The 71,710-nt window shown below is 35.2% G+C and overlaps 3 protein-coding genes across 4 annotated transcripts; 2 read left to right on the top strand and 1 right to left on the bottom strand.

Annotated features, from left to right (window-relative positions):
- The first annotated feature begins 6,940 nt into the window (after positions 1-6,940).
- On the top strand, positions 6,941-20,609 carry LOC149789303 (peroxisome assembly protein 26-like). 2 transcript variants are annotated; one of them, XM_089975506.1, is made up of 5 exons: positions 6,941-7,157; positions 9,673-9,813; positions 12,881-13,209; positions 14,741-14,881; positions 17,692-20,609. In XM_089975506.1, the coding sequence occupies exons 1-5, from the start codon at positions 6,961-6,963 to the stop codon at positions 17,790-17,792; spliced, it is 909 nt and encodes a 302-aa protein (XP_089831632.1). In that variant the 5' UTR covers positions 6,941-6,960; the 3' UTR covers positions 17,793-20,609. The 2 variants fall into 2 exon arrangements, with proteins under 2 accessions (XP_089831632.1, XP_089831633.1); XM_089975507.1 differs by having other exon boundaries at positions 6,947-7,149.
- A 17,607-nt stretch (positions 20,610-38,216) lies between these two features.
- LOC149789302 (uncharacterized) lies at positions 38,217-53,294 on the bottom strand. Its single transcript, XM_089975505.1, has 4 exons — positions 53,160-53,294; positions 48,966-49,180; positions 44,697-44,934; positions 38,217-42,873 (listed from the first exon to the last, which is right to left on the bottom strand). The coding sequence occupies exons 2-4, from the start codon at positions 49,105-49,107 to the stop codon at positions 42,759-42,761; spliced, it is 495 nt and encodes a 164-aa protein (XP_089831631.1). The 5' UTR covers positions 49,108-49,180; positions 53,160-53,294; the 3' UTR covers positions 38,217-42,758.
- Positions 53,295-57,804: 4,510 nt separating this feature from the next.
- On the top strand, positions 57,805-69,530 carry LOC149789301 (uncharacterized). The gene is made up of 5 exons (XM_089975504.1): positions 57,805-57,813; positions 62,397-62,466; positions 63,301-63,498; positions 66,683-66,875; positions 68,100-69,530. Exons 2-4 carry the CDS (start codon positions 62,444-62,446, stop codon positions 66,804-66,806), a joined length of 345 nt encoding a protein of 114 aa, XP_089831630.1. The 5' UTR covers positions 57,805-57,813; positions 62,397-62,443; the 3' UTR covers positions 66,807-66,875; positions 68,100-69,530.
- Positions 69,531-71,710: the final 2,180 nt, after the last annotated feature.

Here is a 71,710-nt window from a genome sequence, read left to right as displayed (position 1 = left end):
GAATACATAATCCGTAGTAGAAATTATAACAGAATCCTAATGTGGAAGGATTCTACTCCTAGTGAAATGATAATATAGGTTGGAAAATCACTAAGACTATCGCAATAACATCATAATATGGTTTGAAATTTCACCAAGGCTCATTCAAGGATACACTAAAATTCATCCCGGATCAATAGAAATCCTCAGGAAGAATAAAGCAAGAAAGAAACAAAAACCGGAAAGACATGTGGTTACCTGACAATACGCACATGGAAACGCCTAATTTTAAATTAGGTCAAATTGTCGGTCCTTAAAAGAAAATAAGAAAAACAATTTTTGAAAAGGGTTCTAAAGAGTTATCTTTCTAGCTTTATCAAATAAATCGCATAATGAAAAATATTTATACAACGTTTTTTAAACAATATTTAAGTATTAACTAATGCTAGGTAATCCAGTGCTTTTCTAATAAACGTGTACTGGTGAATTGAATGAGCCAACTCTATAACATCGTTGAGAAACATTATCTGTATAATATGCACAAAAACTCGTTGAATCATGCTTTTGCGTCTGTTTTCCAATCCAAATATAAAACATTCTAACAAAATAAACCAAATGACATTCATTTTACTACCTTTGGCATTAGAATAGCAGTAGTGAATAGGGACGATATAGGGTCTATAGGGTCTAGCATTAAAAACACCCCTGGGACGATATGGGGTCTATGTAAATTTAACATGGACAAAACCCCTGGGACTGTATAGGGTCTAGGGTAATTAGCATTACAGACCTTTCCTGGGACTGTATAGGGTCTATGTAAATTTAACATTAACACCCCCGGGACTGTATAGGGTCTATGTAAATTTAACATGGACAAAAAACCCTGGGACTGTATAGGGTCTATGTAAATTTAACATGGACAAAAAAACCTGGGACTGTATAGGGTATATGTAAAATTGAAACAGGGAGGGTCTCTATTTTTTGTAAAAATAAAAAATATTAAAATAAAAAGGAGTAGGCAATGAAAGTCAAGATCTTTTCGAGACCTATGAATGGCTCTGAAAAGGGCCTTTGGTTTTATGTTAATATATCCTTAATATTATATCGTGGATAAACACCCATGTATCTATTTATAGCTATAATCAGCTTAAATTCCTATGAAATCTCACTATCTATTTATACTACAACTTGTGGGTTATTCCTTTGGAAAATCCCACTATCTTTTTATAGCCTCAGCTTGAGTGACGTTCCTGTTTATGAACTCTAACACATATGTATAGCTACAACCTGTGGAAATCCCCAAGTCCATATTTATAGTCTCAAAATTTCCAGCGTCAGTGACGTCACGGTACTGAACACTAGGGGATAAATGTCAACAGTGTTGCAAGTGGCTGACCTGAATACGCGCTACTGTAGGTAGGTAGGTAGAGTGTATTTGATAGGGATAAAGTGAGTTTTATAGGAACAAACAGAGACCAACACACACACACACACACACACACACACACACACACAGAGGGAAGAGTTAAAAAAAAATCCAAACATACTATCCGTACAAACGTACCCAAACGCATACAATCCCCAAATATACTATCCACACAACGTCGCTAACGCATACAAACCCAAAATATACTATCCACACGGAAGGGATGGAAAACAAAACCAAATATACTATCCATACCTAAGTACCCGAACGCATACAATCCCCAAATATACTATCCACACAACGTCACTAACGCGTACAAACCCCAAATATACTATCCACACAACGTCGCTAACGCGGACAAACCCCAAATATACTATCCACACTCGGGAGGAAGAAGAAAAAAACAACCGAATATACGATCTACACAACGTACGCGAATACTCACACACACACACACACACACACACACACAGAGAAAGAGAGAGAGAGGGAAGAGGAAAAAAACAAATCCAAACATACTATCCATACAAACGTACCCAAACGCATAAAAACCCCAAATATACTACCCACACAACGTCGCTAACGCAGACAAACCCCAAATATACTATCCACACTCGGGAGGAAGAAGAAAAAAAAACCAAATATACGATCTAGACAACGTACGCGAATACACACACACACACACACAGACACACTCTCTCTCTCTCTCACACACACACACACCCACACACACACACACACAGGGAAGAGGAAAAAAACAAACCCCAAATATACTATCCACACAGAAGGGAGATAATACAAACCCCAAATATACTATCTACACATGGAAGAGGAAGAATACAAATCCCATACCTACTATCCACACGGAGGTAAGATGTAAAAAAAAAACATATCTACAATCTACGCAGAGGGAAGAAGAAATAAATAACCCAATATACACTATCCTCAAAGAGGGAAGAGGAAAAAGCCATAATATACTAACCACACAGAGGGAAGAAGAAAACCATTATACACTATCCACACGGAGTGAAGAAATAACCCTTTATATATACTATCAACATAGAAATGAAGAAAATAACCCATTACATTCCATCAACACGTTAGTGACGTTGTATGGATAGCATATTTGGGGTTTGTACCCGTTAGCGACGTTGTGTGGATAGTATATTTGGGGATTGTATGCGTTCGGGTACGTTTGTATAGATAGTATATTTGGTTTTGTTTTCCATCCCTTCCGTGTGGATAGTATATTTTGGGTTTGTATGCGTTAGCGACGTTGTGTGGATAGTATATTTGGGGATTGTATGGGTTTGGGTACGTTTGTATGGATAGTATGTTTGGATTTGTTGTTTTCCTCTTCCCTCTGTGTGTGTGTGTGTGTGAGAGAGAGAGAGAGAGAGAGAGTATTCGCGTACAATGTGTAGATCGTATATTCGGTTGTTTTTTTTTTCTTCCTCCCGAGTGTGGACAGTATATTTAGGGTTTGTCCGCGCTAGAGACGTTGTGTGGATAGTATATTTGGGGTTTTTATGCGTTAGCGACGTTGTGTGGATAGTATATTTGGGGTTTGTACGCGTTAGTGACGTTGTGTGGATAGTATATTTGGGGTTTGTACCCGTTAGCGACGTTGTGTGGATAGTATATTTGGGGATTGTATGCGTTCGGGTACTTAGGTATGGATAGTATATTTGGTTTTGTTTTCCATCCCTTCCGTGTGGATAGTATATTTTGGGTTTGTATGCGTTAGCGACGTTGTGTGGATAGTATATTTGGGGATTGTATGCGTTTGGGTACGTTTGTACGGATAGTATGTTTGGATTTGTTTTTTACCTCTTCCCTGTGTGTGTGTGTGTGTGTGTGTGTGTGTGTGTATTGGTCTCTGTTTGTTCCTATAAAACTCACTTTATCCCTATCAGATACACTCTACCTACCTACCTACCTACCTACAGTAGCGCGTATTCAGGTCAGCCACTTGCAACACTGTTGACATTTATCCCCTAGTGTTCAGTACCGTGACGTCACTGACGCTGGAAATTTTGAGACTGTAAATATGGACTTGGGGATTTCCACAGGTTGTAGCTATACATATGTATTAGAGTTCATAAACAGGAACGTCACTCAAGCTGAGGCTATAAAAAGATAGTGGGATTTTCCAAAGGAATAACCCACAAGTTGTAGTATAAATAGATAGTGAGATTTCATAGGAATTTAAGCTGATTATAGCTATAAATAGATACATGGGTGTTTATCCACGATATAATATTAAGGATATATTAACATAAAACCAAAGGCCCTTTTCAGAGCCATTCATAGGTCTCGAAAAGATCTTGACTTTCATTGCCTACCCCTTTTTATTTTAATATTTTTTATTTTTAAAAAAAATAGAGACCCTCCCTGTTTCAATTTTACATATACCCTATACAGTCCCAGGTTTTTTGTCCATGTTAAATTTACATAGACCCTATACAGTCCCGGGGGTGTTAATGTTAAATTTACATAGACCCTATACAGTCCCAGGAAAGGTCTGTAATGCTAATTCCCCTAGACCCTATACAGTCCCAGGGGTTTTGTCCATGTTAAATTTACATAGACCCCATATCGTCCCAGGGGTGTTTTTAATGCTAGACCCTACAGACCCTATATCGTCCCTATTCACTACTAATAGCTTCAAGCCCTGACAAATTGTCCTTCAAAAATCTAAAAGTCTTTTGTTTATGTAACACCGTTCTGGCTTCTTAAACAACCCAAAAGTACTTTTTACGCTACATGATGAAAAACACCCAAAACATATCCTCCCATTTGTTATATCTCTTATAAGGAACTTCTCTCCGAATTTAAGAACTAAACAAGAATAAACACTGACGTCTCAAAGATGAGGAAATGGGTGTTGCAATCTTCATTAGTAAAAATCACACTATAAAAGTTCGCTTTGCCAGATGTTGTAACGATATTTTCAGAGGAAATCACCTTGCCCTGAAATATAACGAAATCAAACAAATTTTGAACACTATAATCTTCTCAAATTCTCTGTCAGTACTTCAGTCACTACACAATAGGAAGTTGGAGAAAGAAAGAAAGAACATTACTAACCAATATTCTCAGCAAACAGCCTAAATTGCGTACCCCTCACAATATAGTATACTCATTTTTACCCAGCCATGTCGGTATTAACGGTAATGAAAAAGCGGACCGCGGAGCTATAACAGTCCTATCACTACAATCATCTGATTTTTTAAAATCTCAAACACTGATTTTAAACCTAAACCCTAACTCCATGTATTCCAACCCACCTTGTGTGAATGGCCTCCTTCCTACAGGAACATCCGTAGAGAGGAGATTGCCTCTGAAATAAAGTAGAATTGGTCATACTTTTATATATCTCACTCGTACATATGAAAGGGAGAAGGTCCGTCTGAGTGCGTTTCTTGCAACGAACCCTTCCCTGTAAAGCACTTTATGATAAATTGTTTCGATCTCCAACCTACGCGCGATCGTTACTACAATGTTCAGCACAAGAAAGAACTTTTTGATAGTTAAATGCGACTTGTATTTTAAATTTCTTTAAGGAAGTTAACATTTATTCAGAAATATAGCTTGTGTGAAATTCGATTTCCTTTGATGTTTCTTTAACCACCATTTGTACTGTCAATCACCGTATTTATCTTTTATTATCTAATTACCCTTTACAAACCCTATTTCCGTGCCCCCTCCCCCTCCCTTAATTGGGAACTTTCGTTTCCTTTCACCTTAACATCCTTGTGTTTTTTGGTAATACACTTTTTGACACATGCTGTTTTATCATACAACCTTTCTGTGTTGCTATATGGTAAATAGTGCTGTTGCGCAGTCCACAAACAATCAGTCAATATTGTGTTAAGTTTGTCCTCGACTTTATTAACATACCGAGGTACATCTGGAGTATAATTTGAAGGGGAGGATAATCAACAATGTTGTAATATGTTCATTGTCTCCCTGCTCCCACTCTTTGGGTTTGACTAGACTTTACCTTTGCCTTAGTATGAGAACACCAGCTGACAAACTTAGCAGTCTAGAATAAATGTTTTATGCGAAAATATATGCCATTTTTGTCCTCTTCAATCAAATATTCCACCAACCCCTACATCAATTGCATCAACATACATTTTAAATGATTGACCGAAATCTGGAGCTGAAAGAACGGACGTACTCTAAGGTATTGCCTTGGATTTATCAAAAGCTCCACGGCATTTCTCAGACCAATGGTACTTGGTTTTCGAACTCAACAAATTGAGTAGAGGTTTTGCAATTACGAACAAATTCGATAAACAAATTCTCATAGTATACAGCCATACCCAAAAATCACATCAGTTGCTTTTTACTGATATGCACATGTAATTCTGTGATAGCCTTGACCTTAATTTCTATAGGTTTGACTTAACTGTGTTCCACAATATGTCCTTAAAATGTAACACAGTCGTGGCGAAAATCCCTTTTATCGAAATCAATTGTCAAATTTTCATCAATGACCTAATCGATCAAAGAATTTATGAATGGTTTCCAAGAGATCCTTAAAGGTTTTGTTGTAGATGATGACGTCATAAATGTAAGCGTTATCTTCAACAGATGCTATCATCTTCATTCAACCCCGTAAAGTTGAAGGAGAACTTTTCATACCAAATGACATTAGTTTATATTGATAGAGTCTATCTGGAGTTTCAAATATCGTATTTTTTTTTTTTTTTTTTTTTTTATTTTTTTTTTGCTCTTTCCGTGAAAAGAATTTGCCAGAATCCTTTCGAAAAGTCAAACTTCTGACATATTTTCAAAACACTGCTGCTCGGATCATACCTTGAGTACGAAGAACTGAACACCCAACCACCCCTGCTCTGTAACTTTCACTGGCTACCCCTTTGATCCAGGATCAAACACAAAATATGTTCACTATGCTACATTTCGTTGACTGGCTCCAGTCCAATATACCTACCTGACCTCACCCATGTGTACATCTAGAAACCCGCGTTCTTCTTCCGACACTCGCTTCTCAAAGTTCTTACTATTATGACTGCCATACGGACACCGTACGGTAAATATTGCTCATAAATCTAAGATACAAGGACACTGTTATCTTATTCAGGAGTGGTCTTTAAACTAGTTTATTTCGACTACAAGAACATATTTAAATATTTAATAATGACTACTACCATAATTGTTTTCAGCATGTTTTTGTTTTTTAATTTCATGGTGTTTGTTTTTTAATCTTGTCTTCTTATGTTTTTATGTGTTATCTAACATTATAGAGTGCTCCGAGCTTCTAAATATTAGGTGCTGTATTAAGTTCAAGTTATTATGATTATTATTATTATTATTATTGTCAACACAATCATCGATTCTTGGTATTGGAAATAAATCTTTTTTTGCGACACTGTTCACTTCCCTATAGTAAAAATATTCTTTGTAACAGGCTTGCTTGTATGGTTTATGCCGTGAACTGGAGAGGTAGGAAAAGAAACTGGCGGGACGAACTGGGATGCTACGAAGAAATAGCGGATTATTTACTCAACAACAACAACAACAAGATGGCCTCTGGCCAAGCCAAAGTATTATCGTACAGAACAAACGTTTCAAATAATTTTGACAAGTCGACATTGTTTCGACAGTTTGAAGAGTACAAGGAAACGGCGACAGAACTCTTACTATTTAGAGACTTTAGAATGTGTGTCTTGGCGTGTCAGAGTGGAATTAACCATGCAAAAATACATATCGACGTCGACGGGTGTGCGCTTCTTAATTTCGATAATCTTTATTCTTCAAAAGATTTAACGCACGAGTTTGTAAAAAAAAAAAATGTTTGTCTAAAGACACTGCACATTGTATTTATTTAATGCTGTGTTTCTGTTTTATATTTCGTATGCATTAGTCATGCGTTTTGTGTTACTGACCAGTGGCGTCACTAGGGTTGCGTAACTCAGGATGTCATCCCCATGGACCTCCTTCCTGCACAAAAATTCTAAATTTTTATAGACAGTCATGTACAGTAACTCGTGGTGTCACCCCCATGGAACACTTCCTGCACAAAAGTCGAAAATGTTATAGACAGTCATTTGGGTGTCACCCCCTCTGATGGTGTCACCCAGTGCGGTCCGCACCCCCTGCACCCCCCCAGTTACGTCAGCACCCCCCCCCCCCAGTGATGTCACTGTTACTGACTTTTGGGGGTTTTGTGATGAGTCCTCGGTTTTGTTGTTGTCATTATTTTCCTTTGCTTGATTCGACATTATAAATATCGGAAAGCAGACGACTTATGTATGTACATTTGTAGTCGTGACACACCCATTTGATGAAAATGGACTTGTCCTGGAAATGGATCTGAGCATGTCCATCTCTTACTTTCGTTAAGCATTAAACGTGCAGACGCTCATGGTGTTACGGTCACTCTACTCACAGGTTAGAAACTATAAATCAATTAATTAATTGACTAAGCTCCTTGCACTTTTTATCACAATAAAGGTTTCCATAATTTAAATCATTAGGGGGGTACAAACAAACTGGTTTGTATTGTCAGACTATAGTACATACAGAAGTTCCTTTTGTTCATTGCACCCAAACATAAATGCAACTTTTAATAAAAAAATGAATATGTGTCATATTCCTACAAACTTTTTCTTAGTTGTTGTTGTTGTTGTTGTTCTGGGATTTAACGCCATTTTCAGCACAAGATAGGCCATATATGGCGGCCAGTATAACTGGTGGAGGAAGAACCCTGGAAAACCCAGGAAAGAACCACCGACCCACGAGAAGCTACTGGCAGGCTCTCCCACGTACCCACGCTAGCCGAGCCTTGGACTCGAACCTTTTTCTTAGTACACTCTCAATATGACAGCTGTGTTGTTGGAGGTTCAATGTATTAGATCACTTGTCAAAGTGCACTTTAAATCAATTTACTTACACAAGCAACATTGTTGTATTTATGAATTCTGACATAAAGAAATCACAGAGTATTCTCAACAGTAAATAGGAAATGAAAGTTTGTTAGAAATGTCATATAAGAAACTTAATTTAGCATTCATAGTTCTTTCCTTATTCTTAAATTATTTTTGGTAGGGATTTCTTCTCAAGAGGTAGAAATATAAAACTGAGAAAAAGCAAAATATTAATAGATTTCGCTTATGAAATATTTTTGTTTAAAAAGTTAATTGATAATGTGGGTATGCAGAGCATCAGTCTCTTGAATGTACTGTTTTGGAACTAAAAACTCTTGGATTCTTCATAACCCATTTCTCTAGAAAGCAAATAATCACGGACAGAAGACCTGAACTTAGGTGAAATGTTGTATTTTCAGTTATAATTCTTACCACTGTCTACAAATTGTGAAAATTAAATAGGTCAAAATAAGTTAAATATCAAGATTCATTTAAAGGATACATTTATTATTGTTAAATTAAACTTGCTTATTTTGAGATAGGAAAGACTAATACTATGATATAAATGAAAACAAAGTTGGAGGCTGCTGATTTAACTATAAACCATATCGTAAAAGTATGTTATTGTTGTAAATGTGCACAAATTATACCATGAAAGAAACACTGATTGTCAATAATGCCAGCTTCAAATGAAACATTGAAACATAGTACACCATTCTAACCAGTGTTACTTATGCAGTAACCACTGAGTCACTTTGATATCACATGTTGAGTAGCTGACTGGATGTCTGTTACAGTAAAAAGTTGATTTGTTCCATTGGTTTAGCAATGCTTTTTGTGAGAACTTGAAGTTACTGATTAGAAAAAAGAATATAATTTTCATTGTATCTTTGTTTCATTTCATAACTGATAATTGTAGGATTTTAAACAAGTTTTCCAGTCCATGCAAATCATTTTTGATCATTGTAAGGCTGTAAACAAATGTTTTCATCATGATGTTGTTGCGAGATGTGTCCTTTAAGAGCTAGGAGTTTGTATAATACAGGAATGGACGGTCATCATCTTGTTTTACTTATAGTAGAATCATTCCAAAAGACATTTTATTGCCTATGATAATAATAATAATAATAATAATAATAACAATAAGAAGAAGAAGAAGATTATTATTAGCTTATTACATGAAGGTAACTCAGTATAAGTATTAATATGCTATTCTCTCCTGAGGTCCTCAGGATGAACAAATTATTGTAAATGCAAGAGGAGAAAAGTACTAAAATAGTAAAGCATGCTGAAATACATTATGTATAAAAGCACAAAATATAATGATGCAGCCTGAAACTTATAGAGGACCATTTTTGTTATTTGTAGTGCAAGGGAACTTGTGGAGTCCTTGACCTTGATTGCCATACAGGCTTATGCAGAGTTGAATTCCTGGCAGGAAGTTTTACCCTTCATCCAGCAAGTTTACAATGGGATTGAGACATGCCCACCAAGAGTTGTGCAATTTTGGTAATATTCAATTCGCAGTGTGCCATTCAAGTTTTATAAGAACTTGGAAGCAAACATAATGTACTTGGCACAAAAAAGGTTAGCAAACTTGACAGAATCATAAATCTTTCAAAAATTCTAAGTGAGATTGGTAGAAAATTTATAATATTCATTTGTATATTGAGTTCTTGATGATGTTGAGAGACATTTGGAACTCTGAAATTTGTATGAAATCTACTTTATAAATATTCTTTGACAATTCCTTGTTTTATTCATAAAAAGCATTTATGCTTATCCATTATTCAGGTTCTTCCATGTGTTGCTAATCTTTCTGTACATGATGCTTAGAACATAACCTTATTATCCTGTTTTAAGCCATGGGGGAATTTCAGAGAAATCTTTAGCAGGAATTGGTCTTCCTGATAAATTTCCAAAACTGAGGTTCACTGAATTTAGGCAGTTATGGCAGTTACTTGTTTAATTTTGGAATATGACTGATCTGCACAATGGTAATAGCATCAGAATGTTAAAGGTTTGTTAAGTCTGATATATTGAATAATTACATCTAGACAAAGATGCAGGTGAGACACAGGGTTCTGCGGAACACTTGTTACACTTTTCTAATGTAATTATGGTATCTTTTATTAAAATCATTTCATGATATGTAAACAAGAGAATTGTGCAGACCAGATAGTTCTCCACTTTAAGAATTTGCACATGTTGCAACAAACCACATTCAGTAGTACATATAATCAATACATTATAGAGATTTTCCTAATACATATTTCTGGATAGAAGGGTAGGAAATAAAAGTAGAGAGGCTGCTAGGGCTGTTTCTTTAAAACTTACGTGGGACCCAAGGAAGGCACTTTTAAAGTGGGGTACTCACCTGTAGATGCAATTTAGAATTTTCTTACCATTTTAATAATAGCTTTGTGAAGCGATATACCCTGGCATGTATTTTTGAAAAACTGCCAAACTGCCTTCCCTGGGTACCATGTATGTTTAAATGGAACAGTCCTTAGGAACCAATTACCACAGTAATTTTTATTTTATTTTTGATCATTTTCTGTGTTTCTTTTGGTTGCAGAGACAAAATGTGCCTTCAATTAATTGCTAATTTTAGTTGTTGCCTTTTCAAAATATCATAGTTATTTTTTGCCAGTTTAAAATACACAGAGAGTTAGCTTTTGTCAGTTCAGAATATTATACTAAGTTATTTTTTGTCAGTTAAGAATATTATACATAGTTATTTTTTGTCAGTTAAGAATATTATACAGTTATTTTTTGTCAGTTAAGAATATTATGCATAGTTATTTTTTGTCAGTTCAAAATATTATACATAGTTATTTTTTGTCAGTTCAGAATATTATACAGTTATATTTTGTCAGTTAAGAATATTATACAGTTATATTTTGTCAGTTCAGAATATTATACATAGTTATTTTTTGCCAGTTCAAAATACCATAGTTATTTTCTGCTGTTCAGAGTATCATACATTGTTAATTTCTGACAGTTCCAAATATCAAGCAGTTATTTTCTGACAGTTCCAAATATCATGCAGTTATTTTCTGCCAGTTCAAAATATCATACACAGTTATTTTCTGCCAGTTCAAATTATCGTAGACAGTTTATTTTCTGACAGTTCAGAATAACATACAGAGTTATTTTCTTCCAGTTAAAAATATTATAAATTATTTTCTGCCAGTTCAAAATATCATAAAAAATTTCTGCCACTTCAAAATATCATAAATTATTTTCTGCCATTTCAAAGAATCATACACAGTTATTTTCTGCCAGTTCAAATGAATCATACACAGTTATTTTCTGCCAGTTCAAAATATCATACAGTTTATTTTCTGACAGTTCAGAATAACATACAGAGTTATTTTCTACCACTTAAAAACATCATAAATTATTTTCTGCCAATTCAAAATATCATAAAAAATTTCTGCCGCTTCAAAATATCATAAATTATTTTCTGCCAGTTCAAAAGAATCATACACAGTTATTTTCTGCCAGTTCAATATATCATACACAGAGTCCAGAGTAAGTAACAATCGTGCAGTATTTGGCTGATTGTGGCAGCTGGTGCAGGTGCTTTTTATGCTATTTATATTCATATGACATTCAGTGTTCAATTTCTTTCTTCATGATTAAAAGTTAGGAAATTAGAATGATTGTACTATTAAGGAAACAAGACACCTTTGACTTCATTGCTAATATTTCTTCATGTATTTAAAATTCATTTTTTCATCTGATTTTGCTTTCATGCTGTTAATATTCTTTATTTATTTAAGTCTCATACAGCTTAAATTTATTATGATTTTATTGGGTAGCCAGGAGGACTAGTAGGTTTTTGTATCACCTGTGTAGGAGGACTAGTAGATTTTAATGTTACCTGTGTAGGAGGAATAGTAGGCTTTTGTGTCACCTGTGTAGGAGGACTAGTAGGTTTTTGTATCACCTGTGTAGGAGGACTAGTAGGTTTTAATGTTACCTGTGTAGGAGGAATAGTAGGTTTTAATGTTACCTGTGTAGGAGGACCAGTAGGTTTTTGTATCACCTGTGTAGGAGGACTAGTAGGTTTTAATGTTACCTTTGTAGGAGGAATAGTAGGCTTTTGTGTCACCTGTGTAGGAGGACTAGAAGGTTTTTGTATCACCTGTATAGGAGGACTGGTGGGTTTTTGTTTCATCTGTGTAGGTGGTAAGTATGTTTTTGTCTCACATGTGTTAGCACATTGTGACAAAAGTATCACATTTATGGTAGCAGTGGTGGAAGCAGGTGCAGCAATTTTATTGTCAACATTGTTGAAGCTTTTGTGTTTATTGTATCGTAGTAAAAAAAATTGTAATTCACATAGAGTTTGTTCCATCACACACAGATGTATGTGAGACACCATGTTTTGCATAACATTTGTACATGCTACTAGCCCCAGATTCAGTAAAAACATTTTAACTTTAGGTGGGTACTAACATATATTGAAGCCACTGCCATAAAGATCATGAAATTAACATCTCCTTAAGTATTACTAGCTGTGCAGATTACTGCTCATTTTCAACTCTGAAATGTCCATCTATTTCAGCATTTTACTCCATGCCAAAGTGAAAGAATATGCTCAGTGCCATGCCATAACAAACATTTGGCTAAGATGCCCAGACAATGCCAGCATAGAAGGTTACTTTGATGTTGTCCAGTTATACGTATTACATGTGATGTTACCACAAGAAAAAGAAGCATTAGTGCCCTCCTTTTTAGATAATTGCAATTTCCTTAGTACTGAGCAGAGACAAACAATTATGTCAGAGATGAGACAGTCATTTGCAGAAAGAGAATTAGGAAGTAAAGATTCAAAGGAAATAGAGACAAAAGCCTCAGAGAAAGCTTTAGAAACAGATGAAAATGCTTCCCATGGTAATGTTTTTATTAGTATTTAGTTATTTATTGTTATGGGGGAATGAACTAATTTATTCCTTATTTTCTTGCTTTAATGGCTTTAATGTATTAACCAGATTGTCATGGAAGTTTAATTTTTTAAATTATCTGCTGGAGACTAGTATATACGAATGCATACTGGTGCTACAGAGTGTATGTTGTTGGTGTAGTTCTTTGGGAATAAAGTATTTTGCTCATATCAATCATGCACAAAGCATGCTCACTGTTATACAGTCTCATATGGACTAGGTTCTAATTTATAAACATTCCAATGAAAAATCATATCATCAGTCAAATGTTATTAATCTGTCAGCTTGGTTTCTGTATACTAGTCTGCTGATGGAAGGGAGGTAACTTTCAGAAATAAGATGACCATAGAAACATAACACTGGGTTTTAGAGAACACCAGACTTTCATACATTCTGCTTTATTTTGCTTTCCAAGATAAAGAGTACCAATCTGTCTTTCATTTTTTTAAATAACTGTTCAATTTACAAACAGAAAAGCATCATTTGCTCATAATTAATCCATCCACAGCAGATTAGTAATTAACTACCATTTCTGTTTTATGTTCAGCCTTTTATTAAAGCTGCTATATTGCATATATCTAATATTTTTGGAAGAGCTTTCAGTTAGTTTTTAATGCTTCAGTGAGATTTCCCTTTCCCCACTTTGTATGCCATAATTTAAAATCTGAATGAGAATCTAATAGCCCAGAGAATTCAGATTAGATTTTCAAACATTGATCAGAAGGACTTCATTGACCCAATATTTAGTATCGGAAGGGACAAACAGAGCAGTAATGAAAGAAATTTTGAAATATTTATTTTTAAATATGATTAGGTTGTATACAACCAAACCAGTACATAAAACTTAAAGAGCTTAGTGAAAAAATCATGACTGTCTGTGCAAAGTAACGTACTTAACACGAGTACTTTCTGCCTGGGACTTTGAGAAGTAGCTTAATCAGCACTACTTATTCACAGCAGGCATCTGATTACATGTTTCTTTTCAGGATGAATCACACTTTATAGGCATTGTGATATTTTGGAGACAATATAACGTATTGATGTACAGTGTTGCAAGGATATCCCAGTACATATTCCATAATGAGTGTAACATTATATTCATGTAGTAGCACTTGCAGGTGTAGCATTTAATTTTTACATTTCTTAAATTTCCACAGGAATGCTATCTATTTCATAACAGAAGTGCATTACATTATAATCTCTGCATGTACGAATTTTTTTGTGTACTTGTGATGCATCACTTTTCATGAAATATATCAGGGGCAGGTAATACCAGTACCAACTTTTGTGATAGTCATGCTTTTAAATATATATATATATATATATATACAAACACACACACACACACACAGAGTGCAGTAAAGATAAAAGTTTAGAAATATTTATGTGATCTTTCATTTCTGATGAGAACAAACTTAGATTGTTGTAGTTTAATAACATTCATTTTATTAAATTTTTGCTTACTTTTATTTTCATTTCAGGAAAAAGTCCTTTACATAAAGCCTTGAAGAGATTTGGTGTAGTGCTTGCAAAGAAATGTTCATTTCTTTCATTTGATACAGCTATGAAAATAGCAGTGGTGGCTGTTTCCTTTTATTTCCTGATGATCCAGGCTAACAAAGGTATATTGTTCCCAAAACTATATTTGATCTGGTGCATTGTGATGTAACAAAAAAACTAACTTAGATATGAAAATATGTTATTCAAAAAGTTTACAGTTCAAACATTTCATTAGTAAATCATCCACAAAGATCAGCCATGAGACAGAAAGTAACATTTATAAGTAGGTGACCTCAACAAAAGTCAGGATAGGCTCTGGGTAAAATTTACAGTCAGATGGATGTTGTAAATTACCTTTATATACAGGTGGCTATTTCATAAAGGTGACTGCTACAGCAGATTTAACTTCCACCTCTTTTTCACCCCATAGTTTTTGCTTTCTTTTCTTTCAGTATAATGACAGTGAACAAACTACCGTAAGTTCAGAGAATAGATAAAATAGAGCTCCCCATTTGGATGTAGTAAAAAGTACAAAATGATGTAATACTGCTATTTTGCTGTAAGTTTATAATTTTTATTAAATGCATGATAATTAAGAGGACGAGTGACAAACAAATACACATGAAGTCAATGCAAATCAAAGAAGAGTGACAAACAAATACACAGGAAGTATGGAAAAACTCAAAGATGAGTGACAAACAATTACACAGGAAGTCAGTAAAACTCAAATATGAGTGTTAAACAAGTAGACAGGAAGTCATTAAAAATCAAAGATGAGTGACAAACAAATACACAGGAAGTCGATAAAAATCAAAGATGAGTGACAAACAAACACATGAAGTCAATAAAAATCAAAGATTCTAAAATAGAAATATTAAAATCTACTCATTTTGGAATAGTCTCTCATGTGCATGACATACTACTAGTGAAAAGAATGAAATGAATAAATATTTGACTTTGTGGTTTTGACACATGTACTATAAATTAGTTAAAGGAAGGAGTGGAATCATTTGTTATGACATTACAAGAAATTGTCCCTTAGTTAAAAATGATTAAGTTTTTTTCCCATCCGTCATTTTATTAATGCACTAACCCTAAACATTCCTTCAAGAACACACACACACACACACACACACACACACACACACATATATATATTTCTTTTTCTTCTTCAAAATATTTGATGATTCTGTATTGTTTTATTCATTAGTTCTTATTGATATTCCAGTTACCGTCATTTAGGCACATTTCTCTCATTGCAGCATCTCATAAGATTAAAATAATATGCTCTAGATAACATGATCCAAATAAAGCCCCTTTGACTCCCTGGTTCACCATAGAGCTATTTTTTGGTCACCATTATTCCAGGTAGCAAAATCACACAGAAGCAAAGGATTTAATTAGGTCTGTATATACCACATTAAACTCGCACAACGTGGTGTGGAATGTTAATTAACTATCATCAGAGGATACATTAAATCAACATTAATGTCCATAAACTTGGTTTCTCTGATGTTGGCTTTCATTTCTCAGTTTAATAAAAACGTAATAAATTTCTCAGCTGACTGACCTTAATATGAGGAAATTTAAGAAAATTAATTCATTTTGGAGTATCAGAATTTCATGCAATACTGATAATTCTTCTCTTTTAATTATATATTTTTTTTATCTCAGTCAGAATCTGTTGACTGTTCTTTCATTTGTCTCTACCACATGACATCTTTCTGTCATTTTCATATTTTTTCTTCTTTATCTCTCCTCTGTGAAGTAGAGGAGCACTGTTGTACTACCCCCATTATGGATGCTGTTTGGTGTCTTTGTTGTACTACCGCCATTATGGACGGTGTTGGTGTCCTTGTTGTACTACCCTCATTAAGGATGGTCTTGGTGTCTTTGTTGCCATCAGCATCCACAGATATGAAAGCATATACATGTGTACACTCCCACTGAATCTCAACCATTTTTCCTTCCGTGGTCATAGGCAACAGTTTGGAATGGGTTTCACAGCAACTACCCCCAAGGGAGAAGCTAAGAGGGCTGACTTCATAAACAGAGATGTACACTATTTGTACATTCTTGGTTATTTTTTATAAATCCACTATAAGGCAGAGCATATTATGTCATATTGTCTGTCCATGCCTTTTATCAATTTTGTTTCTGCACAATAACTCTCGTTGTTCAGCTATGAACATTACCAAACTTTGAGGATGGATTGCACTTCGGCGTAAGGAAGAAGCCTAACGAGTAGGAATAAATATGGTTATTCAGGTGTAAAGTTTCCATATTTATGACTATAACATTATATTTTGACTGGTTGTCCTTAATGGGGTTAACTTTCTGGTTATCTTACTTATTAAACCATTTACATGGCTTAAGAAGAGTGGTCTTTCTTAGTAATGAAGTCCAGTAAATACTGAAATTCCAACTTGAATCTTTGAATTTTGCAGTTAATTTAGCAGGATGGTTTTAAAATGAGGAGTCTATTCGGTTTTACTGTATGATGCATAGAAGGTAAGTATTAAAATATATTTTGGAGCATATTTTTTAGACCATCTGAGGGAATCTCAGAGGGATCAATTTGTAATTTGCAGGTATTATGGATCTTATTTTCAAGGTGGGTTTTATACTATCCAGTTTGTACTTTTCTTTATAAAGGGAAAATGTTTAGGAGCTTTTTATATTATCTTCAAGGTGGGCTTAGGCTTTACAGTTTTACAATTCTTTTTCAGGGAATTTGTTTTTAACTTTTCATATTACTTTCAAGGTGGGAACATTTGGTTTTTGAATCAAATGCCACTTTTCCTCTGCCTTTTTTTGAAGGATTACTTTTGTGAGGAGCTACTTTATCTTTTCAGTTTGGTCTATACTTTAAAGGCATTTTACTTACAAAGCATTTTATCCAAATTATTCATTTCTGTTTTTTGTTATTCAGCTGACCTGATGACTGGTCTTGGTAGAGCTACATCGTTTGTCTGGAAGGGTGCCATAAACCACCTTTACACATTATTTTCACCTGCAAGGCCCAGAAGATGAGAAAAACTGAAAGTCTTTGAGCATTGGTAATTTTGTCAAGAGCAAAGCACAAATTGCAAAAGACAGAACATTACTGTGGACGTCAACAGAACTGCCATTATACTATTTAAGACCAAGAATCCATACACCTAGACATCAATTCAAAACAATGATGATATTTTTCAGTATTAAATTTATTATAGATTACATAAGTGAAGAAATTGAAAGCTGGAATTTCTTTTGTAAATATTTTGTTTGGTCAGCAATACTTGCATACCATACAGTACTTTGTGTTTAAATGTTTTTTAAATTTTTGAATTACAAAAAATTGTTTATTTACAGGAACACATTTGTATTTCATTTGGACCCAGGATAATATTTTTTTTGTTCTTGCTCAAATGTTACTAAATGCGTGTTCATTGTACCCTTTTTATTTCAACATCTGGTGTAACTCCTGCATGTACTGTTAAATTATTGTACATGACATATGCTGAGAACAAGTCTCTTTGGATGTGGGAATCCACGACTTTTTTTGAGCAGAACATTGTATAATTGTTTTTGGATGTGGGAATGCACACCTTTCTTTGAGCAGAACAGTGTACAATTCACTTTGGATGTGGGAATCCATGCTTTTATTTGAGCAGAAATGTGTACAATTCACTTTGGAAAATGTGGGAATCCACACCTTTCTTTGGGTAGAACAGTGTACAATTCACTTTGACTTTAGCTTTTAGTTCACATGCATTAGATTTTTAACTGCATTTGCTGTCTTAAAGTTATAATACCTTGTCATGAGATGAAAAAATAAAAAATTATTTTGTTGGTGCTTTACTGTCATTGTGGTCCAAATAACATGTTTAATTGTGCAATAGTGAAACTATAATCTAGTCCCATTTTAATATAAACTCTATACAGGGCCTAATTCTTGGCTTTGACAACTTTACATTTATTTTATAATGGACAAGTAGTCGTTTTTAGATGTTTTTCCCATGGATAAGTTGCTTTTAAAACTGACATACCAGTGCAAGTCATAGTGAGTAAACCATTGTTCTGACCTTCATAAGCCTTCAGCTTGCATTGGAATTGGATTATATAAAAAGCTTAATGACTGTAGGTCATTTGCATAAAATACATGCATGGAAACAAAGTTAAGAAACAAGAATTAGAAAATGTTATGAAAATTTGCTTTGGTTTCTTTTCCTTTAATTAAAATATTTTAAACAAACTTATCTTAAAGTGGTTTTGGAGCTTTACTGCTTTTCAAAGTCACTCATGAATTAGACATGTACTTCAAAATATGGAAATTGAACCCTGTTGTTTCAACTGCTGTCATTTAATTTTGATGAAAAATTTAATAAAAAATTCAACTGCAACATTTGAGCCATGCGGAGTACTTTAATAAGTGGTTACAATTTGTAGTACAGCCAACAAATTTTGAATAATTTTAAACTTCTTTTCAGTAATCAGGGTAATATTGTTTTATTAAAATTTAAATATATGTGTGTCAGGAAGGACTGTGTTCATGTACAGTTCATATAGAGTATGTAACCTGGTACTTACACTTCACTGTTGGGTACTGATTATAAGGGAATGGTCATATGTACCAAGAGATGAAGTATATGGACCATTTAAACACTGCATACACTTAAACACTACATACCCTTTAGTTTTACAAACCATAAACACTATTTAAATATCATACACAGTTTGTTTAGTGCAAACATTTGCCAGAATGCAGATGAATTGTTTTTTTACTGTTTGCATACATTAAACTGTGTATGATCATTATTGTTCCAAAATCAATTACTAAGTAGTACTAGTGTTGCAACATCATCAATGTCCAGGGGACAGACTCCCACCCCAAACTGCCAGTTATAATAAATCGTCCTGTCTTGATCATTATTTAGTGACAGAATATATCAAATTTACCTGGGACAACTCAACAGTTGTGCAATACTGAAGCACATAAATTATATACATCTCTTCCTCATTACAATGAGGTAATTGGGATCCAGAACTGTTGACTGTTATGTATCAAACCATTGTATAATGTAGTAAGTGGCATCCATAAATGTTGACTTTATTATATGCCAAACCATTGTATAATGTAGTAAGTGGCATCCATAACTGTTGACTGTATTATATGCCAAACCATTGTATAATGTAGTAAGTGGCATCCATAACTGCTGACTGTATTATATGCCAAGCCATTGTATGATGTAGTAAGTGGCATCCAAAACTGTTGACTGTTATGTATCAAACCATTGTATTGTGTAGTAAGTGGCATCCATAACTGTTGACTGTATTATATGCCAAACCATTGTATAATGTAGTAAGTGGCATCCATAACTGCTGACTGTATTATATGCCAAACCGTTGTATAATGTAGTAAGTGGCATCCATAACTGCTGACTGTATTATATGCCAAACCATTGTATAATGTAGTAAGTGGCATCCTTAACTGCTGACTGTATTATATGCCAAACCATTGTATAATGTAGTAAGTGGCATCCATAACTGTTGACTGTATTATATATCAAACCATTGTAAAATGTAGTAAGTGGCATCCGTAACTGTTGACTGTATTATATACCAAACCTTTGTATAATCCATTGATTGGGATCCATAACTGCTGATGACATTATATGTAATGCAACAGATTGACAACTTGATGTATGTGTGTATATAAGCAAAGGGGGGGGGTGTTCAGTAAATAAAATTCCATTCCAAGATAAGAATAATAATGTTTATATCAACATCTTTTTGACTTAATGGTAGTTGTGGACTTAGTCTTGTGAAGATATTGCATATGTTAAAATAAAAGAAACCTACAGAAAACGTGTTCTTTTAATGTTTACTCCAGTAATGCATATTGTATCATATGTTAAAATAAAACACCTAGTGTGCATAAATACCATCCTCGGTGTTTATTCCTCATTGGTTTCTGACAGTGAAAGACATTTATTGTCAATATTCTTGCAGAAAATAATATTTATGTCATTTGTTTGCATCAGTCAAAGCATCTGGAAGGATGTAGTGTTTTATAAAGTCTTAATGACACTTGGGATCTCATGGGATTTTATTGATGGAAAATTCCACACTTATAGGCAGCCTCTGTGTCACAGAGATGCAGTACTAATCTGACTCACTTAGCTACTTTGTGTACTTACAGTGACACATATAGTATGAAAATTAGATGCAGTACTAATGTGACCCAATTAGCTTCTTTGTGTACTTACAGTGACACATATATTATGAAAATTAGATGCAGTACTAATGTGACCCAATTAACTTCTATGTTTACTTACAGTATAGTATGAAAATTAGTTGCAGTATGGAACTAAATTTCTTTGTGTAAGGATCTTCACAGTCTCATTACATGTAGTCTTACATGTATTGTATCAAATGTACTGGTGGTCTGCATAAACTAAAGGCTGGGTAAACATAATTGGTTCTTGAATGAAGGGCCAACTGATTTTTATTTCCAGGAGTTATTTGTGGTTATTCTTTACTCTGGACTGGAATAGATTAATATCATATCCTAACTAGCACGAAAATTGTAATGTTGCACTTCACTGCATCACATACTGAAATGGGATGCACTTTTTTTGTCCAAGCAGAAAATACATTTAAAGATGGAGAAAATTTGAAGAACAGTTTTATTAAATTATTACAAGAGAGATAATCTCACATCAAGATATAACTGAGAGTAACCTTTCCATTGCTGTTGGTTTCTACCACTGGAAGCACTATTGATATTTAAATATATACTCGAAATGGAGGAGGGGTAAAAATTTATTGGGAACGAGTTGGTCACTTGGTATTTATTTTGAGGGGGATGGGAGTTTGCAGTTTTGAATATCCTTTTGGACCGAACAAGTTCCTGTGCTTACGGTGATGGAATACAGTAATGGCTAATTTAAAACAGAAGGAAGGGTGTAAATGGAAGTTTAATTCAGATAAAAATTTGTTATATCAGATTACATAGTCCATACATCTAAATTAAAATACAGATATAAAATAAAAGCATTGTAAACATAAAAGTTCATATATATATCTTGTGTACAAGTATACACATACAACAATGGACTGTGTCCTGCATTGTTAAGAATGAAATTAAAAAGCACATTTAAAGAGTAATTTGTTCCATCTACTAATAATATGAGAATTTAAATGAATGTCCTAGTTCCAGAGATTTCAATATACAGTTCTTACTACTAAATATGTGGGTATGTGAGAAAGCTTGCCAGTAGCTTCTTGAGGGTCAGTGGTTCTTTCTGGGGATTTCCCGGGTTCTAACGCCACCATTAATACTGGCCCCCATGTATAACCTATTGTTTGCTGAAAAATGGCGTTAAACCCTACAACAACAACAACAACTACTACTAAATATTCTTGTCATCATTGAGATTACATACTTTCTCATTACTTCATCAAAACTGAACACATTATCATTTGCAAACATGTTGGAGGTACTGTTCCATCTTGGAAGGCCTAATAGAAAACAAAAGCTATTATTATAACCAATAACTAGTTTTCTTTTCATGTATTCACTAAAGTTTGTCCACGGAAGAGCACATTACATTGGAATAATCAAAATTTATGTAAAAGCATATTTGATTGAATACACAAAAATCTGTAATGTCTCATCAACATCATCTGACCGACTTGCCGTTAGGATGTGTAGGGGGAAAAGATGGTAATTTGAAAAAAGTGACTGAAGGACTGTGCATACAAAGCTTTATGTATTATAGGTGACATCATTCTCTAATGCATATTGTTAACCTATCTTTAATAATTTCCTTAAACCTGAGATAGAAGGACTTATCAATGACATATCATCAGCAAAGCTAAAATTGTTAAGAAACAACACATTTGGTGGCAGACGTAACCCCGCGTGACACTGGCTCAGTTTACGTTTTAACTAGTCTATTTATATATTAAATAACAAAGGGGAAATTACACCTCCATGCCTGCAGACTGGGCTGCCATGTTCTATATAATAGCTGACAGTTTCCTTAAAGGCGTATAGGCATAAATCTGTTGAATGTTGCTTTTTGAAACCAGACTGATCGGAAATTGTGACTTCACATCTTTGTAGTATGATGCATTCAAATATTTTTGAAATAATAGTTGTAAGAGCTTTAGATTTATAGTTATTTTTGTCTGCCCGGTTACCAATTTAGCTTTTCAGTAGCGGTATAATTGTAACTTTTGTGAAATCATCTGGTACAAAGTTATGTACAAACATATGATTAAATAAAATCTTCAGTAGCACATGAAGTCTAGTATCTGAAAGTTTTAAATGTTCCACATATAAAAAATCTGATCTTGGACATTTGTCTCCTTTTTGTCTTGTTATTGCACTTTGGATCTCAGTGTGATTACCTCAGTACAAGCAGAAGGGGTTTATTCAATGTCTTGTTATTGCACGTTGGATCGCAGTGTGATTTTGTTACTTCAGTACAAGCAGAAGGGGTTTATTCAATGACTTGTTATTGCACATTGGATCATAGTGTGATTACCTCAGTACAAGCAGAAAGGGTTTATTCAATGTCTTGTTATTGCATGTTGGATCTCAGTGTCATTACCTCAGTACAAGCAGAAGGGGTTTATTCAATGTCTTGTTATTGCATGTTGGATCTCAGTGTAATTACCTCAGTACAAGCAGAAGGGGTTTATTCGATGTCTTGTTATTGCACATTGGATCTCAGTATGATTACCTCAGTACAAGCAGAAGGGGTTTATTCAATGTTTTGTTATTGCATGTTGGATCTCAGTGTGATTACCTCAGTACAAGCAGAAGGGGTTTATTCAATGCTGAAAGAACAAACTTCTTATTTGATTTGTTTTTAACACTACTGAGTAAGTCTTCAGAATAATTTTTCCTCATGTTGCATATATTATTTTGACCATGGTTCCCATCAGTGCAAATGATGCCAGGTTGAAGAAAGGGTTCTCCTAGTCGTTTTGATATTGAATATTAGGAATTTGACATTACATGGGGTCGCTCAAAGTGGAATCACTATAATGAAGAAAAGTCTGATGAAGAAATTTTAAAAAAAATTAAGCTGCAGATGCTGTGTGGCTAACGTCAGAATTTTTTATGCATTATATAAGAATGTAATTCAGTTTTACCCCACCCCCAACTTATTCAATGAAGCAGCTGCATTCCTATCAATTTTATATATACATTACCACAATTTCTTGTCATGCTAGTTGCTAATAAGAAAAATTAATTAATTACAAGCATTTAGATTTGATTATCTGTTAGAACAAAAAAGATATCCAATTGTTGGTTTTACCTTTATGACCATGGTAAGATGTAGGTATCAATTTTCTTGCAGGACATAGGTATCAATTTTAGCAAGACATAGGTATCAATTTTAGCAAGACATTTATCAATTTTAGCAAGACATGGATGTCAATTTTCTAGCAAGACATAGGTATCAATTTTAGCAAGATGTAGTTATCAATTTTCTAGCAAGACATAGGTATCAATTTTAGCAAGATCTAGGTATCAATTTTCTAGCAAGACATAGATATCAATTTTAGCAAGACATAGGTATCAATTTTCTAGCAAGACATATATCAATTTTAGCAAGATGTAGGTATCAATTTTCTAGCAAGACATAGGAATCAATTTTAGCAAGATATAGGTATCAATTTTCTAGCAAGACATAGGTATCAATTTTAGCAAGACATGTATCAATTTTAGCAAGACATAGATATCAATTTTAGTAAGATGTAGGTATCAATTTTCTAGCAAGACATAGGAATCAATTTTAGCAAGACATAGGTATCAATTTTAGCAAGACATAGATATCAATTTTCTAGCAAGACAGGTATCAATTTAGCAAGATCTAGATATCAATTTTCTAGCAAGACATAGGTATCAATTTTAGCAAGACATAGGTATCAATTTTCTAGCAAGACATATATCAATTTTAGCAAGATGTAGGTATCAGTTTTCTAGCAAGACAGGTATCAATTTTAGCAAGACATAGGTATCAATTTTCTAGCAAGACATGTATCAATTTTCTAGCAAGATATAGGTATCAATTTTAGCAAGACAGATGTCAATTTTAGCAAGATGTAGGTATCAGTTTTCTAGCAAGACAGGTATCAATTTTAGCAAGATGTAGGTATCAATTTTCTAGCAAGACATAGGTTTCAATTTTTGCAAGACATAGGTATCAATTTTAGCAAGACATAGATATCAATTTTAGCAAGGTGTAGCTATAAATTTTAGCAAGACATCGGTATCAATTTTAGCAAGATGTTGATATCAATTTTCTAGCAAGATGTAGGTATCAATTTTAGCAAGATGTAGGTATCACTTTTCTAGCAAGACATAGGTATCAATTTAGCAAGATGTAGGTATCAATTTTCTAGCAAGACATATGTATCAATTTTAGCAAGATGTAGGTATCAATTTTCTAGCAAGACATATATATCAATTTTAGCAAGATGTAGGTATCAATTTTCTAGCAAGACATATATATCAATTTTAGCAAGATGTAGGTATCAATTTTCTAGCAACATCATTACCTTACTATATAATCTCTTCTAAGTCAAATCCAGTTGAAACAACATAGACGGATCTGCCAACACATTATGTAACAATAGATCTTGGTCTGTACAGTTTATGGTTGTACTTATAAGTATTAGAATCGAGTGCTAAGGTGTTTTGAAGTCCGTGTTAGGCACATGGTACTGCAGTTTGCAGGCAAGACAAGCATGACAGTGAGATATATATTCTTATCAAGGTGACTCTTTTAATATATAGCAGATTTATGTTTGGCTTTAGACTATGGCAAGATAGTATGTTACGGCTCCAGCAGCAACAGTGGCATCAGAATTGTTAAAGTTCCATGTCACTGCTTTTGAATTGCATGTATTTAATACTAGTTGCTGTATTCAACCATAGACTTGTTACAAATGAAATAAGACTTGATTGGTGGATAGAGGGATTACAAATAGTTTTTATTTCATTTGTAATTAGCCTCTGTGATAAAACCCATGTTAAGTATATATGAAGAGCTGTAGGTATCATTGCACAGTTTACTTAGTTACTATGATTGTGTAGGTATCATTGCAGTTTACTTAGTTACTAGGATTGTGTAGGTATCATTGCACAGTTTACTTAGTTACTAGGATTGTGTAGGTATCATTGCACAGTTTACTTAGTTACTAGGATTGCGTGGGTATCGTTGCACAGTTTACTTAGTTACTAGGATTGTGTAGGTATCATTGCACAGTTTACTTAGTTACTAGGATTGTGTAGGTATCATTGCACAGTTTACTTAGTTACTAGGATTGTGTAGGTATCATTGCACAGTTTACTTAGTTACTAGGATTGTGTAGGTATCATTGCAGTTTACTTAGTTACTAGGATTGTGTAAGTATCATTGCAGTTTACTTAGTTACTAGGATTGTGTAGGTATCATTGCACAGTTTACTTAGTTACTAGGATTGTGTAGGTATCATTGCACAGTTTACTTAGTTACTAGGATTGTGTAGGTATCATTGCACAGTTTACTTAGTTACTAGGATTGTGTAGGTATCATTGCACAGCTTACTTACTTACTAGGATTGTGTAGGTATCATTGCAGTTTACTTAGTTACTATGATTGTGTAGGTATCATTGCACAGTTTACTTAGTTACTAGGATTGTGTAGGTATCATTGCAGTTTACTTAGTTACTATGATTGTGTAGGTATCATTGCACAGCTTACTTAGTTACTATGATTGTGTAAGTATCATTGCACAGCTTAGTTACTATGATTGTGTGGGTATCGTTGCACAGTTTACTTAGTTACTATGATTGTGTAGGTATCATTGCACAGCTTACTTAGTTACTATGATTGTGTAAGTATCATTGCACAGCTTAGTTACTATGATTGTGTGGGTATCATTGCACAGCTTACTTAGTTACTATGATTGTGTAGGTATCATTGCACAGTTTACTTAGTTACTATGATTGTGTAGGTATCATTGCACAGTTTACTTAGTTACTATGATTGTGACTTTTCATATTCACTAAATGTCATTGCATCAAGTCAGAATTTTCAGTGCAATCAATTATCCATTGCATTCAATCTTCAAGATACCTCTATGTCTCAGAGATGATCTACTTGCAAGTATTCAAAACAATTAATCTGATTTTATTTTTACAAACAACTTGCCTATCAGAATATGATTAGATAAAGGCTAGTTGTCCATTCTGAAAATGTGGACTGTTCAAAAAAGGATGTTACAACATCTAATTTCTATAATGAAGTTTCTTTGTGAATCTTTTGCTGCCATTAGCTCCATCTTCAGACTGGATTTGAAACTTTTTAAATAAACTGGAATACACAACATGAAATTCTTTTTTTGTGTCAGTTTTTATAGAATGTCTGCACAGGTTGCTCCAAGAAAACAGTTACTGCAACTCACAATACAGAACAAAGAATATGTAACAATTCCGCAGTAACTGGTTCTGTGTGGCATCTGATGCAGACCATCTACAAAAGCAAGTACTACCGAAAAAGAACAAACAAATGATCTGTTATACCCAAGTGTAGCCGAGTTCTCTTGACAGTGACTTAAGGATGGTGAAGTTGTTCAGAAACAAAAGACTGAATTTAAAATCAACACTGGATAGGTCTGACAACATACGATCCATCTAGTCATTATTTTGAGATTTCTAGGTCTACTGGTTCTGTATCAGATGTTACTGAATGGATTTCACCTATCTGGTCCTAAATGAAAATGGTGCCACTTGGACATCTATTACAGACACCATAGTGGCCATTTTGAAAGTCTTGTAATCAGTACTCCTTCTGAATGAGTGGTCATATCAACAGTGGGTCATCACTGAAAATGTGTTACCTCTAGTTGCTCTAAATGAAATTGGTGCTGTTCTTACACCCAATATGATAGCTGTCTTGCTGATATGACATCTAATATGGTTCTCCATCTTAAACATATTGTTGCCCCTACTCCTAAACAGAAAGTTATATCTACATAGGGATTTCGCCAGAAGACTTATCAAGTTGTCTAGTTGGAATGCAAGGAAAATGATATTGATCTAATATCAAATATGGCTGCTACAATGGCCATCTTGAAAATCTTGTTTTTGCTACTCTTCTTGAATGTATGGCCATACTGACATTGAAAGATGTTGTATGTCTAGTTGGTCCTAAATGAAAATGGTGCCAATCTTGCATATCATATGGCTGCTACAGTGGCCAACTTGAAATTCTTGTTATCATTCATGAATATCAGATATGGTTTCAACACTCAGCAGTTAAAAAGAAGAAACAATCTTACCTTAGATTACAGGAGATTCATTTCAGCCATGAAAGTGCCAGTCCCTTCAAAGGACTTTTGTTATTGTATTAAGGTATGGTTTAATACATGATATATGATTTTTTTATAATTTGTTTTTCTGTTAAGATACAAAATAAAGGATCTTTTTGTTCCAAGAGATTCTTTACAATAGTTTTTCAAGGCTATAAAAAAAAAAAATTAATTTTTATACTAATGTCTTATTTCTTCCTGAAAATAATGTGTGAATTTTCCATGTCACTTTCAGTTCTTTTTTATTCCCTAAGGTGGGATAGTTTCAGTATAGCTGACATGGATCATAGAAAAATGTACATAGCAACCATTATTGCATCCTTGCTGTAAACCATCTGCATCTTAATGGTCAATTTGTCAAGCTTTCCTTGGTAAAATCTCCATACAGCAATCACATTAGTCTTGGTGTATGTGTTAGTAACTAGAACTCTCCACTAAGGTGTGTGTTTGCTTGGTCTTGGTGTGTGTAAGTATTTAATCTCTAATTTGGTCTTATTGTGTGCATGTGCTTGATCTTGGTGTGTGTAAGCATGTAATCTCTAATTTGGTCTTTCTGTGTGTGTGCATGTGCGCTTCTTTGTTTTTTTGTGTGCTTGGTCTTGGTGTGTTTAAGTATGTAATCTCTAATTTGGTCTTTCTGTGTGTGTGCATGCGCGCATCGTTGTTTTTTTGTGTGCTTGATCTTGGTGTGTGTAAGTATGTAATCTCTAATTTGGTCTTATTGTATGTCTCTCCACTTTGGTGTGTGTGTGTGTGTGTGTGTGCATATACAAGCATTACCTACATTATGTGTGTGTGTGTGCGTGCGAGTATGTACTTTGGTCTTAATGTGTGTCAGTATGTAGACCTCTCCACTTTGGTCTTAATGTGTGTCAGTATGTAGACCTCTCCACTTTGGTCTTAATGTGTGTCAGTATGTAGACCTCTCTACTTTGGTCTTAACGTGTGTGTGTCATTATGTTTGTCTGTGTGTAGATCTATCCACTTCTGTTTTTGGTGTGTGCATTTGTGTTGGTATGTAGATCTCTCCATTTTGGTTGTGGGTGTTGTGTGGTTTAATGTCATTTTCCAGCACACGATAGGCTATACATGGCAGCCAGTATTAATGGTGGAGGAACAACCAGGGAAAACATTGGAAAGAACCACCAACCCACGAGAAGCTACTGGCAAGCTTTCTCACATACCCACACTGGCCGAATCCAAGACTCAAACCCACACAGACAGAGGTGAGATGGCAATGATCCGTAACGGATAGCGCTTTAGACCACTCGGGGGCCCCCATTTTGTGTTGGTGCATGTGTGTGGATCTCTCCACACATTAGACTAACCTCAGTGTTGGAATATTTTGTGGTTAGCTTCTCAAGTACAGTTGGTAACAGAGTCAATGTCACATGTTATGTTTATGAATATTGATGTATCCAATAAAATTTACCAAATGTTTGGGGGAGACTCGGTATGCAGGTCATTTAGCTTCAGCAAGCTATAAAACAACATTTATATAAAAAAAAAAATATATATATATATATGGTAATGTAGTATTAAAAACCTACTTTTCTGATTTTAGCTCTTCTGGTCACAGACAGGAGACATAGTTGTTGTTGTTGTGGGGTTTAACGCCATTTTTCAGCACACGATAGGCTATACATGACGGCCAGTATTAATGGTGGAGGAAGTACCCTGGAAAACCCCAGAAAGAATGACCACTGTGGTGGCTATACTGAATGACACCATTTTCAATTCAGACCAACTTAACGTCATTAAAATTTGTAAGTAAATCACCCATGTTGATATGACCATCCATTCAGTAGTAGCGACAATATTTTCAAGATGGCTGCTGTGGTGGCCATGTTGGAGATCAGATTGGTACCATTTTCATTTAGAACCAGCTCGACATTATATTAAGTCTTCTGGTGAAACCCATTTTGCATTATTGCTTTTTCATTGATCAGGAGTGGCAATAACAACGTTTTTATGATGGTCACTGTAGCAACCATAATAGATATCCATTGGCACCATTTTCGTTATGACCAACTCAACATTCTAAGAAGTGTTCTGGTGAAAAACCCAGGTCAATATGAAATTTCATTCAGGAAGAGCAGCAATAAGATTTCCAAGATGGCCACTGTGATGTCCAAATCGAACATAAGATTGGCACCATTTTAATTTGGGACAAACAATTCATGTAAGAAATCTTTTGAGTGAAAACCTCATGTTTATATCGCAGTCTATTCAGGAGTAGCATTTACAAGGTTTTGAAGATGACCGTTTTGGTGAACATATTGGGTGTCTGAGTAGCACCATTTTTTATTATGGACTAACATGACTATGCAGTGATTGTGGGTAATCCTCCAAGTAGTTTAGGAGGTACAGTGATAAAAATATTGTGCTAATGGATGCAGACATCTCTAGCAAGACCTTCTCTATAAAACAGTCACAATTTTTCCACAAGACTAATTTTTTCTAAGGTGTAAACAAATTTTATGCACTGCTTTCATCTAAGTGGAATTGTGCATTTAAAAAGGTGGTCAGTGAACCAGCCTCAATTTCTTATATAGTTGTAACTCTCATGTTTTAAACAGCCAGTATTTTTCATGCAAAACAATGTTACATTGAAAAATAATGGAGAGTACTGCAGATGTAAAAGGGTAACCTTACACTCCCAAGTATACAAGCCAGTTCTTACCAGCTGGGAAGCAGCAGTCCATTCGTGGTTTGGATCCCTCAGGGGAGGCCCTTTCAAGAGTGTATTGGGACTGAGTGACAGCAGCGCTGCTTACATCTGAGGGCCCCGGGATCACTCGAAATTGAAAGAGCTGGAAACTGGTTTTGATATCTCTAATTCAGTATCCTAATTTGACCTGTTTTGATACCGCCATCCAAATTTTTACTATCTTATTTTTCTCTTATGCGTGATACAAACTATTCTTAAGTCATTTTGACTAGACTGATTGGTATTTAATTAGTACACTAAATTCCAACTTTCGAATGAATCATTATCAAAATTTCTGACTTGGTTGATTTGAACAATTGCACAGGTGGCTTACACATTATTGGCATTTCTATTTTCCATTTATACAACTGGACTTGATTTGAAATAAGTAAATTTAAATAATCAATGCTGCATACTGAATCTGAGAGGGCACGAGTCGCTTGTGGTAGTTTTGGTGGTGGGCTGGTTTTCGGTATTGAAGAAAAAGAGAAAGAACAGAAAATTCACTCGAGATGTTGGGAATAAACTGATATTGATCTCGTTCAAATAGATGTCATTGATATGGAATATGATAATGAGGTTCAATAGTTTCATCTTCACCTTACACTTGTTTCCTTTTATATATAGTGGAAACTCGTTTAACTGGAATTAAATGCACACGTCACCTTTCACTATCACAAGATTATGTGAGTATACCATCGGATATCTAGGCCGATTCACTGCCAAAGAAGGTTTCACTTCTGTACTAACAAGATAAAAATCGAGATACTGTATGCATCCGTGTACAAGTCCCATCCAAATGCGAACAAGGTAGACCAAGTATTGTTTGTTCGATGTTGCCACAGTAGATAGTGGTCTCCCCTTTTTTATTCCGTGGATAATTTCTTTAAAGTCAGACCCCTGTCTTCCGGCGCATTATGGGACGCACATTTGGGTATATGTTGTTAATTGTGGGATGCAATATATCCACTGGAATACACAGTGAATATCAGTCATTTCAATTTCACTACCCTTGTAGTTATGTAAAAGTCGTGGAAAATACCATTTACACTAACTTTTTTAAGCACATTGGCAACTGTGAATAGTTTGGACCCATATCTGCACTGGCACCATGCATATTTATTTCATGATTTGCGTTCTGTTTAAAATAACATGTGCAACAAAAGTTAGACCATTGTTTGACACGTACATGTGATTTCAACAATTTGAGCCGTCGTTTCTCTCGGCGAGTGCGGTTCCAGAAATATCGCCTGTGTGCTGGGGTGAAGGAGAGCGTAAAAAAGTTCGCAAGGGATCATACTTGCAACTATTTAACTGTAAAGAAAACTTACTCTATGAAATGTTAGGTTTGTTTCGCGTTCATGCTTTTTTGTGGGGGCGTAGGATCTGTCTCCACCCTCCACGGAACCATCCATGCCCTTGTAACAAGAGAATATATAAAGGTATAACCGTACTGTTCACCACTTGTGATATTTCTTAGACGAGAGACAGACATACATACACAATAATCATTCAAAAAGACCAGATTGTCGAGAGATGGGTTTTGTTGGTAGAAATTATCTTAAAGACAAAATATTAGAAACACGGTGCATCAACTATGTTGACTAACTTTTTCGCATTCGAGACCTAAACGGGTTCCTTTGCTGAAAAAGGGCCCTGAAAGCGCCGAGTCTATTTTACCTAGCTGCAAAATTGTGGTTATAGTGGAATTAAAGACATGTAAAGATTCAAATGACTTATTTTGTAAAATAACATTATTGTTCAGGTTGATGAACACAATAATGAAGAAAGTGACTTCATTGGCTGCAATGAGTTTAAGATACTGATGCAACAAAATGAATCGACTAACCCAACCAAAAGAATTATCTGATCCTGTGCTACATCTGCACAAAGCGTGTACATCACTTTAAACTTAACAACCTACAAAGGTCATGAGCATCAGTTATGCCGCCCATTCCTCGAAAATGAATGGTGTTCAGATAGAAGTGCAAATGGCAGAATGCCTAAGAACAGTTCCTTCGGCTCTAGGAAAATAACTGAAGCATTCTACTTTTCGCAATACACATTGACAGAACATTCAAAACCTCTACTTGACCGTTTGTCATGTGTCTTGTGAGAACATAATCGGGCATTATACACATTGTTCGAACAAGTGAAATCCAAATTTCATGAAGTTACAGGACACCGCTTTCGTTCAAGCAAGTAACGCCTGAATGTGTGGTTGCCTTTTCCATTTTGCCAGAGTATATGTTACCAAGTGCAAGGTCACGTTGCTTGCACACCCGTACATCTGCCTTCGGAAGCTGCCCAAATGTATTCGGAAGGTGATAGCCCTTGGGTGTATTCCTGTTTCTCTTGTCCATCAAAACTTTCAACTCCTTGCAAACTCTGGTTCCACCACCCACCTTACACATAAGTACCATGCTCTTCAGGACTTCTACAACTGCATATTGCGGAATTACTTTGACAGGTAATGAATTCTCGGTCACTACTCACTCTTGGAACGTTTTCTCTAGGAATAGTGAGATTCGAACAAAGAACCACATTGAAGATTTTCACAAAAGTAAAAGTATATCGGACAAACACATGCTGGTCTCATGCGGTTCGTCTGAACCACAAGTTCAACGATCGCAGGTTCGTTAACTGCACAGGCAAGTTGATCTTTGGGAGCTTCCAATTCATTTGCATGATAAAGCCAATAGTGTTACAAGTTTTTATTAAAATGACCCAACATGCCGAAAAATAAAGGCTTATCAGAGAGGCAATTTTATACTCGGCAGTAGTTGTATGGGGAGTCCCCCCCCCCCCCCCCGGTCGCCCCTGCAATGAAAAAGGAGGTGGAAACATTTCGAGGAATTGAGACGAAAGTTTCGATGAAACACCTGCAGCCAAGGTTGCTTCAGCAGGTAACCAAAGATCATGTTTTTTCTTGGAACTTCTATGAGGAGCACTCAGAATAAGACCCTACTCATATTCCCTTGCTTTTTGCAAGATTGGGCTCAGAGGGGTTGGAGTGAAAGCGTATGGCTCCGGACCTTTCCAATCCATGGAAAGAGCATGGACTGCACAGGCCCTTGACATTGAGACTGGAGAAAAGTTTAGTATTGTAATATGCAAAAAGGCGTCCCTTTACCTTGCGTCCTTTGTTTCCTCCTCCTTCTGAGGAATTCTAGACAACAACCGTTGTCAACTGAAGTACTAACAACGTGCCAAGACTATAAATAAGTTTCCTTTAATCAATCAATTACCACAAAATATCACAAGTTCACACTTGCAAGGCAACCTCACAACTGCATGGCTTCTCCTTCTTAAAGTCCCTTAATGTATCGCTGGCATTTCACACCATGAAAATACAACTCAAAACTCAAAACACCATATATAGGGAACTAGTTTCATACTCTATCCAGGAGTCAGTCGAATTCCAATTATAAACCTGAATTTATCCGTATCACTCCATATCTACCATCACAGCAGCAATAAAGAGAGTCTTCGGATAATGGAACAATCCATTCTGAATCATTCTGTTGTATAACATCGGTGCCCATCACAAATATTTTACATGGAGAATAAATTTGAGATGCATAATCAATCAGCGCCTTTAGATTTAAATAGCAACTATTTGACTCGAACTCACTATGAAATTAAACAATGCCATTATGAACTCTTATAAACACTTCACTCTGAGACGTTTGCCTCTTAAGAAGGGCTAATTACTTGAGCAGAGAAATATTTCTCCAACACCATCTTTTCATAATCAACTAGTTAATAAAGTTGAATAAATCTATAAAATGGAGACGTAAATACAAATTGCGCATATCCTATATTTTCATTACCTTCGCATTATAATTTATCCCAAATAGATCCACGAGTTGAAAAGATGGCCTCTGTGGTGGCCTTGTATGACTGTACATCTGAGCATCAACATTTTCATATAGGACCAAGTACACTTTAATGAGCATGTAAACTTTCATTGCAGCCAAGAACTTTTAGGACTAACAATGAAAACCTTGTGACAATGGAAAGCAGGCAGTTTAATCTCATCGCTACCAAGATGACACTATTTTCAAGAAGGCGTACAGATTGAATGTCAGACTGTATAGAGATGCTTCCAGGATTTTATCAATAGGGAATTTCCAACTTTTCAGAAAAATGAGGGGTGGGGGAGGGGAGTAGGATGTAGAACAAAAATGAGGGAAGAGGTAATGGTCATAGTTCAGTATTACATAACACTTCAGATTCAGTCTTTCTGAGTGGCTGAGTAGTAAAGTGCTCACCGTTATGGATCACTGCCATCTCGCCTCTATATGGGTTCGGCCAATGTGGATATGTGAGAAAGCTTGCCGGTAGCTTCTCGTGGGTCGGTGATTATTTCCAGGTTCTTCCTCCACCATTTATGGCCCATCTTGTGCTTAAAAATGGTGTCAAACTCTATAAAACAATTGTTTCTTATGTGTATGATTATTGCTCTGTACCAAGAACTTCTTTTCACCAATCAGGTATTTTCTTCTGGACAATTATGCTCAAAATTAAGATTTTTCTCGAACATAAACTCGCAAAGTTTTACTTTTTAAATGTGCACACTACCGACTACTACTGTCAACTTTCATGTTCATTAATGGTATAGTCTACATGTTCAAACATCTTTTTTAAATTAAATAAATATCTTTACTTTTCAAGTTTATTTTGAGATTCTCGGGGGTTGGGGTGATGGAACAAAAACAGGTGGAAACGGCTCTAGTTCAATATTTACATAACACTCCAATATCCGGCCATAACCTTTATGCTAGGGATAAATTATTTTGTAGCACATTATCCAGCTGTGGTAAATTGTGACGAGAAAAGTGCACTCTACTTTCAAATGGTACTTTGATTTGGATTGCATTTTTGCCTTTTCTACGTTTCAAAATGCCGCTGAAATTAGTGGCTGACCAACATGCTGTCCGTTTTTAACCATCCAACATATATACTGGATTCGCATTTAATACCAATTTTGGTTCAAAATCACAGCTTATTACCATTAACACTTTCCCAGCTCCAATATTCTGATATGCTTCCAACTTTAAAAATAAATTGCCTTCTTTACTATGATCAGTGAATACTGGCCTAATGAATTCATCAGTGAACAATGTTGGCAGTCAGCCAGTTTGGGCTTTCTACATAACCCGTTGTTAAACTTCCTTGAAGCAAGGTTTAAACTTCGACATTGCTTGCTACGAGGCCCAATATGCCTAAGAAATTTAGTTTAACAACCATTCTTGTCAAGCCCAAAACCAGATATGTAAACAGTTTTTTAAAAACTATGCATGCAACAAGGGATGTTTCTACTATTGCTACAAGCACTCAATGGGTGTACAGCTGAATAAAGTTGGAAGCTAAGCAGATTATTTCATTTTGAACCAAGCAGACTTTGGGATTAATGCGTCACGTATTGGGATTAATACACATGTCAAGTGTTATGGCAAGTCAACCACCACCACCAGGTATAGAGCAACTGATGGACAACAGGCCATTTCACAAGCTCAAATGGTCTCGGAGACCAGTAATTTTTCAATAGTCATCTTAGAACATTTACAAAGTTTCAAGGCAATCAGTATGAATTGCAAGATGGATAACAGACATCTCTTATAGTCTCCAACATACACTACAAAAATGTTCCAATTTCGGTTGTTATGCACTCTGGTTTACCCTGCAGGAAGCATGCACAAGTCGCATGCAAGTCCCTCATACAATACCACTTCACTTATGGATGTTCCATCAGAGGGCTACAAATCTCCAGTGATGAATCTGATGTGATGCTTATTCATGGACTGTTGTTCACACATTTTATTAGGTCAATAAAATATGCCACGTACAAGGAAATCATAATATTACTTCGGATATTAACTGGTCATCAAATACAGAGGATTCACAAAGTTTCAATTTGTCTAGTGATTCTGAATTAATTTTAACAGGTTTCAAAGTATCTCCATGATTTTATGATGCTCTAAGTTGTGCAGTAAACAGTAGGGCTTCAAGACTATCCAGTAACCTGCTCGATATGGTGCCATAGGCATACACATGTAGTCACAAGTCTGGTGATCTCACTGAACATTCTCTGAAGAGCACTTTGTGAACTTTCTGAATTAGCCAATATCAAATATTGTCACATCAAGTTTCTGTGTTAGTCATGAATCATAAAATCGGCTGCTTTTAATTTACTTTTGTTTTTTAAAGTAATTACCACTTTCTTCTCCAACGACTTCACACATTTCTTTTGTGCCAAATGCATTGCAGCCCGTTAATGGTTTCATCTACAATGCAAGTGACTTGTAAGCATAATTGTATGTAGACAAATGGCTATCAACACTTACAGATCTGCCAACCATAGCATGCCCTAAGCAAGGCAATATTTTATGCAAATTGGACGAATTGTCATTTCACTGTCCAAGTGGAAACATGAATTCAAAATGTTTTACAAGTTATCCGAGACAAATGCAGTGAATGCAAACATGCAAAATTTATGAGGTACACTTAGACAACTGCCTCCAATGGTTTCAGAAATTGCAGCTCTCGACTTGTGATCTTTGGGTTTGCACTAGAAAATGCTACAAAGAAGCTCAGCTTGAGCATTCAGTTTTGAATACAATATACGAGCCACTTAAATCCTCTCTGGCACCCATTGTAAAAGTCGACTTGTTTCCACAAACTCAAGATCAAACCCGATCTGGACCAAACATAAACCCGCTTCTGGCTCAACCTTGAATGATTGTATTCTCAATATTTTATACAATCGCACAACTTAGGGCCGATTTCAGCAAGACTCCTGGTCTTGTAAGGGTTGCAACTAGTTAGAAGTATATGGGTAATGCAGGAACTTTAGGATTTTGATCATATACATCAAGTTTTTCGAGCTCAAGAAAATATGTACTGTAAGTGGCATGCATTGGTGTTGGGAGAGCAAGTGAAAGAAGTGAATGAATGTTGTAACACTTTAAAATGGGAGCTAGCTTAAATATAAACAAGGAACTGATATTCCTTCTAGCGGCACATAAAATTGCAAGCTTATCCTTTTTACATTGTTCCAATTGCATCACAATTACCACCATTCTCAACTGCCTTCAATTTTTCCACAACACTTCCCAATCAATGAGCATTTACATATACAAACCACTTTTTCCTTTGGCATCAAAAATGGTTTGCACAACATTCTCAATTGCAAGCCCAAGAAGAAGAAAAAAACGATATTGCTGGGATGACCATTTTTGGGCAGGACTTGATTGGAACTCTGGGGAATGAAATCATAGGTGACTTTGTGACAAACAGCATTTAGGAGAATGCCTTCTAACCTTCAAGGAAATCAATAATATCACATGCATGATTCACTATTTTAAGAAGAACAGAACAATAACTTTTCATCATTATTTTTATTTTTGCAGTATTTTAGCCCATTAACAAAATTTATGCCAAAGTGTATTCAGCAATATGCGATGAACAGTCCTCTTAAAAATTTGTATAGTGAGATGCCAATACAGATGACGATCACACGCAAACCATGTTCCTATGAACCTTCACGTGTATCGAGTTTGCAACAGTTGATATCCAAATTCCAGACAACAAAAAATGTTGAAATATTTGGCCAAATACATTTACCATGAACATGGCGTTTTTCTAGTGTCACAGGCATCAGGATTTTCACTAAATTTTCTACACATTCAGCATCTAATTGTATGGTTGATTGGGTTTGACCTTTTTTTTAAATAAATACATTGTCCTCTTCTCCACCATTTTGTAAACTTGGTGAGGACAAGTTTACTTTTAACAGACTATTCTGAATTTCGTAAATGTTTGGCATCTCTGCATACAAATTCATTACAAACTTTGTGATCAGTGAATAATTATCTGTTTTCAATTAAAACATTTGAATTTTTTCACCCTACTACTGAATATTTGCGTCAGCTGCATGACATTTTTCCAAAAATCCAAGATGAGTAATGAATGGAATTAAAAAATCCAATACTCTCCAGCTTTCATGTAACCATTACAATTAAAATACCCAATTATAGTACCAAATTGGGCATTATTGAAGTTGTGTATAAATCTAGTATCAAGCATAAAAGGATTTATTTTATGTACTATTTACAAACTCACCTCTATCTCTTGATTAGCTGCCTTTTTGAGTGAAAACTCCTCCATCCCTCACCTACATATTAGTTCATGTACAATACGAACCCAACTTCAAGCAGCATCGAGCCAGAGCTGTCACCATACACAATGGCACATCTGGGGCTACACTGTTTACAAATGGGTTCATGCTGTACATGGATGAATGTGGTATATGCCCATCCCAGGATTTAGAGTCTGATTATGTCATGAGCAACTATATAATGCATGGGGAAATGAATGATTATGGAAGTTCACCTTAAATTTTTTCCTACAATCTTTCGACATCTAAATTCTGGGATGATGATATAGTGATCAAACATTTTTAAATGATCTAGTTTAGATACCAGTATTTAAAATATTGGACCACTAAGATTTCTCTGAAAACCCCTTCTTCCTAATGAACTGAAAGTCAACATTTTGTAACTACTCCTCTCAAAACATTTTTTCATACCTTCTTCACATCCAAAAGAATACATGCATTAATGCAATCAATGGTAAACAAATATATGGTTTCGGTTTTATAAGCATTGATGCAGTACAAGCATCTTGCACTAATGCCTGTACTCTAGAAAGCAATTATTTAGATTTCCCTTTTGTATTTTCCTCTGGAAAAAAATAGTCATCCCAAAAAATGGGGGGAGGGGGGGGCGGGCGGAAGAGAGAGAGAGAGAGAAGCAGTAAATACGCTTCTTCTATAAACATGAACACCACAATTCGCCAACTTTAAAACCTGCAATTAATATAACCAGAACGGACAAAATTTGCCTGGTTTCACACTCTCGACACCCCCCCCCCTTAATTCTGAAATATCCCCAACTCAACTGACCAACCAGAGTTTAACAGTACATCAACACATTAAAGGTTATATCCTGTTCGGGCAATTCCAGTCTTGCCCAAATGACACCACAGTGGTAGACCTGGAATGGTCTGATAGGATTTGAGCCTGCACTCTTCTGGCCTAGACCTTGTCACATTAACCACTGCAGCTATACAGCTCCAAACGAGCAGAGCTGTGCACAAAATTGTGGAAACTTCAAAAATGTTTGAAATCCTAGATGCCAAACAATGTACAGTCCAAAAAAATGAATGTGATGAAAAAATTGCACTTCCAAAACTTCTGCCATTAATCATAAGATTGAATTCAGCTATAATGAAACGAAATAAAGTGTCCAACTTCGATCTGGATAGTCTTATAAAGAACAAAAGTTCAATGCTACACAAGGACTGTTCCACACTTAAGGTAAAGGGGACAATGTTGCCTTCAAGCGCAGATTAAAGACCCCACCACAATCAAATGCAATTCAATCAGAACAGTCCTTGGCGCACATGAAAAAGTTTGGATTAAACCAACCCCCTTAACTGAAGTTCTTTCATATCCCCTCAAAACACATTAATTTTGCAGTCCTATATAATGGCTACTGCTGAATTGCACATTGTGAAAAGTTACCTCTAGCTTTCAAGGAGGATTACTGTACACTTTTCCCACAGAAATCAAAACATTTCCCTCTCTTCAAAGCCTCTTGACAAAATGGCAATCTCTCAATGTGCTAATGATTTCCCCCAAAACAAATGGACAAAAATAGTAAATAGGCAAATCAAGATGCACAAATTGAAAAAAAAAAATCCGTTTCTCAGCATTGTTAACTGCAAGTGCATCCACTGTGCTATTTCAAGACATCACACTCGTGACTGAGAAACTTATCACAGACGAATTGAAAAAATTGGTTAGATTATCAAAAATGTTGCACGTGATCTCTTGCTGCTCAATCCCTTTTCTCTAATGAATGCGATTCTCCAATAACTTAATGATTAATTTAAAAGCAAATCATGGCTTCTGCATGAATATGAATGAATACATAGATATGTAAGCTGTAATGAAAACTTGTTCATCTGACACCTGTTTGCATTCCTGTTGGTATTAAATTTAAGATTTGAACTCGGCAGTCAAGACTCCAAAATGTTATGATAAACATTATCCAGAGCAACTACACCAAAGATCCATCATGTACAGGCTTTTCTTAGATAACCACTACAAATGAATTCATGAATGATGAAAACAGTAATGAGAAAATTGGGAAAAATGCACCACCACCCCAAAGACCCAATGTTAACAGTCTCAATTAGTACACGACCCTTACATTCTTATAAACATCTAGATATACTCAAGATATCCCGTTTAAAAAATGTACGTTGTTTTAATTAAAAAATTTGCATACTTGCTTAAGGCAAAAATAACATTCAAGGAGGGGGGTATACATTGGCAAGGAGGACACAAACTAGTGACAACCATCAGACTACTTGTTTGTACAACTGATGAAGGTCACCTGAAGAAATAGAATAGAACATTAACAATACTTTGAAGCAATTATGACTGCCGAGTTCTAAACATGCAAGAAAACGTGTCAGTGCCTGAACGTTACTTTTTATCTGCATAGTGCACCAAATATTAGCAAAACCGATAGTTGGCATTTTTGTACTTTTTTCCCTTTGCTGTAAAGCAATCATTTTTGGTTGCTTTACCCCAATACAACAGGCCTACCTGGAAAATTCAGGTAACCATCAATGAGATCTCTAGAATTAACTTTTGAAAAACCTGCATCACCATCTGAAGGACTTCGAGCACACTTGATTTACAGTTCCGAAGTTATGGGATCTTACTCATCCACTACTGAGGAGCTGAAACTATTTAAGATGCATTTCAACATTTTCTAGCCTACTACATCTCTTGCCACATTCTTAACATCTGATATTCAAATTAATTCAAAAATATATATCTAGCTGTTACATTTTCCATTCCAATATTTCAGACAAGTAGAATCCCCATGTTCTGAACTGTAAATTAACTGCCTCCCAAGTTACACATTGTAACAAGAAATTACACTCAACAACACCACCATGAGATAAAGGTTGTTCTAATTAAAACAAACATTACAATACTGCTTTAAAAAAAGAAATTACCTTGTTTACATGCCATATGCACAAGTCCACTTTCAACAAAAGGCAAAAATTCATATTTCTTTATGAAGCAGTTATTTGCTTTTCATTTTTCACAAAATCTTATAAAGGAATGGCATGTTCCTTTTAGAATAATATTTTAAAGATTTATTATTAAAAGGAAAATGTCTCAAAATATATGTTCGTTACATTTTATTTATATCTCTGAACCCATTCATGAAATTGTACAAAGTTCTTTTATTTTTAATCAATGTGCTCATATTTAAGCCAAATTCTGCTTGTGCATTTTGCAAATAACTGCAGACTCGACAAAAGGAAAATAAAGACATCTCAGGGACCATTATCCCAAAATATAAGGCAAAAAAAATCAACAATACAAATTTATCTACATAATCGATATAAATTGAAAAGAGCTGTTCAGCTTTAAATCAGTAAAGCTTGACCAAAGTGACCTGGCAGTTTAACTCCTCAAAATCGAAAGGTTTCATTTAATTTATATTGGCATGCATACATCGTTTCATTAAAACTGACAAGGCGTGCAAAATGCAAACCAATCAAATTCCTCTATATATAAAAAATTTCAGCTGATTTTGTTACCATATTTAGTAGGGCACCTAATTTGCAAAGCAATGATCTTGGCCAATCTACTTGACCAATATATACACTGCCCAAAAAAATTATTTGCCAAATATGCAACATTTATAAATGATCTTGGCTCTCAAACTATGTTGCACAGTAAATGTCACAAACTATGCCTAAATATACTAAGGAGATTCTGAACTTTCAGGTAACTCTGGTTGCGCTAGAGCCTTTCTGTAAAGGCCAGACATCCTTTAAGCAGATTCTGGACAGTCACGAGCCATATGCCCTGCCTTCTTGCAGTTGTAGCAAAGAATTTCCTTGTCCTTGTTGTCAGAGCAATCTCGGGCAAGATGGTCCCCTCCACACCTGCAAGTGAAAATAGGTGCAATTTATTCACTTTATCAAAATTTACTGTTATCTATGTTCAGACATTTTCTTCATATTCCATTACACAAGATCACGATCATTTTCAATCTGTGCACTATCTCAGTTTGCAAGTGGAGTCAGATATATCTATGCTGTGTCATGGGATATACAAGGAATGAAGTGCCAAAGTGCCACCAGTGACAACCTGTACAAATTGGTCCAAGAGTTTATAGTTGTGCCTGGTGTCGAGAATTATTTAGATCTGGTAACTGTAGTATAGCAAATTCCATCATGCAACAGCTTATCACAAACCCAACATCACAAGTTCAGAAAAGTCAATCTACTTGAATACTGAACCATGACAATAACTCCATCCACTCTGACCATCACTACTACACTATATCAAGATCGCAATATAAAACCAAAATACTACACATAGGCAGAACTGTACTAATCTGCATCACATCCAGCAGTTTCGGCAACTGCAAATATCACAACGATATTGGAAAATACACTATTTTATTAAAGATTTAAAATAATTATGAATTGGAGAATTTTTGGCTTGCAGAGAGGGTTGGCAGCTATGCATGAGGCGTGAATCTCCATCTAGAGTAATGAAATTCACCACAAAATCACGAAGGAGGCAGGTCTGCATGTCTTAAATTCTATCACTTGCACATATCCTAAAGTTTTGAAACCAAAGTTTGAATCTTGTCACTAAAGCGTACAATTGAAATGAATTGCCAACAATATTCAGTAAGGAATAGCTCTATGAAAAGCACAAGGGCAAGTTAATATATGGACATCACTAGAGTCTAAGTTGATGGCAAGATCTGCCAATATAATGTACAATAGAAGTCTGACAAAACTTTTGACTATGCAATGCTCAATTGAGGAAGGGGGTCGACATTCCACTACCACAACAATGCTTTAGACCTCCGTAGAACGGAGGCCAAATCTTCTGGTCTGGTGGCTGCAATTTTTGTACTATTAAGGGAGATGATACCCAGGAGTTCATGTCAGTTGAGCCAAGCATGAAAATTCTTGAACCCAATTTAAATTTTGCATCGCATTAAGTTTAATTAAACGGTTCTTTTGTTCACGAATGCTGACTGGCTGTTCAACGATATTTAGCATTTCTCCACTAATGTTGTTATTCGGAAGCAAATGTACATAAGGAAAACGAGCAATTTCTATATATCTTGGTAATGAAATATGCAAAATTATATTTGTACCATTTAGTTTCTTTCATTTTTTTTTAACTGACAAATTATAGAAGTTAGCATGCATTATTCTGTGCTCCAATCCTGAAAAAACAGTACAGAAATGTTTACAATTGAGAACTTGGGTTATCTAATATGTTTATCTGGCATTTACTTCGGCAAAGAACATCGAAAACTTCAAGGAAAATCCTTGATCCAGCATTCATTTTATATTATGCGATATACAAGAAAGGTTCAAAACATATGATCAAAGTTACTACAACAGTGCAATTTTTCGAATAAAACCACTCCGCAATCTTAAATCAATTACTAAAGGAAGACTAGGTTCAAACACACTTGCAGTGAAGATCAACACTGCCGTCAAATCCAGTCCATAAATCATAACATCTGCCAACTTGAAACCTTACAAAAACTCCAACCAACCAGTGTTGATAACACAAACAAGGGTAATTTTACCCCCATAAAAACTTTTAGTCTTGCCATGCTGTCCAATTGGTAGCAAAATTTGATGTCTCTTCCTATAAATCATTATTATATCAAAGCAAAAAATAAAAAAATTATTCATTTTGCTCGTAGTGAAATATTTAAATGTTCACTTACTTGTAACAACTTCTTCTATTTGGCTCCCCCTCGTCAGGGCAGTCCCGTGACAGGTGGCCTGACTGGCCACAGTTGTAGCATTTTCTGTCATCATTTCGAGCACCGCCACCATCATCAGAGCATTCTCTTGCATAATGACCCTCTTCTCCACATTTATAACAAGTAACCACAGATTTCTCTCGTGGTTCAGGGCAGTCTCGTTGAATATGACCAGACTTGCCACAGTTGTAGCAGGAACCTACTCAAATAAAATTTGGGGTAAAAGTGTTATGTACACAAAATATGACAGCTATTTCATACAAGGCATTTTTTTTAAACATCAGTTTAGTTGAATTTAATTTCCAGATGATAATACCTACATTAATTCCTTCTGCATTGTGCAGATGAAGCACAAAGGAAATATTGAAGAAAAGATGGGGCTGGTACGAACTGTCTCAAAATGAACAGCTTCTCAGACCTGCCAACCATGATTTTTTCAAATCTGACCAGCTTTCAGTAAGGTGTAACAAAAACTATTGTAAAGCTGGAAAACTTATTAAAAGTTCGGTATTCAGTACATGCAGATCAGCATAATTTTCATTCAAGACCAACAAGACATGACAAGTCATCTTTTAGTTTAAACCCCACAATGTCGTCAAAAGGCAAGCTGTAGCATTGACAATATTTTCAAAATGGCCACTCTGGAGGACATATTGGCTATCAAATTGGGAATATATATTTTAAAGTTAGAACCCAGCAGGCATCACAATCTCTTAGCTAACCAAGCTTCTGATATGTTAACCCTATCTACACCTTGGCGTATTAAGCTGATATTTATGTACATTGAATCTGAAATTCACTGTACCTGGCAGCAAGCTACATCAAAAATCAAAATGAAGTTATTCAAATTTAACACTGTTCCAACATGGTCAAGAACAACTTGAATGGACTGATAAGAAGCAATTTTCTATTACCGGTCGATTATCGTACAAATTTCATTCACTCAAATCTTTAAGGGATTCTGTCTAGTACAATGTCTTACTTTCAATGTCAAACTTCAGAAGTATCCTTCTGAAGTCCACCTTATTTGTCACATGTACAATGCATCACTGTTTCACACTATTGGGTAGCTGGCATTGCATACTAAATGAACTAAAAAAAATCCAATGGATGTCGCTTGGACAAAGCACTCCGTCCGATACATGTTTAATACGACTGGGTGTAGATAGGGTTAATATATCGCAACCCTGGCTAGCGAAGATATCACAAGTCATCTAGTGAAAACTCTAGTTCACTATAGATAGACTAGAGTTGCATAATAAAAAAAAGACTTCGGATATACATGCAGTTTATGAAATTAAAAAATCCCTTTTAAAGTGGGTGATATTCAAACGCTGTAGTAATAAGCAAGTATTCTTAGAATTCAACCGACATTGAGGAATGGATAAATACAATTTTGGTCACATTTGATTTTGGCGATGGTTTGTACAGATTACTTTGGAACAATTGTCCTTGGTCATCTTAATGTACCAGAAAGAGGACTAGCATTCCTCCTTTTATGCAAGGTACGACTTGTAAAAATAAATTGAATGGCATAAAAAATGTGCTTTTCTTGCTTCAGTGATAGAATTTCTGAACTCCTGCCTTATGGTATTAATTAACAACTGGTCGGAAGGAAAAATAACAGAACTGGGATTTTAGAAGATGGCGTTTTACTAGTAAAAGATGTAAAATTGGAGCCTGGTGAACAACATGACAGAATTCAATCATGTCTTCTAAAATAACCAAAGTTCTGATCTTGAAGCACTTGCTTTAAAATAAATTAATAATCAAGATTTTAACTCATTTGGCCCCCAAGGTTTTTGTCGTTTTCGCCTGAAATGCATGTAGGAAAGACATTGGGGGGGAGGAGCTATTTCTCAATACATCGGCTTTCAACAGATTTTCCATGAGACTAATGCCTAGAAACATTATTTTCCATTGGTTATTTTGTTTGCACATGAGCAGAGGGGTAAAGGTTGGGAGTTCTTTTATTTTTTTGCTTAATGGACACATCATTTTTGTATGGAGACCACTCTATTCCAAATGCCCATCTTATCCTAGTTTTTGCAAAGGTTCACCTGTCTGTGTGCAGTTCAGACCAATCTGCCTTAGATCTGAGGCCGAAAGGTCTAAAATCCAGACACAAAATGACATTCCAACCACAAGTGAATTTTAGGTGGGGAATAAGAGGAGGAAGAAGGAAAAAAACGGTCCAAAAATTTATTTTTCTATCTATTTTCGGTAGTGCAACTAGAACTTCCAGATTATTTGGTATAATCTTAAATGACCTTGATGCTGCAGAGCTCGGAAATAGGATTCAGACTCATCACATCTACAGACGGAATTGGGGCCAAATCAATTAATCTATGCAACAAATACAAATTTGCCATAAATCAAGATCTGTATCAAACTCCAGTGCTTTAATCATTTCTCAACATTTAAGATCACAAAATCAAACAATTTATTCATTCACAGCACACACACCAGCATAACAAAAGGCCCGATACATTTTGTAAAAACTGCCATCATTGCATCTGTGCACTTCCATTAAAACATTGAACATTTGTAATATAAACTATTCAAGTCTAAATATTTCTATTTAAACGATCCATGCAAGTGACACTAACCTTTCGATAATTTACAACAATTGACTCATTTTTACAACTACTAACGTGCATACTGGATGTTTGATGCCAGGCCTAGCCCTTTGTTGAGGAAGTTAAAACATGGTAATGAATCGATTTCAATATCATTCACTTGCTCTCTTACAATTATAATGTAATTAAACGTTAAAGAGTCTAGTCTCTTCTCCGTAACAAAAATGCATTATGGAAAACAAATTTAGCCTGGATCAACTATGTAAAAATTTAAGAACTTATTTGTCCCAGCCCTCGCCATTTTTAACCATTTTACACCAAATTAACAACCATTTTCGTATTACAACAGTTTATATCTACTCCTCTACATCAAACAATGTGTGCTTTATTTTTAAAAAGATTCTGGGGGAAAAAGAATTTTAAGAATACCCACCAGAGTCTATATTCTTCTCACAATCCTTAGCAATATGCCCTGTTTCATTACATTTGTAGCATCTATCCTGGTCCACCCTACATTCACGGGCAAAGTGGCCATAACGATTACACTTGTAACATTTCTCTGAAGAACAATAAAAATACAACCAAAAAAAAAAAAAGTCCCTCAAACGGGACAGACACTCTACTGGCTTTAAGATTTACGAGTCCATAACAAGTTTCTTACATTCTTTTTAACTACAATGGGTTTTAACAATTTCAGACAGTCTTTAGAAAATCCACATTAGACCGAATTTTGGCAACATTTTCAAACAAACATGATCACAAGATATCGATGCAACACCAAATAATATTGTGGTCCCTGGATTAAATCTGATGAAGATTAAACAGGGTTTATTCTAGGACATGCGAGAGCATCATCTCTACAAAATTAAAAAGGTGGAAACAATGCAAATAAATAGCACAATATTTTCACACCATTTATTGCAGATTCATCCCAGTTTGTGACGCATGTGAGAACTTATCCCATTACAATTTCATTTCTAGAATGGACCCTGACAGAATAGTAGTCTCCAACACTCAAAATAATCAATGTGCAAAGTTTGATGTGATCAACAAAATGTTTAAAACTCAAGTTATTAAACCGGCACTATTATCTTCAGTGGTTGCTTCACACTATGAAGATGCCATACCTGTGACTTAACAAGACAGCTCGTGGCGTTGAGATGTGAACAATCCGAACGAACAGGTTACAAAGTCTTCCAAATATTTATCAAGAGAAAATTTTGCCACAGTATAGACCAGAATCAGTGGCAGCTATACTACTTAACTGTTATATTCAATGCAGGCAATAAAAACAGCAATGGTAAACTTCTTTATTTCCAAGCTGCGTGCAACGTATCATTATAAAATCAATGCAAACACTTGGTTCAACACTAGACAACATACCATCACTTAAGCTCTCCTGATCATTAACTAGCAGATCTAAATCCATAACGACGTATTGGAGTCTTCACATAATTTAAAAGAAATGCTGAATAAATATTTATAAGCAAATTGTTTAGAAAAATCTAAATTTCAGGTTGAACCCAAAATGCACATAGTCCCTCTAAAGATGTAATTAAACAAGTCTAAAGACTAAACAGAATGGACATGGTGAATCTTGTACATCCAGACCTTTCACAAAATGTGTGAATATTAAAGCATATAACATTACCTCCTCCTCCACCACCACCACCACCTCCTCTTCCTCCACGTCCACCACCTCTGCCACCACCACCACCTCCACCACTACTACGGCATTCTCTAGCCCAGTGTCCACTCCTTCCACACTTGTAGCACTTGTCTCTATCACCCATTGTCAGTCTGATATTACTCAAGTTCTCAACTCCACCTGCCCAAAAATACCTCCAACACCTCACCTCTACTAACCTGCAAAAGTAAGGTGGGAAGATCCACATTATTTTCATGGTTAAGCCAAAAAGTATATTTTATTGCCACATGAATTCATGTCCTCTGCTAGCACTGGGCAAAAGACAGATGCAACACACATTAACCCCTGGAGCTTTTTGCCATTAAGCCTGACAATTAAGTAGGAAACACATTTTGAAAGCGATTTCTGAATAGACTTGAAAACACCAAATCCCTGGTCATCTTTCAATAACATACTGCCTAGTTGTGTTAGAAACATTATTTTTCGTTGGCTATTTGACAGAGCCATTATTTTTGTATGGAGACCACTCTTTATTCCAAATGCCAATCTTATCCTACTTTTTGTAAAGACTCGTCTGTCTGTTTGCCGTTCATACCGGTTTTCCTGAGATCTGAGACCAAAAAGTCTAAAATCCAGACACAAAATGGGATTCCAACCACGGGCGAATTTTGCGGTTAAAAAAGGTCAGGTCCAAAAGTTTTTCTATCTGTACTTTGTAGTGCAACTAGATATTCCAGATTATTTGGTATCGTTGTAGAGTTACATCTGTCTACCTTTCTATAATACCACCCACTTTAGTGTATCATGCATGACCATGACGCTACAGAGCTCAGCTGTAGGCTACTACCTCCTGTCCCGTAAAGTCGTTGCTAGGGGTTAATGTGTTAGAGACACAACAGGGTTCTTTTGGGAATTTATCGGGGGGAAAAAAATCAATAGCCCAATGCCCAGGTCACTCAAATTCTAGACTGGGCCTGTCCTGTTTTCAAAGTGATGTTCCGGTCAGACTTGTAAAAAAAAAAAAAAAAAAAAAAAAAAATCAAATCTACTGGAAGAAAATGTTCTCACAAAATGTTGACATAGCTGACTAAGCAAGTGCTATCTATATCACATCACCAGTGTCCTAAACAAAACAAAGTTCTGATTTTAATCAAATTGAAACAAGTCATGCTAAAAATACGATTCTGTGATACCAAATACCCTTACATGGTCGTGTTTCTAGGAAACAATATTCAGTCATCTTTAAGAAACGTTAACTAAAATTACACAAGTTGAAAATATTTAAGGCATATGTGCTATATATATTTTGACAAATTTAAGAACAGCAGCGTTTCTTTCAAGTCAGATTTTACTGCATAAACAGAAAGCAAAGCATGATCAATTCAGTTGTAGGAATAGTGTTCAACTGCAATTCATTTTTACACCGATACAAGAAGCAATTGGCAAAGCCCAACAAAAATAAAATCCAGAACTCTTGGTTAACAGTATCACTTTGTGAACCACACCAGCAAAAAAATATTGATTTAAATGGGTGGGTATGCTATTCTTTAAACATGCTGCAAACACACCAACATGCATCAATTTTGATTTATGATTCACTCCAAGCATCCAGCAAAAGTTTAAACACAAGGACCATCCAGTCACTAGAGAGTATAGTGATGACCATCAACATCACCCATATTAGCTTCAAACCCATTTGAACACTATTTAATTTATACTTTAATTGCAGGGCCCCCGAGTGTCTGAGTGGTATAACGCGTTCTTCGTTGTGGATCACTGTTCTCTCACCTGTCTGCAGCAGTTAGAGTCCAAGATTAAGTTAATGTGGGTATGTGAGAAAGCTTGCCAATAGCTTCTTGTGGGTTGGTGGTTCTTTCTATACATGGGGGCCAGTATTAATGGTGGAGGAAGAAACCAGGAAAACCTCAGAAAGAACCACTGACACACGAGAAGCTATTGGCAAGCTTTCTCACATACCAACAATGGCCAAATCCAAGACTTAAACCCACGCAGTTGAGATGGCAGTAATCTGTAGCAGAGCGCTCTGGGCCCCCATGATTATGCTATTTCATGTAAACATGTTATGGGGCGTGTGATAAAAAGTCTTCTGAAGTAGATGGAACATAGAAAAAGTAAATTTATTCTTGAAGCCGAATGTTTACAATACATTTATATATAAGCATATGTAAAAAAAAAAAAAAAAAAAAAAAAAAAAAAAATATACATATAACAACTTTCAGCATGAACACTAGGTCAAGAATTTTCAAAGTGACCAAAGACCAGTATTAAAAATGGTAGATGGTACACGTTTGAATGCTACCTGTGAATTTATTTGAAAAGATATAAAGATGGGCTAACATTTTACATCTGCACTCTAATTAGGCAGAAACTATTCCATTTCAAATGCAACATTAAATTTCAGCTTGTGTATGATAAAAAGTAATGGGGGGGGGGGCCGGTGCTGAATTAACTGGAACATATAAAAAGTCTATTTATTCTAAAAGCTGAATGTTCACAAAACATTTCTATATAAAATATATGTAAGAACTATGTAAATTTCAGCTTGAAATAATGAAGTCAAGAATTTTCAAAAATTGCCAAACACCAATATTAAAAATGGTGGATGGTACATGTGTTTGAATCCTTGCTGTGAATTTATTTTAAAAGATATCAAAGATGGGCTCATGATTTAAATCTGCACTCAAATTAAGCAGAAAACATACCATTTTAAAACCAACATAATTTCAATTTGTGTAAGACTCGAAAACTATAGCTTTACATGCACACAAAAAAGTGGGGGGGAGGGGTAATTTAGGCACGGAGGCTTCTGAATTACCTGAACATATAAAAAGTCAATTTATTCTTAAAGCTGAATGTTCACAAAACATTTCTATATAAAAGATATGTAAGAAATATGCAAATTTCAGCTTGAAATAACACGAGGTCAAGAATTTTAAAAAATTGCCAAAGCCAACATTAAAAATGGTGGATGGTACATGTGTTTGAATGTTTCCTGTGAATTTCTTTGAAAAGAGGTCATAAAGATGGGTTCATTTTTAAAATCTGCACTCAAATTATGCAGAGAGCATTCCATTATTATATATTCTATAATTATGAATAAATCATGCCATGTTGCTACTGATGGTCTCGTTTTCTGACAAAGTTGGGCCGAACGGAATATAAACTTTATTTAAATAGTTCTCATTTTTTATGAATATAATTGTTGGGAGGGGCTATAAACCAGACGAAGACTTTCAAACTATATTTTAGGAAGAGAGATATTTAAAAACAAAAACACTCCCATAATCAATGGTGGGTTGCCAAATCGAGGAAACTAAGATTTACAAAATAATCCAAGAGCATAATACGAACAAAAAACGTGGTCGTTAATAAAGGCCTGGGGGAAAAAGACAACCAGAATTTGCATACTCAAGCAAAATCTTGACCAATTAAAACTGAAAGGATAATTCGCTGAAATGGTGTCGTGGTCGTGACCTACATGTGGAACGCACGCGGTTGACAAGAAAAATGGGGGGGGTTTACATTCTACACGTCCAACTTAAAAAATTACGATCAAAATCCGCACCATATACTATTCTATATCAAACTCTTGACCAACTAAAACTTAAATCTGCAAGGCTAATTCGTTATCGTGGCCGACATGTTGAATGCACGCGGTTTGTAAAAAAAAGGGCAGGGAGAACATGCATTCTGAACAAGTCGAACTTTTAATATATACAAACAAAATTTACAAAATTCTCAGTATATAAATATACTCATGCAAAATCTAGACCAATGAAAACTGAAAAGTGCTAGGCTGATTCGCTGAAATGGTGTCGCGGCCGACATGTTGAACGCACGCGGTTGATAAAAAAAAGGGGGGGGTGAATAATACATTCTTCACAATTCCAACTTTAAACAGGAATAACTACACTAGGAACTTAATAGAATATGTATCTGCCTTGATGTGTAAATCATATTACAAAAATGTTTTTAAAGTCAAAGTCCACATTTGTATCAATGTCTGCGATGGAGGCTTAAAACACGCGAGTTTTTTTCTTTTCCACCACATGTGCTCACCGTTAATAATAATTGTGCTCACTTGCTACGAAAAACATGAAAAAAAAATAGAATACAATGTTTACATTATACCACACGTTATTCAAAACATTTCAACAGATCCAAAATCAAGCTTACCCCAAGAAATTACACCACCTCCCTACAACACTTCTTCCACGCTGCTCTCCTTTTGCGCGCTAGTTGCTGGCTTTGCACACGATTCTTTCAGCTCTCGCTACAGTGGATTCGTGTGCAAAATGACGTAATTAATCGATACGCATACCGCAGTGAATAAATGGAACGCAATGGAAATAAAATACGCAATGGAAAATGGAAATAAAATGTGCGATGGAAATGAACAAATTGTATAATATATTTTCGTCACTGTTTTAACTAAATATGATTTCTGGTGATCAACTGAAATCAAAAATTAAAACAAAAATTGAATAGTTACGTTAAATAATAGAGCTGTTTACTGGAAGTCATTATACGCAATTGAGATTTCATAAGTTAAGAAATTGTATGTTTTGGTGGTCTTTATCTCGAAATATGGATAATATGTTTATGCGCTATTAGTATATTATTAACTTAATTGAAACTTTACGATTTGATAATTTTAAAATTTTTTTAATTAAACCTAATATATGATTGTATAAAGACAAAAGTCGCAAGAAAGAAAGACAACGGATGCCATTAAAAAGAGAGAGAGAGAGAGAGAGAGAGGGTACTCTGCTGTGAGGACGTGTACGGTACTCCAGAAAACCAAAATGCTAGGCAACGATGTCTTCTCTCTGTCACGCCTATCAGCATGATTTAACACTCGTGTTTTCAAATTCAAGTTTTAAAGAAAGAAAAAAAAATAAAATAATGTAAACCCATTTCTAAAAGAAATTCTCCTTCTTCTACAGCAGAGACGACGTCTCCTCATTCTCTTACCACTGCTGCTACAGCTTCAAAGGTACTCTAGTAAGACCAAAGTACAAGACAGAGCAATGAGTTATGAAGTTTACTGCATCTTTGCTAGCCATGGTTCCGATATGTTAACCCTATCTACACCTTGGCGGAACAGATATGTTAGTGCTTTGTCCTAGCGATATCTACAGGATTTCATGACTTGCCCCACTTAGTATATAATTCCAACTAACCAATAGCGTGTAACAGCGTTGCTTTGTACATCGTCAGAAAATGGTGGCGGCAATTGACTTCAAAAGGATACTTTGTAAGTTTAACATAAAAAATATGACTACGTACAAGAGATAAGCCATTACGTGTTTATTTGAGTGAAAGGTACTTAGTACAAACATGGAGCGGCAGTGGAAAATTGCTTATGCATGAGTGCATTTGAGTAGTGTGATCCCCTTGTCTCGATCATGTAGGATCAGTTAAAATTTGTACAACCTAATTTTTATTGTCTTGCCACTGCATCCAATGAAGTTCACTGACTATAATAGCAGAAATACATGCACGATATGCAAAGATACATATATAGTTAAGATATCGGGACCATGGCTAGCGAAGATGAGTTTTATGGATTCATCTAATAAAAATTGTCACAGTTCAGTAGTTAGTGTGTCAATAAAAAAAAATGGTACATCACACTTCACAGGATTGCACTCAAGTCTGTCTGCGCTGCAATGGAAAAAACGCTAGAGCATATACATTATTTTGGCGAGCTACACCAAAATCCATGGATGAAACTCAGTAATAGTGTTCAAGCCGACGTAGTTCATATTCAAGTACTGTTTTAAAAAGAAGTGATTCCACAAGATGAGAAGATTCTTTTGACCTTTGGACGCCATATCATATGTGTCTGTTTGCATTCGTTTCCCAAATATTCTTAGTGGAAACATTATAAACAATACATGTAAAGACATTACAACCATTGGGACTTTAACTTTTTAAATTAAACAGACTAAACTGAGATATGAAAAAGTCTCCGGTAGCTACTGAATTAATTCTTTCTTGGTTCATCTCAGTCGTTCTGTCAGCATATCAGTTTTATCACAGTATCCCCCCCCCCATCTTTCTCTGCATGGATGCAGACATTGTTGTATATGAGACAATCAGGTCTTCGAGATCGCTAGCGTGAGCTTCTGTCAACATTTGTGGGTGACACGAATCGCCATCGTACAATTGGTTTCTGCTTTCTCCTTGGAAACGTGAGATCGCTTCGTCTTGATTTCAAAATTTAATTTGACTAAGTTTTACACACTGCTCTTTAAATTTCACTGAGTGGCTGTAAGCCGTCGTTCTAAATTTTCAACAAGTGCGCTTTGCGTCTCTCAAACGTGGCAATAATTTTCGGGACCGAAAGAATTTGTTTTGGCGTGAATCTGGACTCTCTTGGTTTTGTGGCAAAAGTGCACAGCGTTGATTCAGGCTCACTTACATCGTCTTCGATATCGCTGGCATGAGCTTGAGCTAACACTTCAGGTCGTGTGAGAGGCGATACGGCACGTCGTTGTCTCTCAATTTCTTCTAGCTTCTCATTGGAATCGTTTGATTTTATTTCAGAATTTAATCTCAGTTTTACACGCCTGTATATAAGGCGGGTGTCTTAAAGTCAGATTATTCATTCAGCTCTCATAAGATCAAGATGGAAGAATCAACACAACTTATCTTACTGGTTAGGTATTTAGCACAACAGACCGTTTTTGTCATCAGAAATTTAGAGAAAGTCATTCTAAAGTTTGCTTCAGAGAAGACGACGGACTACTAATCCTTTGTGAATTTTTGTTGTGATTTTCAAAAAATGAATATATAAAAATATATAAAAGAAACGTGTTTCCTTGTCTTGATTTTGTGTGTGTGTGTGTGTGTGATTTGGATTTTTAACGTAGCTTTAACATTTTTTCAGTCATATCGCTACGATGTCTGCAGTGTGGCAGTTTATAGTGATGTCTAGCACTGGGGCATCATGCCGCAGACATGTGGCATGATGTCCCACCCAGTCACATTATCCTGACACCGGGCCGAACAGTCCTAACACTAACCTCTTAATGCTGAGCGCCAAGCGAGGCAGCTGTTAGTACCATTTTTGTAAGTCTTTGGTATGACTCGGCCAGGGATCGAACCCACGACCTCCCGCATCCGAGGCGGACGCTCTAACCACTAGGCCACCGGAGCGGTCTGATATTTTTATATCATTGAAAAAACACTCACAGGTGCACACTATTCTATCACGATAAAGCAAAGGGATTGTGTGTGTGCGCGTGTCTGTATGGAGTGTTGGATGGTATAGGTATGTTTGAATAGTATGGTTGTAAGATTTCGTCTCTTTTTAAAAAAATCTAAGTTGCCACAATAAGTTGTGTTTAGCGTGTGCATGGGTATTTGATGGTAGAGGTGGTGTGTCGGATAGTATGTTTGTTGTGATACATGTAGTTTGTTTAAAGACCTTCCCTATCCAAAGAATTATCATCCACATTACATTAATGTAGCATAGAGGTATGCCAACATTCTTTCCATTGTGCATGTTTTAATTAATTAATTTTTTTTTGGGGGGGGGGGACACCAGACAGATCGCCCCCCCCCCCAATTTTTGTCTCTCTCTAGTGTTATCTAAAGCAGTGTTCGTCCAATTGTGGGCTTTGTCCACAGTGTCGGAGTTCCTTCCCCCCTTTTTTGTGATCTGTGCCAACATACTCGTGTGTGCTATATGTGTTTTTGCTATATATTGTGTGCATGCTATATATTCAGATGTAGGGAAGGCAGTCTGAGTCAAATTATATCCCAGTTGTCTTATCGTTTAATTTTTTTTACTTAAAAATTGTCTAAAATTTTGGATAATTTATTTTTGTTTTTATTGAAATTTTTGCATTTTGTAGAGAAAACGGTGTTTTTCAAGGGTTATAAAAGAAAAAGATCCTAATGTTTCACATGCTTGATCGTAGTGTATTGTTTTCTCTTTGTATCTTAATTGCTGAAAAGGCTAATCCCGAGCAAGAAGCCGCAATTTTCTTTATTCGTTTATGCATCCCTTATTTGCGGGGTGTTAGTCGACTCATTTATCATTAAAGATATAAAAGTTCCAAAATGGTTTTATTTTTGGGTTAGTCCCTAAAATTTAGTACGGGTAACTTTTGGTTATTTTACTAAATTTATAGTTTGTCTCCGTACAGTTGTTCCGTTTGTCCATTTCCAGACTTGGGTTTTCTGACACTCTTCCGAAGGCCTTTTCACATCGCGTTTCGCCATGTGACATAACACTCAGGCGTCTGTGCGTCATACTTCTCCCACATGGAGGTTCCCTGTATCCCTTAGTTAGAAAAGAGTGCAAAGGACATAATACTGTATCGGTGCTTTATTATTATTATTTAGTGCAAACAGTTACTTAGTATTGCGTTGTTGGTTAGATTTTATTGTTTTCTCTAAATAGTCTGCAATAGTTTGGTTTAGTATATTGGTACTGTGAGGTGAGAGATGAAGGCCGGGCTCCAGTCCATATATGACGCAACTCGCCCCTCCCGCATCTCCCCTCTCCCTGGCCAAGACACACAACCTTGAAAAGTAGACTTAATGTTAAAGAGAGGATTTTTTTATACGGAGTAGATAAAAGAAAAAAAACAGAAAAAAACGTTATATAATTATTTTTTATTACTTGACCACAAGATAAAATAGTAGTTGTAATGTAGTCAATTGTTTTTTTTAAACCACTTTGTTTTCAAAATTTATGTTTTAAATGCAAACAACTTCACTTTACACACGTCTCTCTCTCATAAGTACATAATGAGTGCCTCGTAGATGATGTATAGACCGATATGATTTCCGCTGTGCGCGCGCAGAGTGGTTGGTAAGAAACGACGATAATTAAGTTCCCACAGCGTTAAGTCGGTCATAATTTTACACCGCATTTTCAGGTTAAAATCTTTCCCTCAACTCCTGATCTTCTTTCAAAAGCCACATTAAATATTTATATATAAAAATACCCAAACATATGTCCCGTATGCGCGCACACACTGGTTGGCAAGAAACACGATAAACAAGTTCCAATTGTTTACAGTCGGTCACGTACCTCATAACGTACTCCACATTTTCAGGTTTTAAAAAAATTGCCTGTATTCCCGATTTTCATTCAAAAGCCACATCAAATATTTATAATTAAAATAAACCAAAAACTATCGTATAATCTGTCAACATGCCTGTCAGTTGCTGTGCTGTTTTGGTTGTACCGACTGATGTATACCTGGTCAAAGTTTAATTTTTGCAGGTTCCCGCACAAAAGTGCGATATTTGAATAATTGTGAATAATTAAAGGTATTACTTGGTACTGTTGCATTACACAAATAACCAATGTATCATGTCCACACTCAATATACTGTTATAAATCAAAATCATATATATGATAAAATGACATTCTACTGTATGTTGTACCAAACAGGCCCGGCCATATGGCAAGGCGAACCACCTTGTGACCCGCGCTTTCAGGATATCAAATTCGTAATGCAATTTTCTTGCTTGGGGCCCCACTCATTGCTTTTGCTGCCTTGGGCCCCACACATCCTAGGGCTGGGGCTGGTACCAAATATATTAATTTTCATGTCTTAACGTAAAATTCAAGAAAGGTGTGCATCACGTTAAATAAGACACATGCTATAGTAAATTTCATACAGGTCACATATGCGCATTTACTCATATAAACTTTCATGACACAAGGTATGTTTATGTCCAAAATAAACTTAAAAACGGAACCCTTTAAGACCTATATGCTTTCACACAATATACAAATTGTAACTATTATTTTCTTACATTTTTTTTTTTAACAAATCATATTTTCATACTAAAATCTGCCACTGCCTGGATTTTCCCCCCATCCTAGTTAGTTGTCTTTTTCTGCCTAATGGAAAAACAACAAGCTCAGCGTGTGTTTGTGTGTGTGTGTGTGTGTGAGAGAGAGAGAGAGAGAGAGACTTGAGTTAGAAGTTGATGAATAAACATAATTTAACTAACCTTTGAAAGAATCGGATAACCTGTACTTCTTCAATTATCTATATCAAAATGATTTTCTAATCACTTCACTATATTTACTGACATATATTTCCTTCAAATAGATGTGTACTTGAAAGTCATTGGGCAGACATTTCGAAAGATAACCCAGTAGAGTCCACCATTACAGACGTGAAGGCAAATATTATAGTTGATATTATTCTTTGTGTCAGCTACAACCTTCCAAACTGTTTTTTATTCATTGCAATACTAAGAATAAAATTTGGGTTAGCTTTTTATTTTCACTTTTGCTTCAGATGTTTGCTTTGTAAAACCAAAATAAAAAGAAAGATAAATTAATCTGTTTCCATCCCACCTCCTTTGTTTGTAGGCTCGCCAAAACTTGTAATACAATTACATTGTATACAAGGGATGTGATGTTGTCTCAAAGTGACATATCTGTCTCTGTTAGGTACACACTCATACATTCTCTCAACTTAGGATTAAGTTAAGTTAATGGCCATATCTGATTAATATGTTTTATAGTTCGTCCCACGCAACATTAAGAATTTTATCCTATTTGTAACTCGATAAAGGTTCAGGTCATCGTCATTAAATGTAGCTAATAGTATCTCATTCCTTCTGAATATTTACAGAGTTGGGCAGTTTTATTTCATTGCAGACCTTAGAGCCCGCCATAAAAAATATTTTTAAAAAATTTAAAAATAACAATTCAGCTATGTTTTATAAAAAAGGAAAACAATTTCCGAAATTGATTTGTGCCTCTAACTTAGCTGGTTTACTCCAGTACTTTAATCGCTTAGTACATTATATATTGAGGTGGGATGGTTACAGATGGGACAAAATTTGCGATGCAGTATGGAACAAACTAAAACCATATAAAACCAAGCACTTTTGCAATCTTGTTATTTATTTCCTGAGACATTAATGCAAAGAAATAAAATTTGATAAACTATTAGGTGCCTCTAATTTTTAGATTGAGATCCATATAAACAATGAAAAGTTTTATCTAACTAATATTGCATCCACTCGCTTTCTTCATCTGAATAAAATAGACAATACACAAATAAATGAATAAATTAGTGAAGGTAGAGGCCTACTCATCATCGGTCTTGAGGCAAATCCATTTCGTTCGGGAAAAAACATGTGAACATACTGTTTTGAGCATATTAACACCTTAAGATATGCACATTCTTTCTGTTGATGGAATGGTGTCATCTTCACTTGGGTGCAATTTTCCTTTTCGTCTTTTCATATATACAGAGGCAGTTTACAATCTGCTACAACAATAGTTTGCTCAGGTTTACAAAGATGCAGCAGTGTTAATTTGTCACAATATATGTAGCTTTAAGGATTCATTGTACAAATAAGCGGTTTCAATAGAAATAGGAACATAAAAAGTGGGAACAGTATATTAGTCATACTATAAAATTGTTGTGTCAAAATTAAATTTAGTGAAATATCCAACTGGAACTAAATACTATACAACCAAGATTATTTTTAAGCTACCATTTTATATTCTCCAAAAATACAGATGTTCCTTTTATAAATATTAGTTTTTTGTTTTAGCTGACACATATTTGTTTTATCCAAGGACCACAGAATGTGCATGAAAGAATTTATATTATTAGCCGTTACTAAAACATTGATTCAAACTCCATTGTGTTAAAGATACGATGATCTGATCATGGTGATAATGAAGGTGTTATAGGAGAGGTACATAGCTGAATTAGAGAGGTCTCTAATTAATAACTCTACAATTCATTTATCAGTTTGTTGAACCAATGCCATATCAGAGGGATCTCTAATTCCATTAGAGAGCTCTGCAATTGAATTAAAGATTCTTCTATTCACTGTAGAGGTCTCCAATTCAGTTAAAGAGGTTTATAATGAAATTATAGACAGCGATAATTATTAATTGACATATCTAATTAAACTCTCTAAATAAATAGAGAGGTCTGTATTGAATTGAATATATGAAGAAGAAAAACCAGCTGCCCATAATAATGATGATCATTATTTACATTAAGGACTGTTTGATTTTTTTTCTTTGATTTTGATTTATTAAATGACAGTAGGGTCCTAGGGGCCCGAATGGTTTAAAGCGCTTACCTTGACCGATCACTGTCATCTCACCTCTATGCATGAGGTTTCAAGTCTCCTCCAACTGCAAATGTGTTGATGTTGTTGTTGTATGGTTTAACATCATTTTTCAGCACAAGATAGGCTATACATGGTGGCTAGTATAAATGGTGGAGGAAGAACCCGGGAAAGAACCACCGACCCACAAGAAGCTACTGGCAAGCTTTCTTATGTCATAACCTCAACTTAATCTGTTGTGGTTGATGTAGGAGATGGGGTACTAATATTAGTACTAGTAGTTTCCCGAATCCTGTGGATCGGTGGTTCTTTTTCTACCAGTTAATCTGACCGCCTCGTATTATCATATGCTGAAAATGGTTTTAATCCCAAAACAACAATACGAAAAAACAGTTACTAGAAATGTTGATGACATCCTCACAAGTAAACGCACTGAAAAAGAAGTTACGTCTCTTCAGTGACTCTTGCTCTCCACACGTACTTACTAAAAACACTTACCACTTATGCTGCCTTGTACTTACTGTAGGGTAAAGTTACATAAAATTATGATTGAAACTTTTGAAAAAAATGGATGTAATTCTCATCAGTGAAACACCAGTAATCACGTACGAATGTCGTACAAAAAAAACGTAAGAAAATTCTGGATGTACATTGTTTTGTGAAATGGTGCGCAGGTACTAAACTGGGTCAAAAAATGAACACATCGAATCTAATCCTACGTCTAGTTCGATTGTGTTTATCAACATGCATAGCTTTCATTATGACATAACAGTTAATGACATCCAATCTGAATTCTACTTAATCAAACCTTCAGGTTGATCTTGTCCAAAAACATTCACATACTTTAAATATTTATTTAGCCACATGTATTTCTCAGGGGCATTCAAATAATGACGTTCCAAATGAATATGGTTATATGAAATTCCAAATAAAGTGAAAAATTGCCATTTAAAGGCACGTAAAATCCAATTCTAAAACATACATCCATTACATAAGTACTCGGTGTTGAACACTTACATGGCCTGTATGACTTTTACGACAGTGGGGACCACAAAAGATTTTATCTCTATCTAGCCCAAATTTTAGTACTACTTTATGTTGTAACTAGGACTTTTCAGTACTTCTTATATGTGACTATTTGTTAATATTTCTATGCCCAATCACACTGAATAATTTTTGTTCCTGATACCATATTAGACCACAAACTCAACTTTCAGTGTAACTAAATATTTAAACCATAGATATTGAGCATCTTCAAACAATTATAATCTATTTTTGAACATTAAATGTTTTATTCATTATTCATGGTATAAATATCATATATTTCAGGCAGATGTCACAAAATAATAAAAGGAGATTTTCAAGACAGCTCATTTATGTACTGCTCATTTCATTACAGGTATTTACTAAAGAACTAAAATTGTTTTTCTTTTCTTATTACCTGGCATAGTGATAATTTGTTTATTTTATTACCTTAGTGAACTTAACAAAATATCCAGGTGCTAAGATAAAGGTAACAGAGGACTTTTTGAATTTCTGTAAATTTGTGACAAGAGGAATTAGTCACATCTAAACATTAATCTATGTAACATGCCATAAAACTGATGTAAAAAACAACGCACAGTGTAACAATAATACTATTACTGAAAAAATATTAAAAATGACATGTCTCCATTAGGGGTGAAATGAATAATTGATACATCAGTGTACTGTCATGGAATTGTATAAATCCCTTTATGTATTAAATATATGTACTCGGGTTTAGTTTTTTTGTACAAGGATACCCGAAAACAAAAAGTTCAAATATTCCAGAGTAACAATATTGTTAAATGTTAACTTTATTTTCTAACAGAAATGGCATCATCAACAGGGTTATTGTAATACCTCTTTCAGTCCTATACTACATCTCCCTAAACCACTGGGTCAAAATTCCTAACTTTACCTTAAATTGCCAATAGGGAAATCATTAATGATTTCTGTACCTGTCATGGGTCAAAGGTGGCTCATATACAATATAAATTTCATTAGAATGACATATTCAAATATTTTACAGCTTTTGATTATGTCCTCCAGGTTACTGCTTAAAGGACCTTGGATGGGAGGAGGGATAAGTACTTCTAGGATTGGGGTGGGATTGAAGTATGCCTTAAAAAGTATGGGAATTTTCAATAGCAAGCCATTTCAGTCTTTCTGTTTTACATTTTCTCTTTTTTTTCTTTTCTTCTAATGATAGCAATCCAATGACCCAGGGCCCCAAGTGGCTGAGTGGTCTAAAGTGCTCTCCGTTATGGATCACTGCCATCTCACCTCTGTCTGCACCAGTTCGAGTCTCAGAAAGCTTGCCAGTAGCTTCTCGTGGGTCAGTGGTTCTTTCCGAGTCTTCCTGGGTTCTTCTTCCACCATTAATACTGGCCACCATGTATAGCCTATCGTAAGCTGAAAAATGTCATTAAACCCCACAACAACAACAACAATCCAATGACCCAAGTCATCCTGATTTTGTCCCGATCATATCTGAATACACACCTTCTGACCATCTAGGATCTAGAAAGTTCAGTGCATCCAAGATTTAAACATAGAAATCAAAGAAAACAAAACTAACAGAATTTCCATCAGAAACTGTGGATACAGAATCCGATAGCAAAACCATAATTTATTTCACTGAGGATGACAATGAAAGTGAGATGCACACATATCATCTTTCCTATGCTGTGAGATAGTCCCTTACTATTTAAATTCTAAGATTTTAATGAAATTGTGAATTCTTTATGTATTTAATAATCTGTAAATATGTATTGCTCAAAATTCCATAAATATGTATTGCTCAAAATAAAATGAATTTTTATTATCTGTTTGATGTATTGCTCTATACTCGGTCAAATGTAAATGGTAAAGGGAGATAATTTGAATTGAAACAATTATTTTAGATATTTATCACAGCATATAAAAGGTGGCCTTGCCCTTGGAAATGTAATCTCAGTTTTGGAAATGGATTCACGCTTAATATTGAATGTTGAATTTACAATGAATATTTCTGGATTAATTTGGAACTTCCATTCTTACAGTCATGTTACCACGTGAACCTATGGCTAACATTCATTCTTTTAGGCAAGGTATGATCTGCAAAAAAATTTATATTGAACCCCTACTGAGGTAGAGACCATGTAGCCAACTTTGCACGCACACACACATATATGTATGTCTGTGTGTGTGTCTTTGTGTGTTTTCTAGCCCTCTAATATTCTGCAATTTTCTTACTACAGTGATAGAATTTCAATGGCATTTGGTTTCTCAAAGATTCATGAGTTTTTTTCATGTATGCAAAATGCAACGCAGACATTTAATCTGAATGTGCCTTACTCATATGCTGTCTTTTTTTGTAATTTGTGTGAATTTTGTTCATGACATGTATGCATGCAAAAATGGGAAAGTTTTAAAGTTTTTATTACCATCATGTCTTATTGGTCATGTTTTTTGACCAACAATTTTAGTGTTATTTAGGGAGTCCCCATCAGGATTAGAGATGTGGTACATATCTGATTACAGTGAAAATGATAACTACAGGTCCTAGTATTATATCATTTTTATAATGTGAATCTGATAAAAACTATGATTTGTGTACAGTATTAAGAACTTGTAAAATACATTTGTTAGCTCTGTTAAAATCATGTGGCAATCAACACAACAAGTATAATGTACAATTGACCTGCATTTAATATTTATTTGAGTTTGCTGAAAACAGAAGTTTGATTCCAGAAATCATATATTCTATAACAGAACCAGTCCATGTTGAATTCTAGAAATAGCTTTTGACATAAATCCCTCTTACTGTAATGTCTGAAGGATACCTCATCCTCTTGAGCTGTATCACAGTCCTCCTTATCATCAATCTCTATGCCAGCATTTGCCAGGACATCCTCTTGAGCTGTATCGCAGTCCTCCTTATCATCACTCTCTATGCCAGCATTTACCAGGGCATCCTCTTGAGCTGTATTACAGTCCTCCTTATCCTCAGTCTATATGCCATCATTTGCCAGGACATCCTCTTGAGCTGTATCACAGTCCTCCTTATCATCATTCTCTATGCCAGCATTTGCCAGGGCTAGAAAGGGAAGAGGTAGAGGTAGGGATGAAGTAAGAACAAGATGTGGTGCAAGAGGAAGGATATTGGGTCAAGGCAGTCACCACCAAACAAAGACAAGAGGCACTACATGTAATCAATAGCAGATAAATCGTAGCAGGGAATTACTTATCTTACACAGTTCAACATTAAGTTTATCTTTATTATATTGGAATTAAACAATATCTTGCCACCTAAAAGGACAAAATAATGACCTATATATCAAAATCTACAATGTACATTGATCCAGCTCTGTTCCAGGTACCATCTGTACTCACTTATAAGTTGAGTCAAACTGCAAACAACAAAAATCCTGATCTGCTATAGACCATATTGTGACTGCATATGGCGCTACCATATAGGCAAACTAGGCAGCCGCCTAGGGCGCTGATTTCAGGAGGCGCATTTCTCCAAATCAACAACAGTTTTGAAAAATAAATAAATAAATTTCAGTTTTATTGAGGGTCGTTTTTTTATCCTGGTTTATTTCATGCAGGGACAAATACTCGGGTAGATTCAGTCTTATGTTTGTTGGGCATGAAAAGACAAATGTACATTATGTTTATGAATTTTGAAATTGATATTTTTTTGGGGGGGGGCGCCAGAATCTAACCTTGCCTAGGGCCCTGCCTGCATATCAAGGTCTGTGTTGTTTGTTATACTGAGTACTCCTAACAACTACACAGACCCTGATATGCAGTGCATTATGAACAGGCAGATCTGGGTTTGTGCAGTTTGCAGTTGGTCTCATCTTATAAGCAAGCATATACAATAATTCACAGTTACAGAATATGCATTAATTCATATCAATGTGCCACAAGAAGTTTGTAATCTTGGTTAGACATGGCACATACAGCGGGTGGATAATATTCCCTTTTCACTGTTTAATATTACATGCTTTGCAGAGTAACATCTGTTCATATGTACAGATGCTGGAGGTCACATGTTAAAACCCTGGCCAGGTAACACCAAAGATGTATAAAATGGTACTAACAGTTGCCTCGCCTGGTGCTCAGGATTAAGAGGTTAGTGCTAGGACTGGTCAGTCTAGTGTCAGAGTAATGTGACTGGGTGGGACATCATGCTACATGTCTGAAGCATGATGCCACAGTGATAGTCATCTCTACAAACTGTAACACTGCAGACATGATAGCAGTATGACTGAAAATTGTTAAAGCTACATTAAAAATCCAAATCACACATTTGAATGCAGTACATGATATGATGATCTTTATATTATCTATTTTATCATCTTAATTAAACACGAGAAGTAATTCTTCTCTTGATCATACATTTTCTCTTTTCCTGTACCATGTTTTTTTAAAACTCTGATACAGTGACACTTATTTGTTGTGACTGATTTTGTGAAAAAAATTGGTTGTTTTTGCCTGTTAATTTACAGCATAATGTTTGTATGTTCAAAATGTTTATGACAATATTTTTGCATGTTATACCAAAACTCAATTTCATACTTTTCTGGATATATGACGGACAGCAATAGAGAGGGTGTCAGTGGAGCAGATGAAAGACATCCTGTTGTAGATGATGGAGTGTCTGCCCTTGAACCAGTAGAGTGCCATTCAGAGGTTACCATCCTCCTGAGGGATCTCTGCCCCTAGACTGGTGTGTATGGTGCAGGTGGCAACAAAAGTAGCAAGGATTTGATGCAGCTGCATTTAAACTCTTCAGTAAGGTTGTAGCTACAGTATTTCTAACATAGCTGATCATCTTTCTAGCTATCAAGCCCCACCCCCACCCCTCTTTAGAAGCAGAGTGTGTGTGAATACAATTTTATAAATATTTAAAGATCAAACTTTTGATGTAACCATAATGTCCTTAAGACCATCTCGTGTGTTGTTATGAGTAGCCTTAAGTCCCTTTGTGACCTTTCATTTGTAAACAGTTCTTCACATCACTATCTTTTGGGATTCACGTGATAACCCAAACTGTTCCCCAAATGGCACTCTCAAAATGCCACCACTATTTGAAATCTTGCTTTCTTGTAGAAATGCCTGCTCTTGTATTTATCTCTTTTTTTTTTATCATTAAAAATTTGCAAAAAATAAATGGAAAATATGAGAGTTTTGAAGCCATAAGCCTGTAACACTAGAATTGTTATTGTTTATTTTCAGCTTGTTCCCCCCTCTAAAATGCAATGAAAAATTGACTTAAATGACAACTGAAAGCAAGGCTGGCCCTGTGTCCAGTGATGTCAGTGGCATTATGTTCCTATACTGTAGGATCATACAGCTAATAAATGAGCAGAATTCAGGCATGCAGCATAATTTTTATGACAAACTTTGACCCTGAGTTTATTATCTATTTTTTGTTTTAATTTTTTGTAGTGTCTGTTGTAAGCTACTAGTCAGTTCACAATTCCTTTCTCCATAGGATTTACTCTTGCAAGTTGATTGTGTCAAGAGAAGATTTTCCATTATTCATCCTTCATCACCTTGCTTCACTTATGCATAATCTGAATACATTCTAAATAATTAAATCTTGAGGATGTTTCCCAATATGGTATCTAAATATTTCTATTATAATTGATGTTCACTTTGAATATAATTTTACATAAGGAATTATGTTCTATGAGCAAAAACATACGTTTGGCTAAATACATTTTATGTTCCAATCTGTCCAAAAAGTGTTTTCTCTCTTCTCTCTCTCTCTCTGACACACACACACACAAACACACACACAAATAATTCAAATAAAAGTACTGATAGATACAAATTTTGTTCCTATTACATAATTAAAGGACCAAGAGCCTTGTATGGAATTAAAGATTATTTAGTACAACGAACAATACAAATATAGTTCTCTATGCTTGTTTTCTTCGTGGATAACTGAGCCAGGTATGCAGATATATTCTAATACTTTTTCTTAACAGTCATTCAAACTTTCTTTGTCAGGACATGCAAGTTTGGTGCTTGATGAAGCAGTGTAAACATGAGATGTGCTGGTCCTGTCAGAAGTTCTTATGTGGAAGGCAAGACATCACACAGCATATATATTGAAAGTCAGTGCTGTGACAGCATGATCAACAGTGGAGTTTGTATGAGTTGTTATCCCCAGTGTGTGGAGGATGATCAAGGAAAAGCTCAAAGATGTGTTTGGCCGATGCACTGGCTATACACCATCCAGACATGCCTTGTTTCTGTGAAAGACAGGCTTCTTTATGACAGTGTCTCAGATTGGATGAAGAATAGGAACCAGATGTTTTTTTCTTCTTACATTAAGCACAGTGAATTCTCTTGTCTGTTTCATTCCCACAGGTTCCCTCTGCCTTTTTCACAGATATTGCTCTTATTAGTTGAGAATGTGGGAATACAGACCATAAGATTTGTGGTACATAATCAGTAACAAAAATATTAAATATTCAAAATGAAAAAGAGATATTTGCTATTTTAGTCAAGTTTCTACCTCAAAGTTTTCCAAGTTTTTGACAAATTTTTACATTTTTTCATTTGTACTTCTTTAGACTAAAACTTCAGTAGACTGTTAAACCTGGGATGTTAGGGATTATATTTTTTTCCTCATTCCCATTGCCGATACTTCTACAAGTATACTGGGTTGGCATGTAGGGTGTATGGAGTGCAAACGTATCTGATTATTAAAAGGAAAATGGATACTGATTCTACATTCAAAAGGACAATGGATACTGATTCTACATTCAAAAGGACAATGGATACTGATTCTACATTCAAGTCATGCATTCTACCCATTAATGGGTTTTTCAACTATGAGCCTAAAGGAACGTTTCAACCGTAAAAAAAAGTTTTAATAATCACTGGAGAACATATATTTTTTTCTTCAGTGGAGCATATGTATTCTTTTTTTTTTTTTTTGCAATATAGCAAAGATTTTTCAAATGAACATGATCTTACCTACTGAGCAGACCTGGGTACACGTGTCCAAAATGTCTTTTCAATGTAGTTTTGGTGATACTGCAGGACAGCTATTGAAATTATCAACCCAAAGATTTGGGACTTGGGTCCCTACTGAATATGTTTAAAAAGTTGTTATAGTTTTGGTGAAGTATGTTGTTTTTGTTGTTATAGGGTTTAACACCATTTTTCAGCACAAGATAGGCTATACATGGCGGCCAGTATTAATGGTTGGTGAAGTATGTGTTGTTAAAATTAGTAATACCTAGGTCTTACCAATGCTAAATCAGGTAAAATACCACAAGGTGTAGATAAATTTAACTTGATAGGCATACGTGGCTGTCATATTTTAGGTTCATGTCAGTAATAGTTTTTCTGATTTTCATGTGTATCATAGATTTCTCCTAACATGAAAATCAAATCTTTTTCATAAAAAATAAAGATATTCCACCAGTTTAGATTTGTTTGTGGTTATGTTTTATTTCTTATATGACTGAACCAATTAATTGAATTGTTTGTGTAAGCATTCATTGTTTGAAAGACTGTATGTTTCAAGCATTTTCTGATCCCAGTAATACAAAGCTTCACTTTGCTTGCTCAAAAACATCGTCAGCATGGATATCATGGTTGTGTGTTGCCATGAAATTCTTTATCTGTGAATGTACGAAGCAATTGTCAGTTGGGCTACAATAATATGCCTTTGGCCATATGGCAATATCTCATGGTATTTTATGTTGTTATGATATTTTGAAACATCATATAAAATGATAACACTAGTACGCTTTATAGCAATATGATATGCCTTAACAAACAAAAAAACATGTACTGGAAAAAAGCCTAAAGAGTGTCTTTAACATGTACTGGAAAAAGCCTGAAGAATGTCTTTAACATGTACTGGAAAAGAGCCTAAAGAGTGTCTTTAAGAAATACAATGAAATTGGATGACCTTAATAACAACTTTTAAATGTCTTAGTACAGATGTAGCTACATGTACATTTAACTTGAACTTACTGACAAAAAGTTTTTCCTTAGGTTTTTAGATGCTTGTTATGAATATTGGATCTTGGAAAATATGTATAATTAAGAATTGTTGTCAAAGAAAGTGATGTCTTTAAAGTTAAAACGAAAAAATTAATATCCCATTTAATTCATTTGATTAATTTTTTTTAAAAAAAACACATTCCAAAGGTAACTTAGTCAACTGATAGAAAACTGGGTTCATAGAGAGTCTACAATTGTCGCCATTGCTTTCATTTTAAAACTTTGTACATTTTGGGATTTTTGTTTCATACCACATAAATATGAGCAAAATATCGTGATATGCTAAAATTGAATCACAATAATGTCAGGCAGAGTGATATTGTGATATATCGTTCCAGCCTTTGTTAGTTTATTTGTTTATACAGTATATATACAGATATGTTGTTTGAATGTCTCCAATTCTGCATTACTCCTGTATAGAACATATATGATAATCCTCTTTGAGTCACAAGTATTTCTCCATGAACTTGATATGAATGGTAACAAAATAAAGGATGTTATTGTGTTTGTATTTGGTGCCTTTCTAATGTAAAACTTAATTGCTTGTAAAATTAACAAGCTGTTTATGTTTCCAACATGTCTACAGTTTACAGCAACTACAAATTTTAATATATGTTTATTATCCATAGTCAAGGCAAGATAATCCGATGCAATTGATGAGTGGGCAAAAACATCTGGAAATGTTTTTTTGTCACAAAATGTTTTACATTAATTTTTATGTATGCATGTACTATGCAGTACAGAAACAAGTTTTTAAATCAATTTTTAACAATCACTGAACAAATTTATTGCCTTTTTTCTTCATTGGAAAACAGTTATTGCTTTTTTATTGCAATATAACACTACTGCAAGTATCCCAACACTCACCCCCTGCTGGACACCCAGAAAATAAAAGGGTCAGAACCCAAATCCATTTCATTGTATTACTGTGCTAACTGAACATATAACATATTATTTACAAAAAAGTCCATGGTAAATTGAAACAGATTTTTTCCTATTGCTTTGACCCCTTATACAGCATACAAGGAATTAAACTAAAAAATGTATACACTGTAAGAGATTCATTAGATATTGGCCAGATAACTATCAAATTAAGATATTGGCCAGATAACTATCAAGTTCAGATATTGGCCAGATAACTCTCAAGTTCAGATATTGGCCAGATAACTATCAAGTTCACTGAGTCTTTATCCAGCCCATTTGGACATAGGAGAAACACACACAAAGGATGTAACAATATCCCCATGGGGCTTGTTTAAAAATGGGTATTATTATTATTACATGTATTATTATTAGTAGTAGTAGTATCTAGGTGCATCTAAATCAAAGTATAATCTAATTTTGCTTTTCAGTTACATGGTAAAGAAGCTCAAGATAAATATACATGTTGACCTAGATTTTGTGTAGAAAATACATTTAAACTTAAAAATTTCAATGTTGAAATATCTGCAACAGAAGCAAATAATGCATTTTTGGTCAAGTGAGCCAATATTCCATATCTGGAATATCCATGAACATAGGTCATTTTCCAAAATCAGATTATTAAGAAACTCTGTTCCAAGAGGGCATATCTTTTGAGGCCATTTTAGGGGTTG

The sequence above is a fragment of the Sinohyriopsis cumingii genome, chromosome 11, assembly GCF_028554795.1.
Source record: "Sinohyriopsis cumingii isolate HCF-2022 chromosome 11, ASM2855479v2, whole genome shotgun sequence".
Lineage (NCBI taxonomy): Eukaryota > Metazoa > Mollusca > Bivalvia > Unionida > Unionidae > Sinohyriopsis > Sinohyriopsis cumingii.
The sequence above is the reverse complement of the archived record's forward strand: the minus strand, read 5'-3'. Positions and strand labels throughout refer to the sequence as shown.

Coding starts and splice junctions, on each gene's coding strand:
- LOC149789303 (XM_089975506.1), top strand. CDS start 6,961: ATGGCCTCTGGCCAAGCCAAAGTATTATCGTACAGAACAAACGTTTCA. Junction 7,158..9,672: donor ATACATATCGACGTCGACGG/GTGTGCGCTTCT, acceptor TGTTATTTGTAG/TGCAAGGGAACTTGTGGAGT. Junction 14,882..17,691: donor GATGATCCAGGCTAACAAAG/GTATATTGTTCC, acceptor TTTGTTATTCAG/CTGACCTGATGACTGGTCTT.
- LOC149789301 (XM_089975504.1), top strand. CDS start 62,444: ATGTACTGCTCATTTCATTACAG. Junction 62,467..63,300: donor TACTGCTCATTTCATTACAG/GTATTTACTAAA, acceptor TTCTAATGATAG/CAATCCAATGACCCAGGGCC. Junction 63,499..66,682: donor GCCACCATGTATAGCCTATC/GTAAGCTGAAAA, acceptor TATGACGGACAG/CAATAGAGAGGGTGTCAGTG.
- LOC149789302 (XM_089975505.1), bottom strand. CDS start 49,107: ATGGGTGATAGAGACAAGTGCTACAAGTGTGGAAGGAGTGGACACTGG. Junction 44,935..48,965: donor TGGTGGTGGTGGAGGAGGAG/GTAATGTTATAT, acceptor TTATTTGAGTAG/GTTCCTGCTACAACTGTGGC. Junction 42,874..44,696: donor AATAGAAGAAGTTGTTACAA/GTAAGTGAACAT, acceptor TTTCACTTGCAG/GTGTGGAGGGGACCATCTTG.